A 72,089-nucleotide genomic window follows, 5' to 3' on the forward strand; every position below is an offset into this window, starting at 1 on the left:
TCCGGCGACGGGAGAGGCAGGGAAGGTGGTGCTTGGTTGCTGCTTGTCGGGCCCGACAAAGTTGGAAAGAGGAAGATGGCGAGTGCTCTATCGAAGCTGATGTTTGGTGTCAAACCAGCAATAGTTAGTTTTTGTGATGCTTCTTGCATGGAGGAGGACGACTATGCTGAGTCTAGCTTTAGCCACTGCCGGAGAACATCCATGGATCGAATTTTTGGTGGTCGTCTTGGAGGACATTGATCGAACCGACAAGCTCCTTCAAGGTAGAATTCGGCAAGCAATTGAAAAGGGCAGGTTGCTCGATTCATATGGCCGAGAAGGCAACTTAGGCAATATCGTCTTTGTCCTTGCCACAAATAGTTAAACTTTATTAAAACCTTAAATAATATTTGAATAAACTTGAGTTCAACTCAAGCTCTATGAGATTTTAGTAAACAAATTTGAACAAGCTCCATACGTAAATAAACAAATTTAAACACAATTAAATTTGACTGCCACAAAATTTATAAGAACTTTGTGCAAAAGCTTCCGCATTTGTGAGACATACGCACTGACAGTATTTATGCATCATATTCGCATAGCGAAGATCGATAAAGTCCAAGCACAAGTCGAACGAACTATTTGATAAAATGCTAGAACATACACCGTGCTATGCTAGGAACAAAAAGAATGGCCAAAAACCCCCTTCTTTGCCTTCCTTCCAAATGGCCTGCATGCCTTGACACTAAGATCCACCGCGGCTGCGAGTGCCATGAAGATAGCCGCGTCCTCCACGCAGGTAACATGTCGCGCTGCTAGCTGAACCAGTGGCTCGCTACACTTCTCCTCCCCCGACACCTTGCAATTCATCACAAAACCGCCGGCAATAGGTTCATGTCGGTCCATGTCTATGTTGAATTCTCCTCCCTTGTCGGTGTTTATTGCTACATCAGAAACAAGGATGCTGGCTTCCTGGCCTTCTGACAGAATTTGGAGCCGAAGGCATATAGTGTCTCTTGGATGACCGATTTCTCTCCATGCCTCGAGGCGGCCCCATGGTTGCCAGCTCTCGGCGGAGCCAGCTGCATTGGGGTGGAGTATGAGCCATGCACCTGGGTTGGAACGATCAACTCGGTCACAACCCGTCGACGGCACAAATGGAGTTGCCATGAAAGCAGCAGCCACAACTGAGCCTGAGAGATCATGAATCTTTACCTTCCAACCTTTTCTCTCCCTCTTTTCAGCGTCGTCACCATCCTCATCACTCATGCTCGATCTAGTGTAACCAGAAATCTATTAGCTAACAACTTCCAGTTGCACAAAAAGAAGAACAAGTAGCAAGATTTTAAGAAACTCAAGTAGAAATATACAATAATTCAACTGTTGAACTAAACGAGACGAACAGAATGAAAACTTACCTTCGATCTTTGACAAACTTGCAGCTAAATATCGGTTGCTTGATGGCACCCTGTTGCTGAACTATTTGTGGACTCAAGGTAGTTTCATCTTCAAATTTAAAGACATATCTGGGATCAGGATCCAATCTCACCTGTAAATGAAGCTCGGGTCCATGTTTCGAAACCTCCCCCCCTTTCTTCTGCCTAAGACCGATCCACCCATTATGAAGCAGTGTCGGTTTCTCAAACTGTTCGAGTCCTATTTCTAATCCGAGACACCCAATTACCAGCCTTCTACCAGTGACACCACAATGTGAACCCTGCTTACCAATGTACACAGTAATCTGAAGGTTCGGTTTTGGCACACTGAAATGTCTTGACACTGTCAGTGTCTTGACATCAGATTCCGCGAGATAGAATACAACAGGCTTGCTGATAGCATCAGGACTGCCTCGAGGGGATGAGACTAGGGGCACTCTTGTTCGTCGAATGGGAAGATCTCCCAGGCGGATGTCACACGAACACTTCGAATATGCAGGTACTGCACCTGGTCTATCCTTCAATGCATCCACTGGTAATCTTAGCCCCAAGGATCCAATAGACAATCTGAAAAAAATCTGTGGATCCATGATTGTCAAAAGTATCAATCAATGATCTCCATGCCTCGATTTATCCGGTCAAAAGCTGTATAAAGACAACAAAGTTTAGATCAAATAAGCTGGAACACAAACTGATAGTCAAAAGGATCCCAATTTTTGCGAGTTGTTTAACTGAAAAGATAAATGCAGAGAAATATCAATGTTCTCTTTTCATGATTGGAAGTTACACAAAACTATACTATTAAATGTTTGCTTAGCAAAGCTTTAAAGAACTATTTAAGGTTCTATCTTGCATTAGATGAGATCATTGGTTGTTTTGACGGACATCGAAGCCTAGGTAAATAAGGACTAGACAAAAGCTAGTGGCTCCCAGAAACTTTACATGATAGTGGTTTGCACCCAAATTGAGTAAGAGTTTATATTTTGTACCTAAATCTCCAGTAGAATTTGTTGGAAACTTTTCATGATAGTGGTTTGTACCCAAATTGAGTAAGAGTCTATATTTGTACCTAAATCTCCAGTAGATTTGTTAGAAATGTGAATGGAAAATAGGTGGATAGAAGGAGAGTTCACATTTGAAGTTTTGTAGCTTTGTGGTTGGTTTATAATAAATCGCAATTCGCAACCATGGAAGTTGTGAACATGTATGGGTAGAGACTCTCTCTCTCTCTCATATACGTGGGTTCGCAAGAATAGAGTGCAAATCTAGGGCCCGAGCATGATTTGCGCACGTTGAATGTTGAAACGTAGTTCAGTCATCCCAGAGAGTTTATCCTTCCCAACTTGGCAACCTTGAATTAGCAAATCAAGGTCATCTAGGTAGATGAGATAAGACTAAATCTTTGTATTTAGCTATTTTAAATCCTACAATTTTATTATCTCCGGCAAATATCTCCAACAGATTTCAATCGGAGCATGGTTAGCATGATCTTCACTTAGTAAGGAAGACTCAGAATCAAAAAGTATTGGTAAATCTATTCCAGATTTCTCAAGAAGGACAGATCAGGAAAGCAACTAAGTCAAAAGGTAAAACAGTTCAGCAAAAGTGATCATCGCTTAAGGTTTAAGATAAAAAAGAAAAGAAAAGATACCTAAAGCCAATAAGGATCAGACACTCAGAAATGTTGGTAGATCAGTTGTGGCTAGTAGTGGAACAACAAAAGCAAAAGCACAAACTGGCTAACACAAGGCAAGCATGGCATTTTCTTTTGCTATTGGAAAAAAAAAGCAATCTACCATGCCACTTTCTTAGAGAGCCAATGACCACCTACCTAAGGCTTCCACACAGGCACAGCACAAGCGATAGACAAATCTTGATGCCGCGGCTCATCTCCGACGAAGGACGGCACACCCATCCACTGGTCTGGGCAATTGCAATTGTGTGTCTCATCCTGGTAATTGCTGTTATCATCACTGGTATTGTCGTCCTCACCGTCTACATAATCTACAAGCCTAAAGCACCTTACATCAAGGTCGCCTATGCTCACCTCAACAATCTAGTTTACGACCAATCTGGACTCCTCCAGATCGACATGACCTTGACAATGGTAGCAGAGAACGACAACATGAGGGCTCATGCAAGCTTCTCTGACCAGAGAATTCTTCTCCAGTTCCATGGTATTGATGTCGCTGTGCTGCGGGCTGATCCATTCGAGGTCGCCAAGAATAACTCATTGGAACTCAACTATCTCTTCCAATCGCAGCCAATCCCACTTGGTGAGGGAGCCATGGACACCATGGACGTCGCTCTGAAGCGGGGGATGGTGCCGTTCGAGCTCATTGGGCAAGCCAGAACAAGGTGGAAGGTGGGGTTTTTCCTCTCCGTAAGGTTTTTCACACGCCTCAATTGCCACTTGAACTTCTTTTTGCTCAACGGGAGCGCGATCAACTCGGATTGCAGCTCCAAAACCAACTGATATCCCCCTTGCTCCCTTAAGTTTTAGATTCATTTTTTCTGTATGTCGTTAGATGAATTTGATTCTTTCTTGCTGATGGTTCGCTCGATTAAGATAGAGGAATCCTTTACAATGGCCACAATGGAGATGCATACCTTTCGTTCTAAGAAATGGCCACTTTGCATTTTTTTGCTTCCTCCAAGGCCGTTCAACCGTTCAAGAACTCGAAGCTGTCACCAAGTCAAGAATATGATCAATAAAAAAGCTTCATTTGAATCTTCAAAAGCTAAAACAATTCTTGTTTCTTAGTCTTACTCCAAAGGCGAAGCTTTTTGGAAAGATCAAGAACGTAGTACAATAGTGGCACTTTTCTCTTCCTCAAAAAAAACTCCCCCTTTTCAGAACCTCAATCAACCCACAACCACTTCGTCAAAAATTAAATCTTTCCGCATTTCCGTCAGCAGAATCGCCAGAACCACCGCAGTCCGGCGGGCGGAGGACCAGCAAGAGAGGAGGGAGGGACCAAAGAGAATGAGTGAAGGCAGGATGGCGAAGGGAGGGAAAGTTATAGAGACATTCATGGAAGATACAAGCAACAGTAGCGTATGTGGATTGTGGGGCGAAAGTTCAAAGTTTTTTTGGGTAATTGGATACAGCTGTTCCCGAGCTCTATCCAATCTCCATCAAACACACTGAGAGCAAGAGTGCTTTAGGGCTTAATCTATTCCTTTTCCTTTTCCTTTTCCACTCCCGACTGCCGATGTCAAATCCTTACGTGGGAGTAGATAAAAGATTAAAAAAAGGGCGAGATTAGGCGGAGCTGTTCCGGTCTCGGGATCCAATGACCGCCGCCGCTTTAGGGCTAGAACAGGACAAGCGAGGAGAAAAGATGCAAATTTCACTGGAATGCGATGGAATCAAATAAAAATCGAAAATTTAAAGACGCAAAACGACGAGCTGGCTCTTGTTCTAGTTTTCAACGATGAAATTGAGGAGGCGTGTAAGATCAAGGAAGAAGGTCACCAATCCGCCGCTGAATCCGACTTGCTAGTAGCTGACGAGGAGCTGACGCGATGCGTGATCCCACATGATTCGATCGTGTTCCGTTGGTTCTTAGAACGCACTTTTTCTAGGGTTTTTCGCACTGGAGAGAAGAACTACTGCAAGCGTAAATTAGACTTTTGGTCTTCTTGAATTAAATGATTAACTAAGCGTTTAAAAGGCGTTTAAAATTAATGGAAGAGATTAATTAGTCTGATTTAGACATAAATATTGTGCGAAGAAATATTGATCAGAGAAATCGATCAGAAAAATATAAAACCGGATCCTTGGTCCACAGAATTAGGTCATAATTTTATCATAATTTTATCATATATTATTTATATATTTACTTTTTCATTCGGATTATAGTTTAGATCAGACTCGTCGTCTTCTGTTCTACATCCGATAGCCTGACCACTCATCCACTTTTAGCAACTTTCGATTATTCATCCCAATATAAATTATAATTTAACTGAGAAGATAAATTTAAAAAGAGATCACAATCAATTACGATCGAATTACGATCGACTATAATTATATTATGGTATTATGATTGAAATTTTCATATTTTAGTCGAATTGGTATTAGGATTTTCATATGTAGATTAGGTTCTAATAGAGGTTTTTTGAATTTTATTCAGATTAATCCGGATATTTGAATTTAAAATTTGTGGATTTTTTTATTAAATTAAATTTTATTTTGAAAGTTTAGATATTTTTATTTTTAATGATGAATATTAAAATAAAAATAAAGTATTATAAAAAAATTTAAAAAAAATAAAGATTTTTTAATTGGATTATTCGAATTTGGATTCGGATTCAAATTTTAAAAATTTAAGTTATTTTCCAATTCGAATCGCGAACCCAAATTAATTCATCCGAATCGACGTTATTTCGGTCAGCGAATCGACAGCTAGAGGAAAGCCCGAGGTGGCCCCACGCGACGCAGGTGCACGTGGCACGCATTACACGCTGCCGGCAAGCGGCGGCCGCGCGCAATCACATGCCCGCCGCGCCGCTCTACGGACATTGTTCAGTCCAATGAATCTGGTTGCGGTTTAATTAATTAGGATAATAAATTGAAAATAAAATTATCAAAATTGATAATATTTTTAAGCAAATTACTTTTCCCACCTCCTCTTACTAGACCTGACCATGATTCGAAACCGACAGTTCGACGGTTCGGAACCGACGGTTCGACGGTTCGGAACCGCCGGTTCGACGGTTCCAGGCAGATCGACCCTTAACCTTAACCGCCCAAGACGATTACAGTTCACGGTTCGGTTCACGGTTCGTCACGGTTCAAGATTAATATGTTAAAAAAAAAAATTAAAAATTAAACATTAAACATTAAAAATTAGAAATTAAAATTTATTAAAAAAAGGGCTTGCACTTATTTAAGTTGCCTACGTATCCCTTTAGGGGAATCAAAGCTCACGTAGTTCTTTTACATTTTTATCCTTTTACATTTTCATTCACTTTCATTTCCTGTTCCTGTCGTATTTGTTCCTTCAGTATCAAAATCTTCAACTTCGTCATCTGAAAGTTGCATTCCTTGGATTCTTTTCTCCGCTCTGGTCCAATCGTCCAGTAATGCTTGGACTTCCAATGAGTCGGGAGACAAAGTTCGTCGTCACTGAACGTCTGCTCCACAGCAACAGTTGACACTGGACAAGCTAAAATTTCTTTTGCGATTACGGAGAGAACGGGAAAGCTTTGAGCCTTCTGTGACCACCACTTTAAGATATCGAAGTTTTCGCTATCTGCTTCATTAAAATCAAAAGAAGTTGTAAAATAATTCATTAAAATCAAAAGAAGTCGTAAAATAATTCTCAAGTTCCTGTGTGGAACTTAGGATCCCCGTGGACGTTTTGTCCATTCTTTTAATAAGAGTTGTGCTTTTGTAAGTTTTAAATTACTACTAGTAGTTTGTTGAATTTCAGAAATATTAATTTGTGTTCCATATTTTGCATAATATTGATTATAAATATCATATAAATAAATTCTAACATTATATATAATATTAGCTGGATCAGGTGAAGAAGAATCTTTAATTGGAATTAAAGCATCATAATATAAAGTTAACATTTTTTGTAAAACTTCTAATTTAAATCTAGGATATAAAGCAAATGCAATTAAATAAATTTCAGGAATTAAATAAAAATATTTTTCCCATTTAGTTTTCATAGCTAATATGCAAGGAGATAAAAATTCATTATTAATATGCTCATTTAAAACTAATACTATATTAGAAAATTTTTCTAAAACTAATTGAGCAGTGGGATAATAAACACCGGAAAGTTGTTCGGTTGCATCATTAAATACTTTTAAAATTTCACAAATACTACTACAAATATTCCATTGTTGTGAAAATAAATATATATTAGTATTAGTGTTTTGTGCAAAAAATGAACATAAGAATTCTTTATATTGAAATGAATCTTGTAATAATTGATATGTTGAATTCCAATGTGTTGATACATCACGTGGAAATTTTTTAGGTCTCATTCTATTAGTTTTACAAAATTTACCAATTGCTTCTTATAGATGGATGCGACTATAAATAAAAAATTACAGTTCTAATTGGTTTAATATGATTTTCTAAAATTTTATATCCATCTTGAACACAAATTTAAAACAAGACATATACAACGAATATGAAAAAATAAACCACTAATAATAACCTGACAAACAAATTTTAGTTTTTCTATAAAAGCAGTATTGGAACTAGCATTATCTAATGATATTGAAAATATTTTGTGAATTAATTCATATTCTTTTAGAATTAAACATAATAATTGTGCGATGTTATGAGCAATATGCGATTCGTTAAAAACTCTATAAGCGAACTATGTTTTTTAGAGGTTCCAAAAGTTATCGATCAATGACAAGTCACGCCCATATACGAATGTGTTTGCTAAGGATCACTCAAAATATTGAAACATAAAGAAATTGTATTATTTAATTTACTAAATTCATCAATTAAACTTTTTTCCTTGTTTTATTAATTTTTTAATTGTACAAGTATGTGTAGTCCTAGAAACACATTCTTCAATAGTACATTTAGATCCAAAACTAAAAGAAAGATGTTTTACGGAAACAAATTTAGCTAATGATTCTTTTAATTTATTATTAGAATATAAAAATAAATTGAAATTAGTGCTACTGCTAGTTGAAGAAAATCTAAATAATTGTGTTTGAGAATGATCGAGTTCATATTCCGTTGGGTGCTTTGTTTTTACGTGTCGTTTTAACGACCCATAGTTGTCGTCAACTTGGAATTTTTAGGAAGCATTGCAGTGTTTACATTTTGCACGTAATTCTCCCGACGGAAGAGTGACGTTCTTAAAATGTTTAGTGAAAATAGCAGATTTTAGAGGAGGAATTTCTCAAATCTCAAAAGTAATTGCATCGATACTTCCTTGTGTGTGGGTGTCGAAAGATGCTCGATCTCATCATCGATGGATTGAATGTTGGGGTCCTCCTGCGGATTCATTATTTGCTTTCCCTTCGAAGACTGAGATGATGCACCTCCACGACCTCCTTCTATTGTAATTGAAAATTGGAAATAAAAGTGCATGGAAATGTAAAACTTGGAGTCGAAAACGTGTAGGGAATGTGAAATTGAGAATGAGAATAGAGAATATGTATATAGAAATAATGAAATAAACTCTCTATTTATAGAATTTGGATAGTAACAGACACTAAAACATAGCCATTGATCAAAAAGCGGTCAAATGATCCTAACCGTTGAAAAAAATATCCTAAAAAACTCTCCCAGCGTCGAACAGCGGTTAACGTTACCGGTAGTTCTAACGGTTATGTACCGCCGGTTCCAACGGTTACACAAAAAATTGAACCGGCGAACTAAATCGACAATTAACCGAAGGGCTGAACCAGCATTTAACCGGCAGTCCGTCGACTTTTGGGAACCTTGAACCATACCCAACCCGACAAGATGTCGGGCTGGTTACGATTCAACTCGACGATCCAAGTCAACGGACAATTAGCCTGTTGGCCCGGTAACATGCCCGGGCCGAGCCGGTACGGACCCAGTCGGGGGTTGGCCGAACGGTTAAGGTGACCAAGTCATTGGATATAATTCATTGATAACCGGGATGCCGTTTGAACGGCGGTTAAGCGGTGCAATTTTTTTTTTTTTTAAAGCGGTTCATAGCGTTGGAACCGCCGGTTAACCGGCGGTAGCCGTTGGGAGGGTTTTTAGGTATTTTTTTCAAGCGGTTAGGATCATTTGACCGTTTTTGATCAATGGCTATGATTTAGTGTCCGTACTATCAAAACTCTATAAATAGAGAGCTTATTTCATCATTTTCACACATCTCAATTTTTGTATTCTCTAATCTCTACACGCTTTCAATTACAAAGGAGCGCGGAGGTGCATCATCTCGAGCTCGGAAGAGAAAGGAATCCATGGAGGAGGACCCCAACATTCAATCCACCGATGATGAGATCGAGCATCTTCCGAATCCGACACCCGACACACAAGGAAGTACCGATGCAATTACTTCTAAGGTTCGGAACTTCCTCCTCTAAAATCTTCTATTTTACTAAACATTTTGAGAAGGTCACTCTTCCGTCGGAAGAAATGCGTGCAAAAATAGCGGTCATGGGTCGTTGAAACGACATGTAGAAACGCCGACGGAATATGGACTCAACCGTTCTCAAACACAATTATCAAGATTTTCTTCAACTAGCGGTAGTACCGATTCCGGTTTATTTTATATTCGGATAATAAATTAAGAGAATCATTAGCTAAATTTGTTTCAGTAGAACATCTTTCTTTAGTTTTGGATCTAAATGCACATTTGAAGATTTTGTAAAGAATCTCTTAATCCATGTGCTAAACGTGTTCCTAGGACTACACTTACTCGTATAATTAAAAAATTAGTAAAACAAGGAAAAAGAATTTAATTGATGAATTTAGTAAATTAGATAATAAAGTTTCTTTATGTTCCGATATTCGAGTGATCATTGGCAAACACATTCGTATATGGGTGTGACTTGTCATTGATCGATAACTCTTGGAATCTCCAAAAGATTATTAGCTTATAGAGTTTTGATGAATCACATAATGCTCATAATATCGCACAATTATTATGTTTAATTTTAGAAGAATATGGTTTAACTCATAAAATATTTTCAATATCATTAGATAATGCTAGTTCTAATACCGCTTGTATAGATGATCTAAAATTTGTTTGTCAACCTATTATTGGAGGTTTATTTTTTCATATTCGTTGTATGCCATGTTTTAAATTTATGTGTTCAAGATGGTTTAAAAATTTTAGAAAGTTATATTAAACCAATTAGAATTGCAATTTCTTATTTATGGTCTCATCCATCTATAATGAAACAATGGGGTAGGTTTTGTAAAATTAATGGAATGAGACCTAAAAAATTTCACGTGATGTACCAACACGTTGGAATTCAACATACCAATTATTACAAGATTCATTTCAATATAAAGAATTATTATGTTCATTTTTCGCACAAAACACTAATGCTAATATATATTTATTTTCACAACAATGGAATATTTGTAGTAGTATTTGTGAAATTTTAAAAGTATTTAATGATGCAACCAAACAACTTTCCAGTGTTTATTATCCCAATGCTCAATTAGTTTTAGAAAATTTTTCTAATATAGTATTAGTTTTAAATGAACATATTAATAATGAATCTTTATCTCCTTGCATCTTAGCTATGAAAACTAAATGGGAAAAATATTTTTATTTAATTCCTGAAATTTATTTAATTGCATTTGCTTTAGATCCTAGATTTAAATTAGAAGTTTTACAAGAAATGTTGACTTTAGATTATGATGCTTTAATTCCAATTAGAGATTCTTCTTCCCGATCCAATTAATATTATATATAATGTTAGAATTTATTTATATGATATTTATAATCAATATTATGCAAAATATGGAACACAAATTAATATTTCGAAATTCAACAAACTACTAGTAGTAATTTAAAACTTACAAAAGCACAACTCTTATTAAAAGAATGGATAAAACGTCCACGGGATCCTCAAGTTCCACACAGAACTTGAGAATTATTTTACGACTTCTTTGATTTTAATGGCGAAACTTCGATATCTTAAAGTGGTGGTGCTCAACCCGTTCTCTCCGTGATCGCAAAAGAAATTTTAGCTTGTCCAGTGTCAACAGTGCTGACGGTAACATATTAGATGAACGACGATCAACTTTGTCTCCGACTCATTGAAGCCCAAGCATTACGATTGGACCAGAGCGGAGAAAAGAATCCAAGGAATGCAACTTTCGGATAACGAAGTTGAAGATTTTGATACTGAAGGAATGAAGTGAATGAAAATGTAAAGGATAAAATGTAAAAGAACTACGTGGCTTTGATTCCCTAAAGGGATACGAGGTAACTTAAATAAGTGCAAGCCCTTTTTTTAATAAATTTTAATTTCTAATTTTAATGTTTAATGTTTAATTTTAATTTTTAATTTTTCTTAACATATTAAACGATTCTGAACCGTGAACCGTAACCGTCTTGGGCGGTTAAGGTTAAGGGTCGACCTGCCTGGAACCGTCGAACCGGCGGTTCCGAACCGTCGAACCGTCGGTTCCGAACCGTGGTCAGGTCTACTCTCTTTTCCTTGTTAAATGACTTTTTTACCTCTTTCTTTAAAATAACAAGTTTAATTTTTTCCAATTTTATTTATTTCTTTAGTTTACCGTTTACTTTTTTTTCAATTTTATTTACTTCCTTAGTTTTATTTTTTAAAATAAATTTTATTTATTATTTTTTCATCAATTTTTTTTTTTTTTATCCATATTATACTTTTAAATTTTTTATAAATAATAACTCCTAAAATTTATTATTAAAAAAAATAAAGATTATAAGATATCGAATCCTATCTCAATATTACCTGTTCCTGTGTCCTACTCATTGCCCTAGCCCATTGTCAGTGGCACCGCCGGCGACCTTCGATCGCCACCCCGATTAAAACTATATCCTAGGGGGAAGGTGAATACGGTCGCCATCGACACGATCAATCCCGAAATTCGGCAGGATTTGAGTAAACTTTCCTTCGTCGACGATATGAGTCCCTGCTTAAATTCGACCGAATTTCGACGTCTATCGCCCTGATAGCGACCCCCGGGTTCACCTTTCCCTAGGGTATAGTTCTGGTCGGGGCGACGACTAAAGCCCGCCGGTAGTGGTCTTGAGGCGACGAGTAGAATAGGAGGACATAGAAAATTGAGGACAAAAAATTCAATCTCATATTACGAATATAAAAAAAGAATGACTTTTTTGTCGAGAAAATACTTAAAAAAATGGTATAAAGGTAAATAATATGATGGGACTGAGAAGGGAGTGTGTGTGAAAATCTATGATTAAAAAATAAATAAAAGATTATAAATATATAATAAAAAATTAAAAAGAATTAAAATTATAAAAAAACTGATTAAAAAAACAAAAATTAATAAAATAAAACAAAACAAAATAAAACGTGGAGTGGGAAAAGCACGGCCACTCAACATATATTAATTTATAATTTTTATTTCTATCCATATTTTTATACTATTTAAATTTTTACAAATAATAACTCTTAAAATCTAACATACAAAATAAAGAAAGATTAAAATAAATAATAAAAAAATTATTAAAAAATAAAACTGATAAAAAATAAAACTAGTTGAAAAAAGAAAACTTAAAAAAATTAAAATAAAAAAAACGTGAATGAGGAATAAGGAAAAGGATAGAAAGGTAAATATGATTGAATTTTATGGTGGGCCCAGGGAGGGGAAGGTGTCAACTGGGGTGAGAAAAACAGCTCTCTATTTTTAAGGGTAAAAAGTAAAAGGAATTATTATTTATGGACTTTTCTTATTAAAAATATTAAAATGATATTTAATAATTATTTATTTTTAAAATACTATTATTTTAATATAATAGATAGTCACTGCTCTCTAACTTTATTAAACATATTTTATATAAAATATTATTATATTAAACAATATTTTATCAACTTACTAAAATTATTCTAATTTAATTAAAATTAATGAAGATTTTAAAATGATTTTAATTAAATTAAAGTAATTTTAAATCAGATTTATAAAAAAAATTAATGATAAAAAGTATTTAAATATAATAATACATTTTATATAATAATTTTAATTTAATTTATTTAAAAATATTATAAAAGAGTGTAATAGTATAAAATAAAAATATATTAGAATATTTTTTTTTAAAAAAATGCTCATTCTCTGAATTTCTACCTTATTTTTATAATAAATTTTAATAATACCCTATATGTGCTAAATGTCAACTCCAAATTTTAAACCTTAAATACTAAAACCTAAATAAAAAAACTCAAATTCTAAAATCCCAAAGTTTAAAATACTAAACCATAAATTTTAAATTCTAAACTCTAAAACTCTTGAATCTTAAACTTTAAGAGCATATTTGGTTGAAGTTTATTATTGATAAGTTTAATTATCTACTTAAAATTTTATTATTTAATTCGATTTAATTTAAGTAACGAGTGATTATTAGATAATGTCATAATGGAGCATACCTGTGTCACACCAACAAATTGAGAATATAATTCAGAATGTAAATACTTGGGAAGCAGAAGATTCTACATGATTACAAAGTTAATATTTATTATCATAATTAAGATTATGCATGATAATTTAAACCAAACACTTCCTAAACTTAAACACCAAAATCCTAAATATTAAAACTAAACCCTAAACTTCTAAAAATCTTAAATCCTAGACTTTAAACCTTAATATTGTCATTAAGTTTTTGATTTTTTTTAAATAATTTTTTATTTTTAAATTTTAAATATTCTTTAGTTTGATTTTTTCTATTTTTTTTAAATTTAAAAATTTTATGTTTTAAAAATTATTTTTTACAAAATTTAAATTTAAATATAAATAAAAATTAAACCTTTAATTGTATAAACTTTTAAGTTAAGAAAACATACAACATTCCACAAGTCACAAGATTCGACACAGTTACAACATTCAAAACGGTTACAATGTGACACACAATTACAACATTCCACAAAAATTGTAAAATTCATTACACTTACATTACAATATTTCACAATGATTATACTATAGAGAAAGAGAAATGATACGCTGACTGAATTCGGAGGACGAAATGCTCAGGAAATGACTCAGTACTTCCTACGTGGAAAAAAAAGAAATAAAAAAAATCAATACGGAGAACACTAGGCCTGGACCGATCAGGCTCCACCCTGATCGGTCCTCAAGGTCTCTGATCGGTCATGGGACCGATCAGGCCCTAGGCTGATCGGTCCCCAGACCGATCCCCAACTCACGTTGGTTTCTAAGCCTGATCGGTCAGTAGACCGATCAGCCTATTGGTGGATCGGTCCACAGACCGATCCCCCTATTGTTCTCTGAATCCCATCGCTATCTGATCGGTCTACAAACCGATCAGATAACTTACAGTGGACTACTGTTTGGTTACTGACCGGTCACCAGACCGATCAGATAACCCACAGAAATCATTGTTTGGTTACTGATCGGTCACCAGACCGATCAGATAACCACAGTATCACTGGATTGGTCAGCAGACCGATCCAATACTCATGTGGATTTAGAGCTTCCCAGCCCTAAACCCCAAAGCCTTCCTGATCTAGAGCAAAAACTCCATTGAAGAGCAAAAACTCCATTGAAGAGATTCACGATCAAGCCAAACAATATAACTTCTACAATTACTGAGCAATATATGAGAATTACATGTGGCAGAGCAATAACACAATATAACTTCTACAATTACTTCAAGGGAGGGTGACCAACAACAGTTCAACTCTGAAGATACAAAATAACTAAGACAAAATCCCCATAAGAAAATCAAAGTGTTTGAAGTTCAGTAATAAGACAACAATTCAAGTAATACACAAAATTTAAAAGTTCAATTGCATTACAATCTTCTATTACATTCTGGTAGCAGCATTTTAACTCTTGCCTTCATGAAATACTTCATCTCCATATCCTGGATAATCATTAATCTCAAAATTCATCTTTGCACTCTCGCCTTCCTGGAACAAACAGAGAATCATAAGCATCTACCATCAAGCCAAGGATTGTGAAAAAAATATTTTCCAAAATTTGTATCTTCCTGGATAAGAGAAGATACCTTGAACAAATCAGCATGCATTTGTAACAAATCAATAGGCTTCTCAAAAGACCTTGTTCTCTCCATTGTCTGCACATATGTCCACACACTTAGACCATTTTCTTTCCAAACCAAATGTTACATAGAAAATACAAATTTTGATACAAAGAATGAAGTTACATGATAGTTACCGGTAATAGAAGGGCTACGATGGTAATATGTCAAACATTAAAGTGAAAGAAGCAATAAGGATACCTGAATAATATCATTAGGAACCAGCAGTTCTTTATCCAATCTACACAATCTCTGACTCTCTATAAGAACAAAATCATCACTTAGATTTAACAAAAAAACTGAAAATACAATAAATGAAGAATCTACAAGCAAACCTGAAAATTTATCAATTTGTTCAATGTTTGATAACTCATCTTGCTTTCTATCAATTGTAGAACCCTGTAGACAAATGTACTTATACAAATTAGCAACATAACATAACACCAAAGTAACAAATTACATCCAAATATACAAACCAAACCTTTTTTCGAGACTTTGCCTTTGCCCTTTTCTCAATTTGCTCAATTTTTTATTGTTTTCTTTTCGTCGGTGGACGCCCACGAGACCTTACTTTCAGTGGACTATGAAACTTTTTGCTCTCATTTCTTGATTCCTCATGTATTATGTTGCTATCATGATCACCATCCAATGAATCACCAATGTTGGTATCCATAAATCTTTTTTTTTCTTCTTTTAATATCCCTATTCAAACAAAGCACCTCTCATCATTTTTTGACCCAAGTTGTCCCACTTCCTGTAACAATGGTTGAAGATTATTATATCTTCGTCTTTCTTCTGCATGCTGACAAGAATCATCATAAATATTAGTGATTCCTTGATATCCACGTTTAATGTCTTTACACCATCGTTCTAAAATATAATGTTCTGGAACTGTAGTGACTTTTCTTTTTACCAGAACAGACATCAAATGTCTACAAACAATTCCACGAAACTCAAAGAGACGACACAAACACTTCATCTGACATTGTAACTCACTATATTGTACCCAAAAGGAAATCTCTTTTGGAGTTGTTCCATCTTTTCCATATACAGTTTCCATCACCTCAAAAAATAATGTTGATCCTTCTTCCTTCACAAATGAAGTATTACAAAACATCAAACATCGTAGTTCATTTTGAAACAACTTAAATATCTTGTTAGTGTAAACACTTTGAAACTGCTTTTCAATTGGATTGCCACTGATGACCGGAATTATTGAATTAAAAGAAGCAAAATCAGAATTATCTTGCTTTTCAATCTTGCTTTTCAAAGCATTGTCATATTGTTCAACAAACTGCTTCAAAGTTGTTTTTGAATGAACATAATTATCAAAAAAAACATTCATACTTTCACTTCTTTGACTTGTCGACATTCCTGCCCAAAATTTATCTTTCACATACACAGGCATCCACTTATGACGAATTTCATATAAAGAATTCAACCAATCATTTTTCTCCAAGTTAAATTCTTTGATAAATTTTTTCCAGTTGCTATCACATTCTGTAGTTGTCAAAGAATTATAAACAATATTCTTCAAGTTTCTCTTTATCAACTTATAGTTGGCATGACTACTAAACTTAGCTGGAAGTTTTTTCATAATATGCCAAAGACATAAACAATGATGAGAGTCTGGAAATACCTCAAGAATTGCAATTTCCATGGCTTTGCATTGATCCGTAATAATAGCTCGTGGAGCTCTTCCTCTCATGCATGCCAACCATGATTTAAATAACCAAATGAAAGTTTCTGAATTTTCTTTAGATATCAAACCACAACCAAGTAATATGGATTCACCATGATGATTTACTCCAACAAACGGAGCAAATGGCATATCATAACTATTGGTAAGATATGTGGTATCAAATGTAACGACATCAGAAAAAGAATCACATGCAACCCTACATCTTGCATCAGCCCAAAATATATTTCTGATGCGAGAATCTTCATCTACATCAATTACATAAAAGAAATTTGAATTTCTACTTTGCATACGACAAAAGTAATTATGCTAGGCTTCTGCATCACCATTCCCAAGCCTTAATCTTCGTACTTCAGCCACATAATTTCTACACTTTCTCTCATCAAATGATAAATTTTCATAACCACCAGCTTCAACAACAAATGATTGAAAACTTTTACTCAAAGTTATTCCTGCTTGATCATTCAACTCTAATTTCCTCTTAGTTTGGGAATCTAACACTTTATTGCATCTGAAATGTCTTGACTTCCTTGGACTTAATGCATGATTATGTTCTAGTTGAATACTAGTAATGACACATAATTCATCATTTTGAACTGTAATATTAATCTTTGCTTTGCAATCCGTTTTGCTACAAGCTCTAGGATAAAAGGAATTTTTCACTTTAGGAACGGTCTTACCATTTTTAGAGCATCCGAATGAAAAATACTTTATCTGGCCATCATCTCCTTTTTTGGAACCCAACTTTGAAATACCAAAACCAAGACCTTGGGCATATGATTTGTAAAAAGCACAGACTTCTTCTTCAGATGAAAAATACATCCCAACTTGTGGAGTATCAAGTGTATTTGAGCTTGACGAATCACCCAACACTTGCACATCACCCTCAATGAATAGTTCTTGCTCCATAACAATTTTACAACCTAAATTCAAACTAAATAGTTATTGGCAAACATAAATAAATAATAGCACAAAGAAATGTTTAAGAACATCATTAGGAAAAAAAACTGAAATGAGAACATAACAAGGAACATACATAAATAAATAATTCAATATGTTTATTTTGCTGTTATGAATACACATAACTTACAAAATAGCAAGGAATAAACAACACACATTATTGATGTCAGATTTGTCAAGAAACAACAAAGCATCAATCAAGGCACCCCTTTAAGCAGGATAATGAATCATGAAATTTAACTAAAATACAGGAGAAGATACAGTGAGTGAATCCACTTCCTATACATTGGAAACTTTTTGCATAGGAAGAAATCTTAAAGGTAATAAATTCTGCTATGTCTATCCATCCATGTTGGTTCATCAAAAATAGACAAGAAAGTTTATGAGCTTCCTATACATTTAACTAAAACACAAGATACTGCCAGGAGTAGATACTGTGAGTTACCAGAATGGAAAGGGCAAGAGGAAGAGCGAGATACTGCCAAGAGTAGCTTCTCTGGTGGATGTTTGGTGGTGGAGCTTCACTAGCGGAGGAGCTTGGAGCTTCGCCGCGTGGAGGAGATTTAGGGCTTCGAGAAGCTTCGAGGAGCTTCACAGCGTGGAGGAGCTTGGAGCTTCGTCGCGTGGAGGAGAAGCTTCGAGGAGCTTCACAACATCGAGGAGCTTGGAGCTTCGCCGCGTGGAGGAGATTTAGGGCTTCACAGCGTGGAGAAGCTTGGAGCTTCGCTGCGTGGAGATGCTTGGCTTTGAGAAGCTTCGAGGAGCTTCCAGCATGGAGTAGCTGGCCGTCGTCGTGGGTGGAGGAGGAGGAGAAGGGAGAAGTCGAGCCGAAAATCGCGTCGCAGGTGGAGGGGAAAGAGAAGCCGCGGGATTTAGGGCAAAAGCTTGCCTGTTTGCTCCGTATTGATTTTTTTATTTCTTTTTTTTTCCACGTAGGAAGTGCTGAGTCATTCCCTGAGCATTTCGTGCTCCGGATTCACTCAGCGTATCATTTCTCTATACTATATTCGACACCGTTATAACATTCCTCATAATGTATGCACACTTAAAATCAACCTCGACAATATTCATTTCTATTAAAATTTAAATTTAAATTTAAATTTGATGCTCTTTGATCCTGTCCGAATCGCTGAATCAACGGACGCTGGGCACGTAGCGCTCTCCTGGTTGCTGATGTAGATCTCCGACCAGTCGTACGACGCTCCGGCGAACCTGCAAAGAAGTCGGACCGGGAAGGGGTTCCGGCGACGACCCTCCGACGCTCAAGTCAGGCAAGTGGACAACAAAGAAGTGGCTCCGAATATGCTAGCATGCGTACCTCCGGCGAAGTGTAAGGCTCCTTATATAGAGCTGGGAAGGGGCTCACGCACACACACCGAGGCTAATACGTGTCCTCAGCCCATACCTTAGTATGAGCTTGTCAGAAAAGTTTACCTGACACCATACTACTACAGTCCGGGCACGTCTTTGATGGGACAGCGGAACCCTCTGTCATAAGCTCCTGCGTATGGCCTGCTCGTCGAACATACCCGTTGTCAGAAGATGTTCCCTTGTCCTTTTGTCTCTTCTTACCTCATGCCGAGCGTCCTGCCGGTCGGCAGTTCCCTCACGTCCGGCCGGTCGGTCCGCTCTGGAAAATCCTAGTAGTGTGCTCCGTGGACTATTAGGAGTATTGTTACTTTATGCCTTCGGCCGAGCGAGCCATCCGCTCAGCCATACGACCTTGTTCAACATGAGCGTCGGAATCCCGACTCCTGCTGGGGTGCCTTTACTTTCAGTTAGACTCCGGTCGGTCGATTGGTCCAACCCTTTTCCGGTAGGCCGATTGGCCCACCCTTCTCCGATAATCCTTTTAACTTTTTGACCTTTACGTGGCGTTGACTTCTCGGAAAGGGGGTCCCCTGTTCTTATCGTCGGATCATTCTTGATTATCTTTTTTATAGACATTCGGTAAAAAAAAAAAAAAAAAAAAAAAAAAAAAAAAGCATACGCTAGTGCAAATGACCTATTAATGAGGCTCTAACTAATTCTCATTGGAGGATAATTCCACCGAGGAAAAAGTTGTTTCTAGAACATCGTAACAATATCAAATCTTGATTATTTTTTTTATAAAGTAATTTTTGAGTTTTGATACATATATATCTATATATATAATGTTATTTTGTGCGTAATGGGTTCAATTGGGCTTCAATCAGAGAACAGAACGTCGCCGGTTCAATTTCAGGTTATCGTTATCGTTGATTGATTCCCAAATCGCTCCTTCCCTTCCCCTTCCCCTTCCCCAAATTAGGCCAAAGTCTCGATCGGTTGCGGCTTCTTCTCTCGCGTACGCGGCGAATTCCCTGCCGGCTCCCGTCTCGTCGATCGTCCTCGCCTCCCTTCTCCCCGTGATTATTGAAGTCGAGGGAGAGAGGGATGAGCTTCCAGGATCTGGAAGCGGGGCGACCGCTCGCCGAGCGGAGGGATCTTATCAATGGGCGGCAGGATCAGTCGCAGGCGGTCACCGCGGGGCTGTTCCAGATCACCACGTCGGTTCGCAATTTCGAGCGCCTGGTCAACACGATCGGCACCCCTAAGGATACCCCCGAACTCCGAGATAAGCTGTGCGGACGTTGAGCCCTATTGGATCTGCATTTTTCTAATTTCGTTCTCTAGAATTCCATAAATTCGATGCTTCTTGGTTACGGTTGGTTTAATTTGAATTCGCCGCTTTGATATTAAGGTTGATTTCTTAACTGGTCTTTGACTTACCCTTTTTCATGTTAATCTACATGTATAGTCCAAGTGGTTAATTCAGATTGAAAACGATGTCAAACGCTCTTCACTTTTTTTCAAGGATTATGATTCTTGCTCGATCATTGTCAGCTTAAGTGGAAGGTTTTTATTCCAAAAAAGCTTTTGTTATTGACATTGCCCAGCAGCAGGGTGTTAGAGATCCTAACAACAATTGTTCTATTTGTTTAACATTAGATCGAGAACTGTCTTACATGATAAAGTGCTCACCCAAATAGTTGGTAAATCTGACATGTTTGCCATTTGGATAGGCTCATTAATGTATCTATTTTTGGCTACTGATTCTTTGTTGCTATCAGTCTGTGTGCTGAATGAAGGTGTGTGATAAAATTACGTCTCTGCAAAATGTGCAGGCTAGAAGACCTAGGGCATATCTTAAAATAACTAAATTAGTTTTTCTTCATGTCTTAAGCTCTGTAACTAAGGAGCTTACTACATGAAGAACAAACAAACTTTCAACCATTTCTTCTGCAAATTCTTGATCTACTTAAGCTGGAAAAAATGAGCTAGCTTCTTTCTTATCAGTTGTAAGTAGTTAACATTCTTCACACTTGTATGCCTTTGTTGGAAACATGTGTTTTGTATGTGAAGGATGGTTGTTTAGATTTCTTAATCTGTTTCAATGTTGCTATGGTTGAGAGAGATTTAAGATGTGAAAATTTGTTCCTTTACTATGCATCTGATCAATTGCAGATATTCTGTGTTTATCAACTTCTTAACCTCTGCAAGTTTTTCCATGTTTGAAAGTATATCTGTAATGTAGTTAAAATGCTTGTTAACTTTTTTCATTACCGTAATGTTCTGAAAGCATAAGTACATTAATTTGTTTCCAGAAGTTTAGTTTATTTTGACTTAATTTATGTAGACACTTTGGTCACATTACTAGCCCAAGCCTATATGCCTATCACCTATCTAATTCATATCATGACTATTAGATTTGATTTTTCTGAACAAGTGTGTGCATTGGTAGCTGCATGTATGGTGTTTCCTCTGTAAAACTTGTTTTCTTATGGGACTTATTCCTATTTTATAAACTTGTTGCTTAACATTATTTACTTTGCTGACAGGCACAATACAAGGCTACAAATTGGGCAGTTAGTTAAAGATACCTCCGCGAAACTTAAACAAGCTAGTGAAACAGATCACCATGTTGAAGTCAGTGTAAGTTTCAATTCATTATATGTATTTTTTATCTTGTTTTTTCTCCTGGCATTAGTTCAGCAGTTATTTGCTAGGATTATCAATATAATGATTTTTTTCTTATAACTACAATGGAGTTTGTCATGTGTGTCTCCACCTTGTAGTCCTTCTGGAATCCCTCCTGTTGCTTTCTTCCCATACATGATATATATATATGGTGACCGTATGGAAGAGATTCCAAATCATGGCCTCAAAGCTGCAGGAAACCCATTCTAACTAAATGCCAGGAGGTTCCTCAATGGGAAACCCATATATCTTTATAAAATCATTCCATAATACAGAAATCACAATACAAGAATACGTGCTCAATTGATTCGACATGGGAACCAGTGTTAACAGCAATGACAAGCCAGCTTCGATGGCTTTCTTACTATGAATTATGAACGAAAATGTATGCCAGCAGACCTGTGTTCCTAGACCTAGATTAGATCAGCTTCCACTTTCTCAGCGTTAGTTTGGCTTAGTTGGAGTCATTCCCTTTCTTGATCCTTCGCCATAGGCTGTAAGAATGTGTTCTTTTAAACATGAAGGTGGCTCAGAATATCATAATTGAGAGACTATCCACTGTTGACAATTTGTTATAATATCCATGCAATCATGAAATATCTGGGTGTGATGCCCTTAAAAATTAGGAGAGAAGCCCACTAAACTTTAGGTTTCCGAATTTCCATAGTATTCTCAGCCGTCTGCGCTTTTCAATTTAAACTCAATTGAGGTAGGATGCTAGACCATCTTTCTTCATCTTGTGGGTAAAGAGGAGGCACCTGAAATAACAAATTCTGGTATCTAGGCATTCAATCTCTATACTGATACCTGTCAATCCATTTTTCGTGCTTAGTCTGCAACCAATGCAAATTTGTGATTATATGTTACAATACTCTGATGATCATATGTTTTTTCATGTTCTTAAATATTTATTTGTTCTATCAGGCAAGCAAAAAAATTGGTGATGCAAAACTTGCAAAGGATTTCCAAAATATTTTGAAGGAGTTCCAGAAACTCCAGAGGGTGTCAGCTGAGAGAGAGACTGCATTTGCCCCATTGGGCTCACAAGCAACTCTTCCTTCAAGGTAATTTGAACTTTGCTGTTGATGTTTGTAGTTTGAACTGCTGATGTTTTCTTAATGCCATGATATTGACAAGATGTCCTCAAACAGATTCCATTTTGGTTTTGATAGAGGTTGGCTTTCTGCTTTGGTTATTCTTGAGATCTATGTTTACACTTTTTTCCAATTATAATTATAAAACTCATGTTTTTGTTAACACCAGTATCTTTTATTCCAGTTTCAGCTGATTTCTTGGTTTCTTTCTGTGACGTGAATCTTTGTTACAAATTTTAAAAGCACTCAAACCTAAATTGTTTTCTATTGGACAACACATTGGTTCTGCTAAAACATGTTATAGTTAGTATGGGTGTTTGTACATTAAAAAAAAAGATTAACCCGGTCGGGTAACGTTAGTTTGTACATTAACTAGTACAATTAAATGTTTTTAATCAAAGCTAATAATGAAGGTCAAAATAGTGTATGTAGGTAGTAGGTGATCAATCCATCTGCATAACACATGAGATATGCAGGGTCAATAATGTGATCCTTATTAGAGTATTCAAAAAATTATATCGATGAAAAATAACTAACAATAGATTGAAGTATATTTGTCTACATATTTAATTGATACTTCCGCATGGTAAAAAAATGTCAATCATACAATTGGAAATTTTTGAAATATAACAATCTGATAATTAGCAATGTAAGATGGAGCATATATGTAAGTAATATGCATTCAGTTGATATCCAAAATGTTTTTCGCTTCGAAAATAATTGTTTGACACTAAGGTACAGGTTGTCAAATACGATAACTAAGGATTTTAAATCAATTTGGTTAATCTAAATTGGTTCATGTGAACCAAATAAATATTTTTTTTAAAAAAAATGCACATGCAAATTGCACTAGGCAGCCCTATTCAAATTTTGCCTAGGCAATCACATATGTTACCCAGTCCCCATGCTTTTAAAGCCATGCTAATAATCATAATCAGTAGTGAACTATAGTTTTTTTTATTGTATTGACTTAATTACTACTGTGTTTATTAATTAACTTATGTAGTTACCTTATATTAATCCTGGTTATATTTGCACAGTTATGCTGCAACTGAAGCTGACTCTGTTTCTTCCAAGCCCTTTGAACAACGTGCTCTGCTTGCAGAGTCTAGAAGGTGATTTCTGGCTCATGTATTTTCCTAGTATCTACATGTTAACTTGTTGGTTATTCACGACCACCTTATCTCTTGTGAGAAAATTCAGTTGGCCAGTTCAAGTGAGTAACAAGCGTAAGTCTCTTTCATTTGACAGTTGCATATTATTTGGGCCTCTGCAAAGTCTGATTTCCAGAATCTTTGATCTTCTAATTTTTTTCTGGATATGGAGAAGATTATCATGGTTGATGTGAGGGCCTGAGGGGTGCATGAATTGGATATTAGGTTCAAAATATATGCTCAAAAATCCTGTGTAGATGATGATGCATAACAATTACCAACTTCCACTAATTGTGACATACCAATTATCTATGTTTTACCTTCTCTTCATCACATCTTTCTACTCTCTAGAATCTACTTCTACTTTGCACTGTTAACTAATTAACAACAATTCTTAGATTCACATTTTAATCAACAATTTTCCTATTCTTCCGTTTCAGTTTGTTAAGATAACTATCATTGGTAGCTTTTAACACCATTTATTCAATGTTTATGACTATGTTAAATATCAAATAACTTGAAAGTGTCTATTCAAGGGAAGAAGGAAAAACACATATTAGTAGATTGTGTTTAACATATATATGCATGCATACTATGGAGTTTTGAAGGTGATGGAGCATGTATTAGTAATGGTGTGGATATTTAGCGTAGAAAGATGCCAATGAGGGAAACAGTGTTAGAATTGAGCTACTCAGTCAAAGAGAATGCTCAGTAGAATATTTGGTGAAGAAAAGCCAACAACTATGTTCAACTTGCTAGTTGTTGTTGGTATATCTATAGCATCTGTGACTGACAATCAAGGTGAAGCTTTCCGGAGGGAAACATAGGAAGGCTCAGAATCATGCAGGAATCATTTTGAGTCCGCCACTGCTCAAGAACATGAGCTATCCAGTTTCAAATTTGGAAAACTATTACTCGCCCATTGACACCGATCTTAGTTGACTCAATCATTGTTGCGGTAAATTGTCAGGGTTAGTATCCAGCATTGCACGATCCTTCAGCATGCCTAATGGTGATTCCAAAGATGCAAAAGGTGAACCTTGATGGAAAGTTATATTACTTGGATCACAACACACGTAGTGAATTGGTTTTTCTTGGTTCCTGTTTATTGGCAAACCCTAATTCATATTTGAAGGCCTAGTCACTATAGATTATTTGCCAAGAAACTTTTACGATACTATCCTAGTGCCTAACACCTTTTTTGTTTTTTGTTTTTTTAATAGGCAAGAGGTGTTGTTGCTGGATAATGAAATTGTTTTCAATGAGGCAATCATTGAGGAAAGAGAACAGGGTATTCAAGAAATTCAGCAGCAGATCGGTCAGGTGAATGAGATCTTCAAGGACCTTGCTGTGTTGGTTAATGATCAAGGAATTGTTATCGGTAAGAAAATTGTTTATCGAGACCCATTTCCTTATATTTTTAACTCTTTGAAAAACTTGCTAATATTTACTTACAGACGACATCAACTCCCACATTGAGAATTCTCACGCAGCAACTTTACAAGCAAAGTCTCAACTCAAAAAGGCAGCAAAAACCCAAAAGTCAAACTCTTCCTTGGTAAGATCAGCTTCTACCTTCTATTTCTCTTTTGTTGTGTGTTTTTGCTAACTAATTGATTTGCACCCAGATGTGCCTGCTTTTGGTGATTTTTGGAATCATCCTACTTATCCTGATCATAGTCGTTGCAGCATAATCAGAGGCCTTCATGTTCTTAGACTTTTGGGGTCCTGCAGTATAAAATGATTTGATCAAACTGATGGCAGGTCTGAGTTCATTCTACTATGATTAATGTTAAGCTGCAGCAGTGGCAAGAGTTTTTAATGTTGACTTATTGAAAGTGGATATAAAGGTTTCTGGCTTGAGTCTGTATGCGCTGCGTGTCACAAGTGTTCGATTCAATCATTCGTGTTGTTGAGTAACGATGACGGTTCGTTTTAACTTTTATCTGGGAATGCTGTCGGTCGCTGTAAATTTCGTTCAGTCTGACGTCCAGTAATTCTTATTTGTTTTTTTTTAGAAGTTGTTTGATTCAAAGGCCTTCTAAGTCGTGTTTTTTAAAGGTGGATACCATCATTGTTTTCTTGAGATGTAATACGAATTCAGCCATTATTGTTTGACTTTGTTTCATGAAAGGTTGATTCCTTCCATTGTCTTCCTCTATCCCTTTGTTAAAGGTAAAAGTTTCCTTCAATCCGCTCTAAACGACACCATCAACAACATTCTTCATTTGGAAGGTCTCTAGCTTAATAGAGGTAGAGGAACCTCCTTTTCTCCTTTTGAAGAATGGCCCACGGTAAGAGATTCTTGATCGCGTCGCGGAACCTTATGTCCCATCGTTGAAGAAAAATTTGCAATCCTAGTAGACTAAAAATTTAGTTACTCTCATTATCTAATTTTAAGGTTAGGGTGATCGATTTGGTCTTATAAATTTTTTTCACTAGAGTAAATTAGAAAGATGATCAAAAAGTTCAACATCTTTAGTTGTACATTTAATTAAATGATAAATTTAGTTTACCTCATTAATTAATCTTGGGATGATCGGCCTGACCCTAGGGTAAATTGGGAAGTGCTCATGGTGAGTGGCCAAGAAGTCCAGCATCCTTTGGTTATGCGTCTCATTTGGAGAAAAAATTCTTATAAATTCGCCATAACTGGGATTGAACCGCAAGTATCTGGGTGACAACTAGGATGCTCTATCGTAGCACTATAACTCCGGAGGTAAAAATTGATAAACCCAGTTAGCCTCATTGACTAGTCCTGGGGTGACCGACCTGGCTTCACGAAATTTTTGCACTAACTACCAAGGTAAATCGAAAAGCCCTCAGTATAGGTGGCTAAGAAGCCCAGTATCTTTTGGTTGTGCGTTCCATTTGGAGGGAAAAAAAATGATACCTAATTAACTTCATTGACTATATCCCTAAGGTGACTGATCTAGTTCCATAAAAATTTTTCATCGATCATCAGGATAAATCATGAAGTGATTGCGGATATTTTTTTATCCTAGAATGTCATCTAAGTAATGCACATGAGATATGATCAATTTATCGAATACTAACTAGTATATTCAATTTATGTTTTTGGCGGATCACTACACATTTATTAAAAAATAATTTGTGTTTATTAAGTTTTTGTGTAAATCGTGTGAGGGCATATCCTCTGGACCGTTTTTTACGGTCCAGGGGATAGTTCTTTGTCATGGATTGGTGAAATGAATGATCCCTATGTAAGACCGATGCGACCGGCTAGAAGGGGGGGTTGAATAGCCCTGAAAAATCAAACACAACCCTTTCTCGTACGATTAAACTAACACATAAAAAATAGATTAAACAGAAAATAAAGCATAAAAACGAGGCACCGAATTTGACTTGGTTACAACCGGGGAGGTTGTTAATCCAAGGATGAAGATCACACTAAGAGCTCCTTCAGGCGGAGAAGCCTCGTTTACAGCAGTGTAAGCACAGAAAAACAGAAGCTAATCTAAACAGTGGAAGCACACAAGTGTTGTTTACAATTTCTGAACTGATGAAGAGCTTCTGGACCAAGGCTATATTTATAGCCTTGGTCGGGGCGCCTGGAAAGGTTCCGGGCGCCCTGGGGGGGATAAATTTTATCCCCCAACGTTCAGATCGAGATAATTCTCGATCTGGTCAAAATTACTGTTCCGGGCGCCCGGAAGGGTTCCGGGCGCCGCGGAGGGGTCCGGGCGCCCCGGTCAGTTCCGGGCGCCCCGGACCCCGAAAGTCAACAAGTTGACTTTTTTATCCGGGACCGCTTCTCTGGTTCAGTCCCGCTTTGGTCCGGTTCTTCCGCTCCGGATCCGCTCGTTTGGGGCTTCCCTCCTGCTTCTCGTCCCTCGGAATTGCCGCGTGTTTCCTTCTCGTCCGCCAGCGTACTCATCCGCAGTCTTCGTCCCTCGGTCGTCGACCTTCTCGCTAGCTGCGTCTCTTGCTCCCCGAGCAATCTTCCGCTTCGGCTTTCGTCCCTCGGAACCACCGCGCGCTTCCTTCTCGTCCGCCGGTGTACTCTTCCGCAGCGCCTCGTCCCTCGGACGCACAGCGTGCCGTCCTTCTCGCTAGCTGCGTCTTCCGCTCGAGTACCTGTGCTCCTAAGCTCCTGCACACTTAGACACAAGGTTAGAAAACACAGGACCTAACTTAACTTGTTGATCACACCAAAACAACCTTGGGGTTCCAACAATCTCCCCCTTTTTGGTGTGATCAACCCAAGTTAAGCTAGGGTTAAAATAGACATAAAATTGAATTAAGTAAATTAACTTAAATTGCAATTTAAGTGCAAAAAGATAGAAAAAAATTAAATCTATCTACCTCCCCCTAGACTTATACTTTCCCTTCTCCCCCTTTGATCACAAAAAAAATGGGGTTCCAAGAAAAATAATCTAAGGGTTAAAGACTTAGAAAAAGTATTTCTAAAAAAATCTAAGTTTTTAAGAAATTTAGAAAATTTTTCTAAGTAATTAAAGCTGAGATTTCTAGTTTCAAGAAAAAAGTTCTTAACTTAGGAAAAAATAATTTTTGAGAATATTTCTAAGTATATAAATAAAATCCAAAAAAAATTCTAAGTAGGTAAATTGAAATAAAATGTTTTGAATAACCTTTTTCAAGCACTAATTAATTCTTGTATTAATGCTTCATTAGTAAGTTAATTAAACATTTATTTCAATATTTTGGCTTCCAGGTCGTGGCGAGGCACTAGGCCTTCTTGGTTATTGGAGCAACAACCACTTCCTTAGACAAAGCCTCATAAAGAAATTCTTTATTTAATTTTCTCACTTAAAGCGCTAATTTTACTTTTAAAATTAATTTAAGCATGATTTAGGAACCCAATATAGGTTCCAACCTACTGGATTAACTAAAAAGTTTTTAGGGACATATTTTCTAGAGATATTTTTAATTTGTCCCTGGTGATATCTATAATACCAATTCAAATTATTGAACCTTCTAAAATTGGTTTTAGATGAGCAAGCAGAGTTTTTCAAATTTTCTACTTGAATTTTTAAATTTTGAATTTCTAATTTTAATTTTTCATTTTCTAAATTTGATTTATCTAGCATTTCTAATGGACGAGATGTAGCTAATATTGCTTTTAAGTCTTTATTTTCATTTTCTAATTTGCAGCAATCTTTTGTTAAAATTTTAATGAATTTAAACATTTTATTAGGAGGAAGAGATCGTACCTCACTTACCTTGTCGATCTCGTTGTCGGTTTCTCCCCCTGAACTGCTGCTCTCTTCGGACGTGGCTCCCCCTTCATTGATGCTTTCGATGCTCATTTCGGAAGAGCTTGATTCGCAGTCGTCGTCTTGATGACTCGCCATTAACGCGAGCCCGGAGAACTCCTCGACTTCTGATTCCGACGACGTATCGTCCCACGTCGCTTTTAGGGCCTTGCGCTTTTGGATAGGCTTCTTACCCTTGTCCTTCCCGTTGTTCTTCAATTTAGGGCAATTATCCTTGACGTGCCCTTCTTCATCGCAATGGTAGCAGCGGATGGTTCTTTTCTTTCTTCCCTGCGGATGGTTAGATTTCCTAGATTTACAAATATTTTTAAATCGTCTTACCATCATTACCATTTCCTCGTCGTCGAGAGAAGATTCTGACTCAGGTTCGTCTCTCGAAGCTTTAAGGGCGACATTATTCTTGGGCTCCTTCGGACCTGCACATCTTGACTCATGCACTTCAAAAGTTGAAAAGAATTCGTCTAATGAAATTTTTTCTAGATCTTTTGAAATGTAAAAGACATCTACTAGTGATGCCCATTTTGAGTTTCTAGGAAAGGAATTTAGGGCATACCTTAGCGAATCTCGGTTACTTACCTCTTCTCCGAGATTCGTAAGTCTGGTGATGAGTTCCTGAATCCTCGAGTGTAGATGTGCAATTGTTTCACCTTCTTCAAATCGGAGGTTTGTAAGCTGGTTACGAAGTAAATCCCGTCTTGCAAGTTTGACTTCGGATGTTCCTTCGTGTAACTCAAGGAATTTATCCCAAAGCTCCTTTGCCGAGTTGTAGGTACCGACTCGATTGACTTCTTGTGTTGAAAGTACACTTAGCAGATGAAATTCTGCTTTCTTGTTTGCCACGTGGTCAGCCTGCTCCTTCTTTGACCATTGATTTCTTGCTTTGCCCTCTGGTGCTTCATAGCCAAATTCCATTGTTAGTAATAAATCATAATCTGTTTCAAGAAATACCTCCATTCGGTTTTCCAGCTAGCGAAGTCCCCTTCGAATTTTGGTGCGTGGATGTTGGATCCGGCCATCTTGTTGCTTCGTTCGGCGGTTAGTCCTCCTGAAGCGCCTCGGCTCTGATACCACTTGTAAGACTGATGCGGCCGGCTAGAAGGGGGGGTTGAATAGCCCTGAAAAATCAAACACAACCCTTTCTCGTACGATTAAACTAACATATAAAAAATAGATTAAACAGAAAATAAAGCATAAAAACGAGGCACCGAATTTGACTTGGTTACAACCGGGGAGGTTGTTAATCCAAGGATGAAGATCGCACTAAGAGCTCCTTCAGGCGGAGAAGCCTCGTTTACAGCAGTGTAAGCACAGAAAAACAGAAGCTAATCTAAACAGTGGAAGCACACAAGTGTTGTTTACAATTTCTGAACTGATGAAGAGCTTCTGGACCAAGGCTATATTTATAGCCTGGAAAGGTTCCGGGCGCCCTGGGGGGATAAATTTTATCCCCCAACGTTCAGATCGAGATAATTCTCGATCTGGTCAAAATTACTGTTCCGGGCGCCCGGAAGGGTTCCGGGCGCCCCGGATGGGTCCGGGCGCCCCGGTCAGTTCCGGGCGCCCCGGACCCCGAAAGTCAACACAGTTGACTTTTTCATCCGGGACCGCTTCTCTGGTTCAGTCCCGCTTCGGTCCGGTTCTTCCGCTCCGGATCCGCTCGTTTGGGTGATCTCTGCCTTCCGGAAAAGGGCTCACCCGAACCCAACTTCCGGTCTTCTCGAGCGTGCTTCCCTCCGGCTTCTCGTCCCTCGGAATTGCCGCGTGTTTCCTTCTCGTCCGCCAGCGTACTCATCCGCAGTCTTCGTTCCTCGGATCGCTAGCTGCGTCTCTTGCTCCCCGAGCAATCTTCCGCTCCGGCTTTCGTCCCTCGGAACCACCGCGCGCTTCCTTCTCGTCCGCCGGTGTACTCTTCCGCAGCGCCTCGTCCCTCGGACGCACAGCGTGCCGTCCTTCTCGCTAGCTGCGTCTTCCACTCGAGTACCTGTGTTCCTAAGCTCCTGCACACTTAGACACAAGGTTAAATACACAGGACCTAACTTAACTTGTTGATCACACCAAAACAACCTTGGGGTTCCAACACCCTATTCATAAAATAAGTGGGGATCATTCATCCCAACTAATCCATATCAAGGGACCATCTCCTGGATCGCATTTTACGGTCCAGAGGATCTGGGTTGAAATCGTGTGGTTGATTCGCAACCAACCCGTTTTGTGGGACCGATCGTATCGTCAAATTAATTAAGAAATATTTTTTTTAAAAAAAAAAGCATGAGACCGAATTGACCTCGCCAGCTTTGACTGGAGTTGACTGAGTTGATTGGATTTTATAATTTTATTTTTTGATTCTTTAAATTTAGATAAAAATTAAAAGGACATTTTTTTTATTCTTGTTAAAAGGAACTAACTTAGAAATAAATTAAAATGAAATATCCTATTTGATATACAATAATTTTAATGGATAGAATCTCACCGGCCAGAAAATAAATAAAATGAATATAAAGTATTTCATTTTATCATCTTAATTAATGAATATCAATAAAATAAATAAATATAAAATTTTTCATCTTAACTGACTAGATTCTAATTATTTAACATTGTCTTTTAATATATTCATATGATGAGAAGTGTTGACGTGTGACTCATATTTAGATGAAGATCAATGCGATAGATGTCATGGAAGAAAAATCTGTTAAGATTTTTCGTAATAAAATTCTATTACAATTTTATATAATAAAATTTTATTACGGTTTTTTATAATAAAATTTTATTACAATTTTTTATAATAAAATTTTATTACGATTTTATCAGATTTAATATTTATATATTATTTATAAGGATCATTATAAATCTATTGTACACTACTGAGTTATTTTATCAAATGAGTTTCTTTTACTTTTATCTTACTAGTATTCATGTTTAAAGAAACTCATTTGATGTTTTATTTATTTAGAAGTTATATTATCTTTTCATTCATATTTATAATTGTATGGTTTTATGTCACTTCTTATTAGGTCATCATAAGTAGACATTTGATGCTTTTTAAGTTTTGTTATAATGGGTAAAGTTCAATTTTCGACCATCACACGTCTTCAAAAAAAAAATACATTTTTTATTTTTAGTCATTTGACGGTCAATTATAAGTTGACTTTTTTAATTTATCTTTCTTCATATAACCTACTAACGGGCTATAGAAAATATCTAGGATCAACATAATCATCTTTTATTACAATTGATATTCTTGAAGTGAATGATATATTTTCCTTCACACTTAATAGGTATTGACTTATTATTCCTTCTAATCATAACAATCTTAGTTTGAATATGTTTTTAATAGTATAATACATATCAAGCTTCAATTACAACTGTTATAAATCCACCTTTCTCAGTAGGATTTCATATGTATTATCAATCTAATGAATTATTTAAAAAATGTATAATTTATATAGAAAATATTGTAGATGATCAATAAACTTGTATTTTTCTTTGTATGTATAATTTTTATACTAATTATATTGACTCTTGGCTTATCAAACAAAGATGATAGATTGTATAGAATGGATATATAGGATAGCGTTAATAAATCATACTCGTATCTAGATTATTGTATTTAAACAACTTTAATAACCATTTTATTTTATAATCTATTAAAGGCTTTTAAATTATTGATAGATAGTATACAACTTTTTTATGTTACGTTCATTTATATGATTATGGGAATTAATTTTAAAATATATAAATTATATTTATTTTAAATAGTTTTCGTGAGATAATATATCTAGTAGTTGAAGATAAAGATCTCTTTTAAAGTTAAATATATTTCATAATACAAAATTATATCATAAATTTATATTAGAGTTAATTTTATTTTCATTCTTATGAATATTCATGCATGATGATTGATGTAGAGTTAAAAAAACATATGATATTTATTTATTTAGAATTTATGATCATTTTTCATTCATATTTTTAATTGTATGACTTTAAGTCATTCATCGTCGTACAAGAGTCTATGCTTTTATTGGTTTGAGTCTTGAGCATAAGTCTACACACATCCTAGGCGAAGTTACAGTTTAAACTTAAAGTTAACCATAAATTTTCTCACACATTATTATTAGGGGTGTCAAAAATGAACCCGACCCGACGACCCAACCCGAGTCGACCCGAAAAAAATCGGGTTCGGGTTGGGCATTTTCGGGTTCGGGTCGGGTTCGGGTTGGAGGGTAAAAAATTTTCGGGTCGGGTTCGGGTTGACCCGGGTTGACCCGGGTTGGCTTAAATATAGGGTTTTGTGGGTTTTTTTAGAGTTAAATCAAATTTTATTTTAAAAATTTAGATGTTTTTATGTATATTAATATCATGTTTGTATGATAATGATGGAATATTGAGATAAAAGTGAAGAATTATAGGGAAAATAGCCCAAAAAAGTCGTTTTGAATCGGATTTTCGGGTTATATGGGTCGGGTTCGGGTTGATCGGGTTGGTCGGGTTCGGGTTCGGGTTGAGGTGTTTTGGGTTGAACTCGGGTTCGGGTCGGGTTCGGGTTGGGTTAAAAAAAAAAAAAAAAAAACTCAACCCGACCCAACCCGACCCGACCCACCCGAATTGACACCCCTAATTATTATAGCCATCAACATAATATTACATCTAGTGATAATAATATTGGTTTAAATATACCTTCGAAGGCGTAATAGATAATTCATTTTTCTGTATGATTGTATAACAGTTATAAATCTTAATTAGAGGAATTACCTAAACAATATATAATTTACAGAAAATATTATAGATATCAACAAATTTAATTTTTTTTATACGCATATTTTTTATACTGATTGTATTAACTCTTTGCTTTGAGAACACAAGAGTTGTTATGTTTAGGATAGAATGTGTAAATGCTATTAGTATGTATTTAAATAATTAATCATTTAACTGACAACTTAGGGTTTATTTCGTCATGCGTCTATGACTTGTGTATTTGTATGAACCTCCCTCCATATCCATGGGGTCGACACTGGTGGACCGCTAAGATAACGGATCTATTTTTTTTTAAATAATCAATCATTTTATTTTATGATCTATTAAGGGCCTTTAAATTATTGTATCAGAGAGATTTTTATAAAACTTTTTTTAGGTTATTTTTTTTGTTAATGGGTTATTGGATCTATATATAGTGAATCAGGATATATATTGCTAAGGAGACATGGATAGTGTTTGTAAATTCCACTAATATTTAAATAATTTTATTAATCATTTTATTTTATGATGATTTTAAATTATTATATCAAAATTATTGATAGATTTTTATGAAAAAAATCAGGCTAATTAATAATTAATTAAAAATATTACAAATTAATCACTATAATATAAATTTATTAAGAATCATTAATGATTTATTATATACTGTCAATTAACTATTGTTTAAATTATAACTGTTTTAAAAAGATATATTCAATAAAATAATTAAACACAATGATAAAATATGAAAAAAAAAAAATTAATCTACGCTTTTCCAATTAATTGAAAAAAAGAAAGACAATTAAAAAATTATAAATTTATTAAGAACATGAAATTATTGCTCTTGAAGTGACAAATAAAAGTTGATATCACCTTTATGGTTTACTGTTTCTCATTTATTATTTGTTGACGGGCATCTCTCTTAAACGATGATAAAGGCTGTTTTTTTATTGGAGTAAAATATGATAATGTGCCCTTTAAGTCATTTAAAATAGTTGATCTGCTGATTATATACGGACACATATTATGTAGATTTTTTTTTATTCTAATAAACGGTGAGTCGATTCGAGTCGAATTTTTGAATGTTTGAGTTTGACTCATTTATAATTAAACCGAGCTCGATTTTATTTAACGAATATATTTATAGCTCACGATCTTGAGTTTTTATCGAGACTAAACGAACTTAATAAATATAAATTATAAATTTAAATATTTATTAAAAATTAAATTATATATTTAGAATAAATTATAATATTCTTATTAAAATTTATAATTTTATGCTATTAAATAAATTTAATATATTTATCTATATGTTTCATAAACAGAGTGTAAAATCTATAAATTCAATATCAAAATTATTATATTTTTATTTAAAAATTGATTGATGAGCTTAACGAACATACTTACGAACTAACGAGCTGAATATTATGAAACTTGATCTTAATTTATTTATCTTAATGAGTCTCATTAAACGAGCTCGAACGAATTTTTATAAACCTCGAATAGTTCATGAGCAACTTGATTCATTTATATCCTTAAAATCAAGCATAGCTGTCTTTTGTAAACATTATCTATTTATATTTAATTTACATATATACATGACTATTTGAATGTGATGCTAGCATCCCCGTTGATATGCAAAAGAGACACATCTGACATTGGAGTACTGACATGTTGCATAATGTAAATGAATTTGGGATGTTTGAATGAACTTGATGCTGATGAATTTTAAAATCTTAAGATTTTTTTTAAAAATATTGGGTAGTCAAGACAAAGTAAATTTACATTTGGTTTGAGTAGGATAAAAGTTATTTTAGGAATGGATTGTCTGCATCTATTTCCAAGTTTCTTTTTAATAAAATTTTAGAAGTTCTACAGTTACTCTTTTGTTATGACACGAACCAGGCATACAATAATTCTTGAGATGCATATGGTTGACACAGTTTTGTGTTTTATGTTATATTGTGGTAAAAGATGATTTATTTATCTTAGTGCTCTCGTCAATCCATCTTTAGATCAACACGGAGGAGATAAATCACAGATGACTACTAGTCATTAGTACAATGATCAATATATAGGAGAAGATATGCTCGGACACGTTGAATTTTGATCTCATAACCTAATTTGATAATACATCATGTCTTAACTATCGCATCACCCCAAGGAACTATCTTTTATGTTACAAGCCATTGGAGTTGGCTGCCACATTGGATATAAAGAAAGGGCAAAATTAATTACTTGGGGCAGCCGTGCAACATTTAGACCTTTTAAACTATTAAAATTTTTATTAAGTGGGATAATAATTCTAAAAATGCCGGTAGTTTAGATGGATCTCCTTGGGCATTTTATTATTTATTTTGATGGCTGATCGAATATTTTTATGAGACCGAATCAATGACCTCCAGAATTAATCCGTTTGAAAAAGGGAAACAACAAGCATGCACTCTTTTTTTTTTCTTTCAAGTTTAATGATGGTAGAAGACTTCCTTGTGGCACAATTTGTTACACCGATTAACCTAGTAGCTGTTGAGAGTGGATCCTTTCCTACCACCTTCAATTCTAGTCGTGAAAATTAAAGATCAGCTCATCAAACTACTAACCAACTTCCCTTAGTAGCAAATTTGAAGTTGGTATATATAGTTTCAGGTCCCTTGACTTTCTATATTTTTAACTTTTTCAAGGATAGTTCAGGTTATTTTAGAAAGAAAGCCAAAGCAAAGCAATTTAGTGTGATCATCCATTAATTAAGGTTGCTAATTTAATCAGCTATAATCTAATCATCAATTGCATTCACCCTAATTAGATCATCAACAGGCAAGAGAGACATGGGTGCGACGAGACAATTCAGATTTTGAGGGTTTCAACTTTCTGGAGTGGGAGACTGGTAGTTTCTTTTATATACTATATCGGATTATGATACCATTGGTTGTAATCCGATATCTATCAACCTGTAAATATATACTCTCTGATACGTTTTTGACATGCATACTTTCGTCTAAATCGAATTATGTTATAGTAACTATGAAATCGTAGCTGTTACATAGTTGCAATAACTATGATTTCGTACTTATTACACAGTTATAATAGTTATGATTTCGTAGTTATTATAATTTCGAATGCTACAATTAGGTTGTCATAGTTGAAGCAGCTACAATTTCGTAGCTGATACGTGTATGCTGGGTCAATTTTAAGATGTCATAACTTTTGATTCAAATTGAATTACACGATATATAATATATCAAATTGAAGATATCTGAAATAACTTTAATTTAATATGTTGTGCATCTCATGGTTTAATTCGAATTAAAAGTTCTATTCTCTTAAAGTTGAACATATAATTGTAGCAGTTATGGTTTCGTAGCTACTAGTTGTCACACAGTTGTAGCAACTATGATTTCATAACTTCTACCATACGTATGCTGGGTAAATTTTAAGAGCTTATAACTTTTGATTAGGGTTAAATCATGGGGCGTACAATATATCAAATCGAAGATCTCTGAATAATCTTCGATTTAACATATTATACACTCCTTGATTCAACTCGAATCAAAAGTTATGACCTTTAAAATTATCACTTATAGTTATAGTATTTACGATTTTATAACTGCTACAACGTATATATTAGATAAATTTTGAGAGATCATAATTTTTAACATAGGTTGAATCGCAAGACACAAAATATATCAAATTAAAGATCTATAAACGAGTTCCGATTTAATATATCATATGTCCCGTAATTCAATCCGAATAAAAAATTATGACTTCTTAAAGTTGAATTTATAATTGTAGTACTTACAGTTATATAACTATTATAACATGATCCTATTTAGACAGAAGTGCACGTGCTAAAGGTATACAATATGTCAGCAAATATTTATATCATTTTACAAAAGGAGAAGGGCAGCCTCTTGTTAATCTATGATGATTCAATAAAAAGGAACGCCCTTCTAATGCTAAAAAGGAACGCCCTTCTAATTTGTGCCGGTCATTTAACTCAGTAAATTTAGTCTTTAACAGCAAGTTATTTTAAAATGTATCAAAAATTTTTTAAAAAAAAGGCACATGCAAGGATTATTTTTAATTTTAAAACAATTAACTAATGTCAATCTGTACGTTAAACTATTTGTAGTGTCAAATTGTTGATTATGTTTGCGATTTTAAAATTGACAATTTCTTTTCTTCCTTTTTTGTATTATTAATTTTGGGGATTTGAACTGCAAGTTGGCCAATTGAAGCCAAAGCACACTTTGCACTATTCGCACAGCGAGGTCGAAACCCGAAGCTTCTTGCCAAATTTCCATAACTAGTGCGCTCTGACCGATCATAATAATGCAGCATGATGTGGTCAACTCGCAGCAAATCTAGAGGAAGAGCTTCGAAGGCTTGACTTTCCACCAATGTAACTCGACCAATGAACTCCCGTTACCGTTAGCTTGTACTTGAAAAAATTATCAAAGAAAAAAAAAGGAAAAAGATTATTTAAAATAAAGAATTATTTGAAATATATATATATATATATATATATATATATATATATGGCCAAGTTACTGAGGATTCTCGACTTGCACCTTATTAGAATTTTGTAATATATAGTCTATGCTCGGGTTATCTTTTTTGTTTGATATTTGTTCCAAATTGGATAGGGTTGTTGTCTTCTATTAGAGAATTTTGGTTTCTTATTCTTAGCCTCAACAGTCACACTGTAACTATTTGTCAATGATTGTTATGTTTTATACATATAGAATTCTTCTGAAATCTCTAACAACAAGTGATTTAGTAGCAACATCTTGAGTTGGGAAAGCCACTGCTAGATTGATACTCATGTTGATATTTCTATTAGACTGTAGGTTGATTATGCTTGCACCCCTGAAGAGGTTCAACAGCATTTTTAGTCGTGTGGTATTGTTAACAGAGTCACCATTCTCACTGACAGAAACGGTCAGCCAAAGGGTTTTGCTTATGTCGAATTCTTGGAAGTTGAGGCAGTCCAAGAAGCCTTTTGGTTGCATGAGTCTGAGCTTCATGGTCGTCCAATCAAGGTTTGTCTATTTAATCTCAAGTATTTTTCTTACCAGCACACTTTTAAATTCTTATTAACAACAACGTTGCTTTTTCTAACAACAAGATGAATGCTTTATTTCAGGTTGCCGCCAAACGAGCCAACGTTCCAGGGCTGAAGCAGTTCCATCCTCTGCGACATAATCCCTACCCGATGTATTCATATAGCAGCCTCACATGCCATCCTGATGTCGGGTTTGTGGACAAAGAAGCAGTCACAGTTACCAGTGTGTCTCGGAAGGCAACTTTCTACAATGGACCAAGCTCTACGGACTTCATAAATGTCCATGACATTTTTCTTGAATGTGATCATGATTCAGTAAGCTTCCAGAAGATAATATAGTGTTGTTTGATCAATTTTGATGCATTACTTTTACTGCCTTTGTTTAGATCATATACCTTGGGAAGTCTGTTGAACCAACAATATATGATCTTTTGGGTGATCAAGAGGCTTGTAATTTGGACTTTTCTGAAAACTTTGTAATATCTTCTTTCTGCTATGCTTCTTGGTTATTTTGGAATCTTTCTGCCACAATTTTGCAATGCAAGGTTGAAATCTGCTTGTTGAAAAATGGAAAACCATCATGGACGAAGAAGAAGTTTCTTTGCCCCAAAGTCAGGTCTGTCTTCATTGCTGTCACATACAACTCATGCAGAAGTGTGAATTAATTTTTTTTGTATTGTGGTTGATATAATTTTCATGTTCATGTTGGGTTAGGTTATATTTTTCTTTGCCAACCATTTTTTGGATCTCAGAGATATATTGTATATTTTCTATAATAATCTTGCCAAAAGATAAGGGTCCTGGTATAATGAAGCTTGACGTCAATTGGTATTTAGCCAATAAATTAAAAATGTCATTAGATTCAATTCACTTTAAATTTATGCTTGTGTATGGTTGACTCTGATGAGATTTAGCAAATTGATGACTTTTTAAATATCTTTGATATCCATATAACAGCAGTTTAACAATTATACTGCTTGTTTTGGGTGGTATAACAACTTATCGATGTATAGTTGTCTTGATGTATCCTTACTATCTTGATTATATTTGGTTTGTCAGGTTGTTGCGTCTTAAGACTGGCTCGAGGTGACAAAATATGTTGGACTGGTATGTGCTTAGGCCCGTCAAGAATTAATTCAAGATATGTTTAAGTTCTGGCAAGATTCTCAGCAAGGAACTCTTACTGGTGGCATGATAAAGTATGAAATACAATCTAAAATCAGTTTTAAATAGAATGTTGGTTTTCTTTTCCAATTTACCTGCCTAAGTAGAACATCTGCCATGCAATATCCAGGGAGCTACTTATTTCCTTCAAAAAGGCTACTAGATAAAAGCCTCAACAGATTATATTCTACAGGTATGAATCTTTGGAAAACTTAAAAAATACTTGATTGTTTAGATTAATATAGCAAGTTGTACATTCAAGGATGGAGTGAGTGAGGTTCAATTCTATCAAGTTCTACTATATGAACTACATGCGATCAGAAAAGTAAATTTTCTAAGAATTTATACTACGATTCTTGTTTCAGTGTTTTTGTACTCAACATTCCATTTGTATTTCATGCTTGTGCCTCTCTAGAACCAAACTACCAACCTCCAATGACTTTTGTGGTGGTCCAAAAACGTCATCACACTATACTGTTTGCTAACAATCACGGTGACCACTAATTTGTTGATAAGAGTGGAAACATATTGCCTAGTTAGTTTAGTTGATAGCATGGATGCATCATTTCCAAGATAATTCTATTTTGTATATTTTTTTAAACCTTGTTTTCTCAATGGAGCTTTCCATCCTTGAAATTCCAGGGACTGTTGTCGATTCTAAGATAGGTCATCCTACTGAATTTGACTTCTACTTGTGCAACCATGCAAATATTCAAATAACTCATCTCACAACTAATATCTTTTGTATGATGTACTTATTCAGGTAACTGTTGTAAAAACATATGTGTGTTTATTATTTTTTTAGAACAAGTTTTTTCATACATATAATAGTATATTTCTTTTAATATCAATAGGTTGTTGATCTCCTAGTGCCTTATCAAAGGGGTAGAAAGATTGGACTTTTTGATGGAGCTGGTATGGGGAAGACTAGATTTATTATGGAACTAATGATCAACAATATTGGAAAAAGTTGGCATGAAAGAATCAGCAAGCTGGAAAGAGGATTCCAATGAAATCCTACAAGTTGCAGATTGTGATGGGATTTGGGTTGACAATAATTAAGTGCAATCCTACATGACATTAACCACCATCACAAGTTTCTAGTCTTTTGGCTATTGTTCATTAGTTGCAAATGGAGTTTATTTGTTTATTTGTATTGGGATAAATTTTATTTGAATATGAGACATATTTTTTCTTTTGTGATTGTAATTCTTGTATAAGTAACATTTTGAATGATATTGATGTGGAGAATATTCTTTCTTGATTATGATTCTTTATTATATATTTAAATTGAAATATGATATATTGGTATTAAAAGATAATAATTCAAAAGACAACAGTTTAAAATTGTTATTGTTGTCTATCACACTCAAAGAAAACGGTTAAAAACCGTTGTCGTAGCCCCAAAACCAATTGTAACTGCAGTAAAAATGCTCTAAATAACAACGGTTTTAAACCGTTGTCTTTTCATTCAAAGACAACAGTTTAAAACCGTTGCAAAACTGTTGTCTTTTCATTCAAAGATAACGGTTTAAAACCATTGTCGTAGCCCCCCACTTTTAATAACACTGCCAATTACAACGGTTTTAAAGGGTCTACGACAACGGTTTTTAACCGTTGTCTTTTAATTTTTTTGTTGTAGTGATTGTGCTAACTTGGTCTTGTAGGGAAGTTCAGCTAGGTCAACGGGCTGACCAGGTAGCTAACACGAAGTCCAGACGGGTCGATAGGCTGACCAGACGTTTGGCGGGTAAGTTGAGGTAAGTCACTGGAGGGGAGTGACTATGAGGATGCGTTTCCGGGAAGGGAACATTAGGCGTCGATCCAAGTTAGATCCATTTCGGAAATCTAAGTTGAGATCGTGACTAGATTCCGGTCTTGAGGAGACGAAATCTAATTAATATTTTTTATTACTCTTATAACTTAACTGTGCTAACACTTTGTTTTGCAGGGTAGTTTTTGCATTTCACCTCAAACTAATATTTTTTATAGGTAGCTGGAAAATAAAGGTTCGGGCACCCGGAAGGGATCCAGGCGCCCGGAATGCAAAAGTTATTCCCGACGCACGACACCACATGGAGCACTCAGGTTGGACGGGCTACGTCACACTCCAAGCGCTCGGAAGGAATCCGGGCGCCCGAAGCCTCCTATATAAGGAGGATTCACCCTGGAGCAAAGTACAACGAACAACAAGACCTTCCAACACTTGCTCTGCCGTGTTGTGCTCTTGCGACGCTTCGAAGCTCCTCCGACAACGTGCTTCTTTTTCATTCATTATTGTTGTCGGTATTTTTCCTTCAAAACAATTGTACTTTCACTTGTAATATTTCGAATTGCTAGTGGATTGCCCAACGAAAGCACTCAACGAGTGCGAGCCTTGGAGTAGGAGTCAACCAAGGCTCCGAACCAAGTAAAAAATTACTTGTGTTAGCATTGTTCCAATTTCAATTTTTCCGCTGCGTACTCGATCTTCTTTACGATATTTTTTAAATCGATATTCACCCCCCCCTCTATCAACTTTCACGATCCAACAAGTGGTATCAGAGCGGGTACCGCTCTGATTTGGTGCAACCACCAATCGAGCAAGGGGGGTTCTTTTTAAAGAAAAATAGATATCATTTGTGTTTAAAATAACGCCTTTCATTTTTTTCCCTCCAAAATCATTTTCAAAAAAGTCATTTTCATCTCTTCACCATTCGTCAATATTAGCAAAATAGTGTATTTTCCAAAATTTGTAATAATATTTTTTTATTAATATTTTATTTAAAAAAATTATTTTTTCGCATATTTCTTTATCTCCCACATTGCTTACCCCAATACCAAGTCTTGAAAATTCTTTCTTGTCTATTTTTTGCATATATCAATGTCTACTCAAGAAGGATAGAGCATCCACGAACCACCACCATACAATCAAGAAGATTTCAACTACTGGAGGTAAAGAATGGAATGTTTCTTAGAAAGTCTAAATTTTAATTATTGGCTGATATTGAGAAAATCTTCTCGTGATTCAGAACTAAACAAAAATGTAAATAAAATTATTTGTAATTGATCCTGTCCAAATCAGAAGTCAACGGACGTTGGGGACGTGGCGCTCCCTGCTGGACCCTCGAGTGCTCCGGCGAACCTGCAACAAACCGAACCGGGAGGGGTGTCCCGGCGACGGCCCTCCGACGCTCAAGTCAGGCGAGGAATAACAAAGAGGTGGCTTCAGAGATTAAGACCCGCGTACCTCCGATGAAGAAATGGAGACCTTATATAGATCTCTCGAAGGAGCCTGGGCGCGACAATCAAAGCAATCACCTGCTTTCGACCATGCTCAGGTATGAGTTTGTCAGAAGGGCATCCATAAGGCCATACCGCTACTGTATCAACCTCTCCATGATGTGACGGCGAGATCCTCCATCGTGCACTCTTGTGTACGGCGTAATCATCAGACATGCCTTTGCTGACATCCCATATCCTGAGCCGAACGAATAGGCCGCTCGGCTAATCTTTGTATCCTCGCCCTTATCCTGGCCGAGCGGACCACCCGCTCGGCCCTTCGGTCCCAGCCGGGCGGACACCCGCTCGGCCATTCAGTCTTCCCGCCTTGGCGTCGGAAACCCAAGCCCATGGCTGGGTTATCTTTGGCTCCGCTCGGACCTACTCAACTGCTTGGCGCGGCCATTAACCGCTTAGTCAGCCCTCCATCTGTCCTCAAGCTGGGACCCTTCAGGAAGTGGGTCCCCCATTCTTACCACCGGATCACTTGCCTTCCCTTCAAGTCTAGTCGAAGGAGGCAGTGAGTCCGACTGACTGGACTATGTGTCCGAGTGGGCGGTCTTCGCCTTACCGTCGCTTATAATATCCCTTGAGCCGTTCGGCCCTTATGCCAAATTCAGCCGCTCGGCTCTTCGTTTTGGTTATCTTGTCGCTCAACGTGGATGTTTGCTTGTCTAAATCTTCTCGAAAATCACGCAAATCCTCTTCATTAAGTCGAAGCATGCGCGGTATGGGCGCATTAATTGCGCCTGGTGACAGAGCGCCACGTGGCTCTTCTTGCATGGCAGTGATGATCCGTACGATGGGACGCCGATTACTTTGAAATGGACGGTTAGATGATGACCTCGCCTCTCGTGACCTGCATCCGACGGACGAGGCCGACCAGCCTCGTTCGCATAAAGCCTTCGTCTTCGCCTTTACGCTGCATTCTCTGTTTCATTCCGCGTCTTCCGTCGAAGGTGCCCGCGGCTGCCTCATTCCGGCTGTCCTAGTTCTTGCCTCTTGGTGGTTTTCGGCTTTCTGGTGATCTTCTCCGCTCATCTTCCCTCAGTAAGCTTCTCCCTTCCTTTCGTTCGGCCTTTCCCTTTCGCATGGGACTTCTTTCGTTCCCTTGCTTGTGAACTTTTATCTGTCCTCCGTTTCCGAGTTTCTTTCGGCTTCCTTCTTTCTTTTTCTTGGTACTTTAGTCATGGCAAGCACTTCCGTACCCACTGTTGATGTTCATGGCCCTTGGTATCTGACCATGGAGAGTCGATTTGATGAAGAGGGCGCTCGGCGCCTTGTTCGGACGTACGGGATCCCTGATGACCATGAAATAGTTATAGCCGACCCGACCGACCGGCCCCATGACCCTCCGATCGGCACCGTTTGTTTTTTTCTAGACCAATTCCAGGGCGGCCTTAGATTTCCTACCCATCCCTTTATTTTGGAGGTTTGTAATTCCGCTCGGCCAACTTGTGCCGAATTCCTTTAGGCTGCTGAGCGGGGTGGTCGTCCTCTTTAGGCTGCACAGTATCCCACTCGACCCCAAGATATTCCACTATTTCTTCTACCCCAAACAATCCGAGTTGGGCACTTTTATTTTCCAAAGTAGAATAGGCTTCAAATTTTTTGATAATATGTCAACCTCCAACAAGCACTGGAAGGAGTTCTTCTTCTATATACGACTTCCCGAGCGGCCAGCATTCAGAAGCAATCCAACCTACCTTCATGCGGCAAACTGGTTGTCCGGTCAGCGGTACAAAATAGACCAGTTGCTTCTCAAGGGGGTGCTGTACATTTTTGGATTATCTCCCGTTCGGGCCAATCTCCCCTACCGCATGGGTAAAGACTCTTTACTCCCTTCGCCTTTTTTATCTAACTGATTTTAATTTTTTCCACTGCAGCTGAAGTTATGTGGCGCTCCAAGGCTACCGATCATCTGAAATTGAAGGCCGTGGAAATTGAGGCGGCTACCAAAAAAGAACTCGCCGAGTGGGGTCTTATCCCCGGCCGCCCGGCAGATGCAGGAGAGGGGGGGACGCAGTCCGCCCCTAAAACAGAAGTTACCCAATCCGCTTCAACGGAGGTTGAGGCGGATCCTATTTCCTCTGCTCCAGCCGAGCTGGGAGTCCCCCGGGCCGGGGATTCACCACTGGAAGTTCGGCGGAAACGTCGAAGAGACCCCAGCCTTCCGCCAACCCAAGAGGGCGAGCCACAGGCGCCGATCGGGGTCGCTTCGCCAGATCGCACGCCATCGCAGATCGGGACCCCAGTGGCCTCGCCCACCGCACAGCCCTCTGGCTCTCCTCCACGGACTCGTCGTCGCTTACGACGGTTGGGCGAAACTTCAACCATAGGGGAGTCCTCGGGCCAGGCGACTGCGTCTGAGGAAGTGCCGGCCGGCCACCCTACCATCAAGACTACCCTTCGATTCCCCTCGGAGGAATATTTATTGTCCGCCGATCGGCCATCAAGCCCCGTTCATGAAATAACCTTGACGGGTCCGCTCGCCAAGCTTTTCGAGGACGCCCAGATTCGGGTGGCCCTCATGACGCCTAAGCAGCTAGGCGATAACAACATGCAGCAGGCCACTCAGGTAAGTTCATTTTTCTTCTTGTGCCCTGCTACTATTCGGTTCCTGATTTTATTATTTTCCTTACAGCATTGGGCCGAGCAAATCGCCACTAGCCATCGGCTAGCCGAGCTGGAGGATCTCATGGAAAAACTCCAAGTCTCGGGGGGTCCATCAGCCGAGCGGGAGAAACAAGCCCTCGAGGCCGAACAGAAGAAGGCCGCCGACCTGGCTACAGAGGTGGCTCGACTCGAAGACTTGGTGAAGAAGCGCGACGGAGACGTGAAGCGCGCCAGTAGCCGAAAGAGGCAGGCGATTGCTGATCTGGACAAGATGAAAGTTGAAGTCCGAGCCCTAGATCAGCAATCTAAGAAACTGGAAGCCCAACTAACTGCTGAACGGGAGGGGCGCTCGGCTGAACGTACTAAAGCGGAGGTCGACCAGAAAGTTCTCCAAGATTCACTTATTGCCTCCGGGGCGGCGCTCAAAAAATATAAGGAGGGAGAGCCGAGTCGCCTAGCAGCAGCGCGCCAAGAATACCTCCGCTCGGAGCGGTTCGGCACAAAATTCGGTGGCAACGTCTCCTCAACTTTCGCCGAGGAGGTCAAGGTCACCATGGCGTACTTGAAGAAGGGTGGCCACCTTCCTGCGGGAATGCACATTCCTGCCTCCGACCTGGCGGCCATGATAGATGATATCCCGGACGCCTTTTTTAATTTTGAGGACCCGGAGTGAGGCGAGTTCTTCCAAGTACTTCTTGTATTTCATCCGCTCTGCTGATGTAAATTTTTGCATGTGCTGATCGGCCAAATTGTGTTCCTTTGCCTGTATTTTTGTTTGCCCTTCATTGCCCTTTTTTAGTCTGTTTGGTGCTTATTCGTAGAATCAGTTAAGCTCCACGTGTTTCCCACTGGACGACTGATCAGGTTAATCAATTGGCTTGTTTTCCTCGAAATCGTTTAGCGATTGGCTGCACTGTTTGTATTCAGTGAATGCGAAGTATTGGCAAACCGATAGCCGATCGGACTTAATCAATTTAGTACTTGCGAACGCTCGGTATTTGGCGTCCTTAGTTCCGTCCAGTAAGTTCACAGTCGAGGGCCTTCGCTCTCGAGCTCCCAGCGCGGATATTTATAGCCGATCGGCGCGGCTCTCGATCTTTAACGACGGAGCTCGTCGGCGCGGATATTTATAGCCGATCGGCGCGGCTCTCGATCTTTAACGACGGAGCTCGTCGGCGCGGATATTTATAGCCGATCGGCGCGGCTCTCGATCTTTAACGACGGAGCTCGTCGGCCCGGATATTTATAGCCGATCGGCGCGGCTCTCGATCTTTAACGACGGAGCTCGTCGGCACGGATATTCATAGCCGATCGGCGCGGCTCTCGATCTTTAACGACGGAGCTCGTTGGCGCGGATATTTATAGCCGATCGGCGCGGCTCTACGGTTTAACGTGTGGGCTAGACGGCCTTTCAGGCTAATTTTGATTCTTCCGTTCGGCGAAGCTTTTTGCCCTCTTTTTTATCACTTTTGCTTCCGACGTTATGAGGCTATAGGCTAACCGAAAATATACAAAGAATTAGCGTCATATTACACCACTTTGCTTCCCGCACGTGGCCTTCGGTTTTTGTGTCAATGCTTAGGTATCGTACGCCCGGCCGAACGGCACGGGGTCTTCAGCATTGAGCATTTTGGCTCGGATAATTTACCTCCGTCCGAACGGTACGGGGCCTTTGTTCCTCGAGCGCTTGGCTCAACCAATTTACCTCCGGCCGAACGGCGCGGGGCCTTCGTTCCTCTGTTGGCGATGCCTTATTTGTTCTCTTGATTTTTCATTTCTGCATTTCAAGTATTCAGTCGAAAAAAGTACACAGGATGATTTACATAGGCACACCTTTCACCCCGCCCGGTAAGGCTGGAGGTGATTCGCGCTCCACGACCTATCTAGCTCAGTTGGAGTCTCCTCCGGTCGGCCCACCAGCAATGACGTTGATCTCGCCCCGGGAAGTATTGCTCCTATTTTCCTCTTCCCGAGTGGACGGTCGGGACCGTTCTCTGGACGCTCGACGATTCTCCTGTCTTGGAGATCGGTGCCGATCGGGCGTCTGTTGATGTCGCCTCTCGGTGCGGGTCCGGTCAGTTTCATGGGTCCTTTGTCTCCGGTCGATGGAAGGAGACCGTCGTTCGGCATTCCTGGGAACGGGATTAGCCACAAAGGGAAGACTTCGACAATCCCTCGTGTTGTGCGTATCCGTCCGGTGGAAGGAGCAGAACATAGGGGTCCATCTCTTCTTTGGCTTGATCCGAGCGGCAGCTACTTCTTGCACTTGGGACCTCACCCGAGGGGAGCGGATTGCTTCGGCCCTTGGTCCTCTAGGCGGTTGATGAGCAGCATGCTGTCTCCGTTCGGCATGAATAGGCGCCCTCTCGGTTGGAGTTTCCTTTTTCCGGGCGGCTTGCGCTTCTTCCACGTTTATGTATTCGTTGGCCCGATGTAGCATGTGATCATAATCTCGGGGCGGCTTTCGGATGAGCGACCGGAAGAAGTCCCCATCCACTAGGCCTTGTGTGAAGGCATTCATCATGGTCTCCGATGTGGCCGTTGGAATATCCATTGCCACCTTGTTGAACCGCTGGATGTAAGTTCGAAGCGATTCTCTCGGCTCTTGCTTGACGGCGAACAAGCTGACACTTGTCTTCTGATAACGCCGACTGCTGGCGAAGTGGTGGAGGAAGGCCGTTCGGAAGTCCTTGAAGCTTGTGATGGATCCGTCCGACAGCCTCCGAAACCACCGTTGAGCCGATCCCGAGAGAGTAGTAAGAAAAACTCGGCATTTTACTCCATCTGTGTATTGATGGAGTGTAGCCGTGTTATCAAACTTACCCAGATGATCATCCGGGTCTGTTGTTCCATTGTACTCGCCGATCGTCGGAGGCACGTAGTGCTTGGGCAGAGGGTCTCGTAGAATAGCCTCCGAGAATTGGCGATTGATCCGCTCGGGAGATGAGTCCGCTCGGGGGGCTTTCCCCTTTCTGTCATCTCGCCTAGGCATCTCGTCTGAAGAAGATCCTCTATCTCTTCGAGCTGGTACGGCTTCAGGGGTGCGAAATAAGGCTCGATGGAATGCGACGGTGGCTGGAGGTGCTTCCGCTCGGCCACCCGACGCAGATGTTGCTTGTTGCTCCGGCCGCTCGGCTGCTGCTTTCTGTTTTTGCTCCACAAGTTTGGCGGCCCTCATCTCGACCAGAGCGTCGAGTTCTTCTGTTGAAAGCGCCACCGTGTGTTGTCGTCCAGCCTCGTCCATCGTTCGTGTTCGGATGCAGGTGCGTTCCCACAGACGGCGCCAAATTGATCCTGTCCGAATCAGAAGTCAACGGACGCTAGGGACGTGGCGCTCCCTGCTGGACCCTCGAGTGCTCCGGCGAACCTGCAACAAACCGAGCCGGGAGGGGTGTCCCGGCGACGGCCCTCCGACGCTCAAGTCAGGCGAGGAATAACAAAGAGGTGGCTTCAGAGATTAAGACCCGCGTACCTCCGATGAAGAAATGGAGGCCTTATATAGACCTCTCGAAGGAGCCTGGGCGCGACAATCAAAGCAATCACCTGCTTTCGACCATGCTCAGGTATGGGTTTATCAGAAGGGCATCCATAAGGCCATACCGCTACTGTATCAACCTCTCCATGATGTGACGGCGAGATCCTCCATCGTGCACTCTTGTGTACGGCGTAATCATCAGACATGCATTTGCTGACATCCCATATCCTGAGCCGAACGAATAGGCCGCTCGGCTAATCTTTGTATCCTCGCCCTTATCCTGGCCGAGCGGACCACCCGTTCGTCCCTTCGGTCCCAGCCGGGCGGACACCCGCTCGGCCATTCAGTCTTCCCGCCTTGGCGTCGGAAACCCAAGCCCATGGCTGGGTTATCTTTGGCTCCGCTCGGACCTACTCAACTGCTCGGCGCGGCCATTAACCGCTTAGTCAGCCCTCCATCTGTCCTCAAGCTGAGACCCTTCAGGAAGTGGGTCCCCCATTCTTACCGCCGGATCAGTAATGTTTTACCTAACAATATTTTATGCAGACTAGAAAAGTACAAGAATGCATATGAGCTTTGGACCCAGTTGATCAAGCTTCACGAGGAGCCAGTGGAGCTAGAGGATTAAGTCGAACTAGAGTTCAGATCTGAGTCTAAATCCCTAGAGTCATCCTCAGGATCAGACGAAACAAGCTCTATGGCCTTAATGACACAAGAAGAGGTGGAAGGATCTGAATCAGAGTTAGAACAAAAGTCAAAATTTGAATCTGAGACGACGATGGACAAGGAGGAGAATCCTATCAAGGATTCTAAAGGTAAATTTGAAAATTCAAAATTTAAATATCATTTAATATGTTTTAAATGAAGTGAAAGAGGACATTACAAAAGTAAGTATCCCACCTATAAGACTCGAACCACACAACTAGAGGTAAAGGAGAAGTCGACACCTAAAATTCAAAAAGGCAAGAAGCATATCCAATGCTTCAATTGCAAAAAGATGGGTCACTACAAACTTCAATGCTCAGAAAGAAGATCCAAGGATCCAGTGGGAGCAAAGGTTAGTAAGTTTACTATACATGATAATCCAATTTTTTTCTACATATGATAGTAAATTAGATAATTATCATTGCTCTAGGTTGGATGTACCTTAACAATTAGATGTGCATGCTCAACCAAATAAATTAACAAATAAAAATTTAAGCAATAATTTAGAATGTAATTCTTTAACCTTTTATTCAAGGTTTAGAAAATTAGAAAAATAAATCAATCTTTTGAAAAATAAAATTCATAAACTCTTGTGATTATGAAAAATCATAACAGATAATTAAATCATTAAATCTAGACTTGAATTACAAGTCTAAACCAAATCTAAGATATAATCAAGTATCTTTTGATTATGAAATTAATCAACAGATATAATTAAAACAATTTAATTAATTCAAAATTAAAATTAAAACTTAAAAAATTAAATTAAAACTTAAAGCTTAAATTTAAATTTAAAATTAAACATTAAATCTTAAATAAAACAAATATTAACCACAAAAAATTTAGGGAAGGCTCCAGAATAGCTGGCATATCTAAAACTAACTTACCCGATAGGGTAACCAAAAACTAACCTACCCGGCAAGGTAATTAGGACTAGTTTAAAAAGGGCAATAGTTTAACTTGACCTATGGTGCTGGTGAAGTTTTGGATGATAGTACGTTAGGAAAACTATGTCTATGCATGTCTAGGAAGATATGGCTTCGACCTGGTGCATTTGACTTAATGAAACTAACCGAACCTACCCCTTACGGATCCTAACTAGTTAGACCAAGGTTTTGCACTAAGTTCAGTGGATATGACTATTTGAAAAACCTCGAAGGCGTGGTTACTCTAATAATGTTCAAGTGACTCACCATAACCCAGAAGTTTATCCAAAGAATGCATAGTTGTTGAGCCCAAAGCTAAACCTGAATCTAACACAAAGTTAAACCAAACCCTAAAATTGAACGTAACATCATCTCACAAAAATTATAAGTTTCTCTAATTGAAAACATAGATCGGGTGAGATGACTAAGACTTTCAAACCGAATCGAATCGAATCAAACCAAATCGAATTAAATTAAATCTAATTAAAATTAAATCCAATTAAAATTAAATTATATCTAATCTAATTAAATTAAATTAAATTAAATCAAATTAAACTAAACTAAATTAAATTAAACTTAAAAATCATTTTAACTTAAAAATTAATTTAACTTAAAAATTATTTTAAAAAGTATTTAAATTAAAAATTATTTTAAAAATTAATTGAAATTAAAAATTATTTTAACTTAAAAATTATTTTAACTTAAAAATTATTTTAACTTAAAAATTATTTTAAAAATTAATTTAACTTAAAAATTATTTTAAAAATTAATTTAACTGAAAAATTATCTTAAAAAGTATTTAAACTTAAATATTATTTTTAAAAATTAATTTAACTTAAAAATTATTTTAAAAATTAATTTAACTTAAAAATTATTTTAAAAATTAATTAAACTTAAAAATTATTTTAACTTAAAAATTAATTTAACTTAAAATTTATTTTAAAAATTAATTTAACTTAAAATTTATTTTAAAAATTAATTTAACTTAAAATTTATTTTAAAAATTAATTTAACTTAAAAATTATTTTAAAATTTAATTTAACTTAAAAATTAATTTAACTTTAAAAATTATCTTTAAAATTATTTTAAACTTAAAAACTATTTTAAATTTTTTAAACTTAAAATTATTTTAAATCTTTTTAAACTTAAAAATTATTTTAAATCTTTTTAAACTTAAAATTATTTTAAATCTTTTTAAACTTAAAATTATTTTAAAATATTTTTAAAATTAAAATTATTTTAAATCTCTTTAAAATTAAAATTATTTTAACTATTTTTAAATTTAAAATTATTTTAATTTTTTTAAACTTAGAAATTATTTTAAATCCTTTTAGACTTAAAAATTATTTTAAATTCTTTTAAACAGAAAAACTTATTTTAAATCTTTTTAAACTTAAAATTATTTTATATCTTTTTAACTTAAAAATTATTTTAATTATTATCTTAAAAAATTAACTTAAAAATTATTTAAAATTTTAACTTATATTTAAAAATTATTTTAAAAAATATCTTAAAAATTATTTTAAATAATTATTTTAAAAATTGTTTTAAAAATTATCTTAAAAATGATTTTAAAAAATTATTTTAAAAATAAACTTATAAAATATTTTAAAAAATATCTTTAGTTTAAGTTAAAAACTATCTTAAAAATTATTTTAAACTAACTTAAGGAAAATTAAAACTAAAATTAAAAATGAAATTTAAAATCAACTTAACTAAAAATCAAATTAAATTCATACTGATTAAATTAAATTTAAAATTTACTAAACTAAATTAAATTATGTTAAACTTAAAATTTAAATTAAGTTAAAAATTATGCTTTAAACTTAAAATTTAATATTAAAATAAAACTTAAATTTAAAATTAAAATTAAATTTAATTAAGTTAAACTTAAACTAAACCTAAATGTAAACTTAAAGTTAAATTAAAAGTAAAATTAAAATTAATTCTAAGTCTATGTTACTTAAATGTAATTTAACAACTTGAAATAAACAACTTATTTAATTTTCTTAATTCCTAATCTTATTTGAAAAAAAATAACAGATTATTTAATCTACTATTTTATTTAACTTCGAATTAATACTGACTACAAACTTAATTAATCCTACTTAAATTAAATTTAAAACAAAAAATGAAATAAATATTATAACTAAGATTATCGTTAAATTAACTGAATCAATTAATATAAAATTTAAGCTATTTTAATCAAACAAGTATTAAATTATTGAATTAGTAACCAATTATTTTAATACACCTAAATTTTAAATTAATTATCTTTTAGACTAATTGTTTAATAAATGAACAATTATACCAAGTATATAGAGATAATTATGTAGGAAAATATTGCTAACCCTAAATCCCCTAGAACACTTAGGTACCCAAACTCTAGTATTGACTTCAGGGGGAGTGTTGACTTCAAGGGAAGTATTGACGTCAGGGGAGGTGTTTTTTTAAAAAATTATTTTTGTAAAAATATTTGAACAATCTATAAATACGAAAATATTTTAAATAACCTTCTCACACTTTATTTGAAAAATATTCTTAAAATATTTTCAAAACTTTTTTTAATCATCTTGAAAACTATTTTATAAATTTATTTTATATAAAAAAAACACTCTATGCTTTTCAAAAATCATTACGACTTAACATATTTTGAAAAATTATTTTGTTACTTAGTAAACATTTTAAAACTTAAGTTGACAAGTTCTTCTTAAAAGGTTTTGGTGCACAATCATTTTCAATTTTTTTTTTGAAAATGTTTCGAAAACTCACCTTCAAACTTTGTGTTCTTTTAATTTGGATCAACCCCCTTGATACATAGGAAGTTTTACTTGTGGTTAACAAGAAGTCCTAAGAATGTGTTAAGTTAAGGGGGAGCCCTGATTGAAAGACTAAAAGTAATCTTTAAAAATTACTTTTGCAAATCTTTGAAACTAAGTTTGAAAAAATTATTTTCATAATATTTTATAAAATCTCTCTTTACTTTATAATTTTTTGTGAAAACACATTGAAAAATATTTTGAAAAAAAAAATATACTTAAACTTTCAAAGTTATTAAATATGTTAAAATATACATTGAAAGGTGTTTTTACAAACACTTTGAAAAGTTTTTTTCACACATTGTTGGTGTAAAACCTAATAGAATCTAACCTTAAGTTCATATTCTTTTGATGTGTGCCAAAATGAGAGAGTGAGTTAGAAAAATCTTAAATTAGAAAAGTTAAAACATTCCTAACCTCTCTCAAACTTTTTCGAATTTCTCAAATCTTGAGAATTAACCTTAAAAGACTCAAGTCTAACTTAAGAAAATTGTCAAACATCAAAAAAAGGGAGATTGTTGGTGCAATCGACCTCTAGGGTTTCGATATTTGACAATATGACCAAGGTTGACCCAAATAGGACTTGATGTTTGTGAGAGAGAAGACTAGTCAGAACTAGATGACTAGCAAAGGTAAGTCCTAACCAAAGGTTAGGTAAAGTGGAAGTCCCGGTGAGTGAAGTCGAGTCATAGTGAGTGAAGCTAGGTGGTGGAAGTCCCGGTGAGTAAAGTCGGACCCTAGTGAGTGAAGCTAGGTGGTGAAAGTCCCGGTGAGCCAAGCTGGGCCCTAGTGAATGAAGCTGGGTGGTGGAAGTCTCGGTGAGTGAAGTCAGATCCTAGTGAGTGAAGCTAGGTGGATGATGTCCTGGTGAGTGAAGCTGGACAATGGATTGTTTTGATGTTGACACTGATTTAAGTTTGTATCAGATATTAATTAACTCAGATTGATTACTGATCAATGTTGATCAGGTGGAAGGGAAAAGTCCATGTATGGAAACTTGGCACGCGAAGTCGGAGAGGGTTCGGTAGCTCGTTCTCCGGACTAGGTCAGAGAGGGCTTGGTAGCTCGTTCTCTGGACCGGACGAAGTCGGAGAGGGCTCGGTAGCTCGTTCTCCGGACTAGGTCAGAGAGGGCTCGGTAGCTCGTTCTCTGGACCGGACGAAGTCGGAGAGGGTTCGGTAGCTCGTTCTCCGGACTAGGTCAGAGAGGGCTCGGTAGCTCGTCTCCGGACCGGACGAAGTCGGAGAGGGTTCGGTAGCTCGTTCTCGGACCAGGTCCGAGAGGGCTCGGTAGCTCATTCTCTAGACCGGAAAATTAGGGTTGGGAAGCGCCAAACCTACCTTACATAGGCATTGGATCGGTGCATTGACCGATCCGGATGACTATGGATATCGATCGGTCAGCATCGATCCGGATATCTTGTGGTTATCCGATCGGTCCGGTGACCGATCGAATCAAACAAGAGTTTTCGGTTATCCGATCGGTGCGGTGACCGATCGCAACAAGCGTTATCCGATCGGTCCGTGACCGATCATTAACCAAACAGTAATTCATCAGAAGTCCGATCGGTCTATAGACCGATCGGAGTTATGATTTCAGCCTGGAACTCTGATATCCTCTGATCGGTCCCCAGGACCGATCGGAGTCTTCCTCGACCGATCGGGATATGTCCTGATCGGTCCAAAACTATGGATGGATCTGGCCGACCGATCCACAACATCTGCTTTCTCGCAACTCGATTCGACGAACCATCCGTGTGAGCTTTTACGTTGCGAGTTGCGGTATCATGTCGGTGCTTAAGTTCAAATTAAGGTCTATCAGAGGAATAAGACAAAGTGATTTTTCTACTGTGTTTGGCTGTAAATGGTGCAATTGGAGCATCAACGGTTACTGGCGATCTGGCTGTGTTCTGGTTGCAATCAGCTTGACTCCTGGCTATTGGTTCGAGCTCAGAGACACCAGTGAAGACCATGGATGGTTCAGAGAACCAGATGAGGAGGAAAGGTGATTGGCGACGCCTGAGTTGGCAGCAGCGATTCGGTGCAGGTTGCAGTGATTCGATACAAGCAAACGCAATGGAAAAGGCAGAGGCATAAGAAGAAGGAGTATGAGATGTTCGATATAACAACCAAAAAAAAAAGGAAGAAGAACTCTCTCGGTCGATCAAGCAAAAGTGCTGTGTGTTTTTGAGCTCTTGGCTAAGGAACTTCTTCTGTTTTGCGCTCTGTTTTCATTGTGGCTGTAAGCTTATTTCTCATTCCATTTAGCCACTAATCCCTGTAAGTCTTGTGCTTCATTTAAATATTTTCTGTGACTTTGTGGAGAGGTTACTCCACCGAGAAGGAGAAATTCTTAGCCGGAATCTATCCGGGGTGTGATCTACCGAAAGATCAAGGGATCGTCCACCTTACGGACACGCCGAGGAGTAGGGGCAAGTTATCCCCGAACCTCGTACATACTTGTGTTAGTTGTGGGTTGTTTCTTTTCCTTGTATTAGTCTTTCTTTTGCATATTTCCGCTGTGCTAACAAACTTTTGTGAGAAGATTGTTTAAGTTTTAGAGGAGGCTATTCACACCCCCCCTCTCTAGCCATCCGAAGGTCCTAACAAGTGGTATCAGACCTTGGTGCTCTTTATCCGGATTAACAACCTAAAGAGCAAGAAGATGGCTATGCAGGAAGGGTTTAGCACCAATCGTCCACCCTACTTTGACGGAACGGACTTTCAATATTGGAAGAGCCACATGGAATATTATCTCAAGACTGACATCTCCATGTGGTTCTCTGTCAAGGAAGGGTTTACACCTCCGAAGGACGAAGAAGGTAAGGAACTTGACTCATCAAGGTGGTCCACCGAGCAAACTCGCAAAGGACAAGCCGATGCCAAGGCGGCGGTCACTCTACAATGTGGCATAGCCAAGGATCAACTCGTCAAGGTAGGTCCATTCACGAGCGCAAAAGATTTGTGGAACAAGCTCATCGAGCTCCAAGAAGGAACCCGAGACTCTCGGATCGCAAAGAGAGACTTGTTCCTAAACCAACTACAAAACCTCACCATGAAGGAGAACGAGACGGTAAGTGAACTACACGGAAGGTTCAAAGAAATCATCAATGGTCTTCATTCCGTAGATGAACGCGTAGAGAATCGCGATCTTGTAAGGTATGCTCTCAAAGCCTTTCCGAGGAATGCCTTGTGGTCATCGATGGTAGATGCCTACAAGGTCTCCAAGGACCTTTCAATTGTTAAATTAGATGAATTCTTTTGTGAAATGGAACTTCATGAACTTGCTAACAAGGGTCAAAAAGAGAAAGGTATTGCCTTAGTTGCAGGAGAAAAGAGCAAGGATGGAAGAAGGGAGAAGGAAAAGAAGAAGGAAAAAGAGATTCCTTCATCCTCATCCTCCTCCGAGTCCGATGATGAAGGTGGATCATCATCAAGCGAGATGGCCAACTTTGTAAGGAGAATCATGAGAAGAAGCCGGAGATACAAAGGGAAAGGTAAACTCATCGATCAAAATGTTGATAAAACTAATGTTACTTGTTATGAGTGTAGCAAGAAAGGACACTATCGGAGCGAGCGTCCAAAACTCAAGAAGAAGGAGGAAAGGGCCAAGAAGAAGAAAGCTCTCAAGGCTACTTGGGATGAATCCTTCTCAAGCTCATCGGAGATTCGGAGGAAGAGAAGAAGGAGAAAAGCACACGTCAATTAGCGTTCATGGCAAGGGAGGAACCGGATTCCGGGAGTGATGGTAACACAAGTGACACCTCAACCGCGGCTTCATCATCTTCGGATGATGAAGAGGTAACCTCTCCGCATTTAGAGAAATGTTATAAAACTATTGCACATTTATCTACTTTGCTTAAGAAATCAAAAACTGAAGTTAAATCATTAAAAGATGAAGTAGAGCACTTGAAGGCTCTTAGGGAAGATGAGGTTGATGACCTACATCAAGAGCTCCTTGAGGATGAAAACAAAGCCTTAAAGGGTGAAGTTGAGAAACTCAAGAAAATGCTTGAGAAATTCTCAACTAGCTCTAAGACCTTAGATATGATTTTAAATGCCCAAAGGGCGGTCTACAACAAGGCTGGGTTAGGATATCAACCTAAGGAGTCTAGTTTCATTTCACTAGTGTCTAGAACCCAATTTCATAGATCACATGCTTCTAGGGTTCATGAGACTAGGAAGGATGTGACCAAGGCATGGGTTCCTAGGTCTTTCATTGTAGATGCATTAGGTCCCAAGATTTGGGTACCTAAAACGTCTATCTTTCGTGTCTTGTAGGCATTTGTCAAGGGGGAGCATCTATCAACTTGGTTTGTTGATAGTGGATGCTCCAAGCACATGACTGGGGACAAGTCACTCTTCACTACCATTCAAAATAAAAATAGAGGTAATGTGTCTTTTGGTAATAATGGTAGCCTTAAGGTTATAGGAGTTGGAGATATTCATATATCCGAATGTCTCCAAATCAAAAATGTCCTTCTAGTCAAGGGGATGACCTTTAATCTCCTAAGTGTCAGCCAATTGTGTGATACGGGTTACACAATTGAGTTTCATTCAAATCAATGTCTGGTCAAACACATTGACACACTTGACACGGTACTAGTAGGCACAAGGGTAGATAACATTTATCAAGTATCTTTTAAAAGTGCTACTAATGCCTCTGCTAAGTGTTTCATGTCAAAAGAAGAAGAATCATGGCTTTGGCATAGGAGGTTGGCCCATGTGAACATGAAGAATATTCGAAAGCTAGCCAACAAAGGATTAGTGTGAGGCCTACCAAGCATCAAGTACCAAAAGACAAAATTATGTGATGCATGTCAAAAGGGTAAGCAAACAAAAGCGTCTCATAAAGGTAAAAGCACTGTAAGTACCTCTACTGCTTTAGATTTATTGCATATGGACTTATTTGATTGTAGTAATGTCATTTCATTGAATGGAAGTAGATATTGCTTAGTGATCATTGATGACTTTACTAGATATACATGGACTTTCTTTTTGAAAAATAAGGATCAAACCATAGATATTTTTGTTTCCTTTTGTAGAAGAACTGAAAATGAAAAATCAACAACAATTAAAACAATTAGAAGTGATCATGGTGGAGAATTTCAAAATCATAGATTTTTAGAATTTTGTCAAGAAAAAGGATATAGGCATGAGTTCTCTACTTCAAGGACCCCACAGCAAAATGGGGTTGTGGAGAGAAAGAATCGAGTCTTGCAAGAAGCTGCACGAAGCATGCTCAATGAGTACTCACTACCGAGCTACTTATGGGCTGAAGCTGTAAATACAACTTGCTATGTGCAAAACCGAGTCTTGATACATAGGTTTTTAGGAAAGACTCCCCATGAACTTTGGTTTGGAAAACCCCCTACAATTAAACATCTTAGGGTGTTTGGTTGTAAGGTGTTTATCTTAAACACCAAGGATCATCTTGGAAAGTTCACGGCTAAGGCTGATGAAGGAATACTGGTCGGGTACTCTCTCATCAGCAAAGTCTATCGAGTCTACAACAATAGGACTAAATTGATTGAAGAGTCCTCGGATGTAGCATTTGAAGAAATTCCTAAATCAAATGATCAATCAAGGGATGTAGGAGAAATTCAATTTGAACTTAGAAATCTAAGTTTAAATGATCAAAACATAGAAAGAGTCGAAGTTGACTCCGATGACGATGAGCAAAGGCAACAAAGGGCTCAGGCTGATCCTTTGCCTAATACTGAGTCTTTGCCTGTGCCTAGTGAGACCACTCATGAGGCACCGCCAACACCAAGGCAATCAAGGATAGCCTCTAGTCATCCCCAAGACCAGATTGTTGGAGACATCCAACAAGGGGTTAGGACTAGATCATTCTTTAGAAATGAGTCTAATGAGGTCGCCTTGATCTCAGAAATCGAACCAAAATTAGTTGATGAGGCATTGCACGATCCTGACTGGATCATAGCTATGCAAGATGAGTTAGGTCAATTTGAAAGGAGCCAGGTGTGGGACTTAGTTCCTAGACCTAAGAAGACCACCATTATTGGAACCAAATGGGTCTTCAAAAATAAGTTAAACCAAAAGGGAGAAGTCATAAGAAACAAGGCGAGACTTGTAGCCAAGGGCTATAGTCAGGTCGAAGGCCTCGATTATGATGAGACTTATGCTCCCGTGGCCCGATTAGAGTCCATTCGTTTGATGCTAGCTTTTGCTGCACATAGAGGCTTCAAGCTCTATCAAATGGACGTTAAATCGGCCTTCTTAAACGGTTTCATTAAAAAAGAGGTCTATGTTGAACAACCACCGGGGTTTGTGAATACCGAAGCTCCAAACCACGTGTACAAGCTCAAGAAAGCTCTTTATGGGCTTAAACAAGCACCTCGAGCTTGGTACGAAAGGTTGTCAACTTACTTACTAGAAAAGGGCTTTGTAAGAGGTCAAATAGATCCAACACTATTTCTGCGTAGTGATGTTGAAGACATATTTGTAGCCCAGGTGTATGTCGATGACATAATTTGTGGCTCAAATAACAAGGGCTATTTGAATGAATTTATCACTCACATGGAAAGTGAGTTTGAGATGAGTCTGGTGGGAGAATTGACATTCTTCCTTGGACTTGAAATCAAACAAACTCGAGATGACATTTATGTCCATCAGACAAAATACACTCAAGAGATGATCAAGAAATTCAAAATGAGTGACTCTAAGGAAGTATCCACTCCAATGGCGACAAACACTCGCCTTGACAATGATGAGAATGGAAAACCAGTTGATCTAACGCAATATAGAAGCATGATCGGTAGTCTTCTATATCCATGCTAGTCGGCCGGACATACTTTTGTTGTGGGCATGTGCGCTAGATATCAAGTCTGTGCCAAGGAATCTCATTTAATTGCGGTTAAGAGAATCTGAGATACCTTAAGGGCACAATTAGAGTAGGTCTATGGTACCTTCCCGAGTCTTTTGACTTGATAGGTTATACCGACTCGATTATGCTGTAAATTGGATCGGAAAAGCACTAGTGGGGTTGCCAATTTTAGGTTCATCATTGGTTAGTTGGTCAAGTCGGAAGCAACATTGCGTTGCTCTCTCCACGACCGAGGCTGAATATATTGCCATGGGAGAGAGTGTATCACAATTGTTGTGAATGATCCACACCCTAGAAGATTATGGGCTTTCGTATAAAGGAGTGCAAGTGTTGTGTGACAACATCAGCACAATAAACCTAACGAAAAATCCAGTCCATCATTGAAGGACCAAACACATTGAAGTGCGTCATCACTTCATTAGAGATCACGTAGCTAGGGGAGACATTGCGCTCACATATGTTGAGTCAAAATCAAACCTAGCCGATATTTTCACCAAACCCCTTCTGGAAAATGAATTTAGTCATTTAAGGAGAGAATTGGGAATGCGTTTGGCTCAATAGGCCATTAGGACTTCATCATGATCAATAAGGACAATTAAAACGACAAGAGAAATTGGGAAATTAATTTGGGCAACTTGGGGACATCTCACACAAACTATAAGGTTTAACAAATTATTTTTGTTTGCTAGAAATAGGGTGAGATGCTAGGATCAGCCAGATTATTCAAAATGTATCATGCATCTCTTGAATAATTAGGTTGAAGAGACATAAATTGAGTATGGGGAAGACCATTACATAATTCATGTGTATTTGGTTCCTAGATCTTACTCATATATTCCAACCAAGGAAACTTGGTTGGACCTTTACCTAAAAATTATGTAACTTTGGTTGATGGACTGTTTGATACCTTTGATCGATACCTTTCATGTTTTTAATTGAAACTAGGACAAGTCGTTGAAATGATGATAGCAATTTGGATATATTTTGACAAACTTGAAACTGAACATAACAAGGTCAGAAATTTCAGTGTTTGAAGCCTTGAGTTGTCTGTGTTCTTTTAAACATCTGAAACTTTCAGGCTATAGACAATTTCAGACCATAAGAGTTCATCTTTAGGAAATAGTTATGCTTGTAGATTATTTAGATTCTAGGTACTGAATTTGGAAGTTTCTGGACTTCTTGAGTTCTGAATTATCGAACACTTCTACGAATTTCAGTTACTGAAATTACTGGAGAGACTCCAGTGTCAGACACTGATCGGTCTACAGCCCGATCAGGAGAGGGTGGATCGGTCTATCGACCGATCCAAAAACTCTCCAGATTTGATACCGGATCGGTCCAGGGACCGATCAGGTTCTTTTTTACGCTAGGAAGCTGACTGATTGATCTACAGACCGATCAGGAGGTTCCCTGGGGCTACTGATCGTCTTCTGATCGGTCTACAGACCGATCAGGAGGTTACAGACCGATCAGGAGGTTCCCTGGGCTACTGATCGTCTTCTGATCGGTCTACAGACCGATCAGGAGGTTCCCTGGGCTACTGATCGTCTTCTGATTGGTCTACAGACCGATCAGGAGGTTCCCGGATCGGTCCAGGGACCGATCAGGAGGTTCCTGATATATCCTAATCGGACAGTCGTCCGATCATTTCAACACCTGGACACTCATCTCTCTTAATTCTTCCCAATCCCTTCTCTTCTCATTTCACGCTGAAGCCCTAGCCGACACCCTCCTACACCTCACCTCTTTTCCTCTCTTTGCACGCTGAAGCCCTAGCCAAAGTCCTAGCTGAAAGATACGTCAATGGCACCAAGGTAACTCCATACTCCCCTAGCGCTACTCACCTTGGCATTTCAGTTTCATTTCTCACCGTATCTGTGTATTTTGTTCTGGTTATCGGTTGTTGGTGGCTCCGGTGCTCATATATTTGCCCCATTGTGTCACATTGTTAAACCTTAGGAAGAAACAAGTGGGTGAAGGAACCTCTAAGTCGTCTGAGAAGTCCAAATCTAAGGCTCCCTCTCGACCTCAACCATCCGTTTCTGGACGATTTCCAAACCATCACTTTGAAGAAGCCTTTAAACAAAGAACCTTCAAACTTCTTCCCTGTAGGTCTGTGGATCGAAAATTCATGGATGAATTCTGTCCATCTGTGTCAGAAATAATTGCCTATTACAAACTTGATTCTCTAGTCTACTTAGAACGGGACATCAATTACGACTTGGTATCTGAGTTTTATAATAATCTTCATCAAACTAATGATGTTAATTATAAAACTAAGGTTGCTAAGCAAACTATTGATTTCAATTTCTCGGCTTTCTTTGATTATCTAGCTTGCCATTGCGAGTAAAGTCATATAAAGAAGTAGCCACCGACTGGAGCTCGCTGGCATCGATCTGCATTTCTTCGAAAGCAGACTTGAACAACACGTTGACAGAGCTCCCAGTGTCAACGAAGACTCTGGCCACGCGGCTATTGGCTATGATAGCTCTGATGATAAGGGTGTCGTCATGAGGCAACTCTAGTCCTTCCAGGTCTTGTGCCCCGAAGCTGATAACAGGGCCAACGACCTTCTCATTGCTGCATCCAACAATGTGAATCTCCAATCGGCGTTCATGAGACTTGCGTGCCTGACCCGAATCTCCGTCGGTAGGTCCTTCGGAGATCATGCCTATGTCATGGATGGCTGCGTTGCCCCGATTCTCCTCCTCGCGGGCTTCTCCTTGCTCCGAGTGTGCCCTTGTTGTTGCATGCTTGGCCCCTCCTGATCAGCCAGAGGTCGGCTGGCCTGTCCCGCTGCATTGCATCGCTCCTCCATCATTCTTTGGACCTGAGGAGCCAGCTCGGGGGGTGGCAGGCCCAGCTCGGCGGCGCGACGAGAATCCCGGGCAAATTGAAAACAATCGCCGGTGGCGTGCGTGTGAGAGTGATGATAAGTACAATAGCGCGGTCCCCAAGGTCCAGGTCAGGGGCATGGACTGCAGCTACGCGCGGGATCAGCAGAACATCCTGACCGAGGTGGAAAGTAGGTCGAGTGTCTCGAGCGCGCGGGAGAGGTTGAGCAGGAGGTTGGGGTACTCTTCTCTTAGGCTTATTAGCAGAGGAGGGTGGTTTGTCTGTCTTCCTTCGCGCCGCCTACGCTTCCTCCACATTGATGTAGCTGGCCGCCTTCTCCAGCATCTCATCGAAATGCTTTACGGGATTTCTGATGAGATCCCTAAAGAACTCTCCTTTTGTCAACCCATGAGAGAAGACGCTCATGAGTATTTCGGATGTGGCCGAGGGAACGTCCTGAGCCACTTGATTGAAGCATTTGGTATAGCTTCTTAACAGCTCGGAGGGCCCTTTCTTGAGAGGAAACAAGCAGTGGTCCGTCTTTTGATACTTCCTGCTACTGGCGAAGTGGCGCAGGAATGCGATATTGAAATCGGAGAAGCAGGTGATGGACCCATGCGGCAGTCCATCGAACCACTTCTGGGCAGAGCCCGATAAGGTATTCAGGAATACCCGACATTTAACGACATCGCTGTACTAGTGTAACAGAGCTACGTTCCTGAACTTGCGGAGGTGGTCTTCAGGATCTTTGCTGCCATCATATTCCCAGATAGCAGGGGGTCGGTACCCTTTGGATAGCCTTTCCTCTAATATTTTGGAAGAGAAGGGAACTTTCTCCTTCGGCTCTACACGACGTTCTTCTTGAGGGGCGATAGACTTCCCTCTCTTTGAATCCTTAGGCAATGAACTTTCAGCCACAGAAACTTGTGGCTACTCCTTGCGGCTATAGCATCCAGGGTCTGGCTGATAGTAACCCTGGCCCGACTCTCTATAGAAGGCAGGAGGAAATTCCATGGGTTGTTTTCTCTTGGAACCTCGATCTGAGGCGTGAGCCGGTTCTTTAGAAACCTCAGGTAACTTTCGCGGTCGGGAGGTAGTAGTTTGTTGCTTTTCAGAGGCCACCTGCTTCTTGGCTTCTTTGAAGAGTTCATACTCTCCCGCTGTCATGGTCATGTTGATTCATCCAGAATCCTCCATCTTCACGTTTCGGAGTAGGTAGCTGTGTTCCCACAGACGATACCAAATTTTATCCCGTCCGGAAGCTGAGTCGGACAGAGGCTGGCTGCGCTGTTGCCAGTGTTGATGGAAAGTCGTTGAGATGCCTGGGTGACCTGATACCTCCGGGAAAGGTTCCCATGAGCGAATGACGGAGGGTGATGACAAGGACGACCACGCGAGGGTTCTGCGCACACTCAGACAAGCCGCCTCTATGTTAGAGACCAAGAACCAGGGAAAAAGTCCCCGGGTCAGGCCCTCCGACGCTTAAATCGGGTATTTTTTCCCCAGAAGCACAGTGAAAGGAAGAAAAGTAAAAGACGAATGCGAAAAGATGAGTGAGCGTACCTGCGTAGGGACAAAGCCTCCCTTTTTATATGGCAGTGGGTGCTTCTGGAGTCTGACGAGTGTCAAGGAATGTCGAGTGTCGGGATTTGTCTGGCGGTGAATGACACATGACATCTTTCTATAGGTCTAAGGAGGGATCAGGAGGCAACGAGCCATGGACCATTAGCATATTCCTTGACATGTGGTGATTATTCTCTGACGGGTTGTTACGATTCTCTGGCTTGATTGTCGTGTAGTGTCTGTTCGCTCTGGTCTGTTAACCTTAGACTGGGTCTTCATACCTGTAAATCTTGACCTATAGGCCTAGACCTGCATTCCCTGACGCATTCCTCGGCTTGTATTTGTTGTCCTGCAAATCTAGACCTGTACGTCCCGCCCTGTATTTGTCATTCGGTCTATCTCGGTAGATCCAGACCTGCGCCTACCGCCTGTAAGCCTTCGCCCACATATCCTGACCTGCACGTCTTTGGTCCGTGTATCTTGTTCTGTGTATCTTGTCTTGTAGATCCCAACCTGTAAGCCTTAGTCCTCGTATCTCGACTTGTGTGTCTTTGGTTAGCATATTCTGCTCTACGAGTCTTGGTTCGTATATCCCGACCTATACGTCTTGTCCGTGTATCCCTGTTCCACAAGTCTGTAAGTCCTACCCTGTAATCCATGGTTTGCATATCCTGACCTGTACGCTTTGGTCTGTGTATCCTATGTCGCAAGTTTATAAGTCCTGCCTTGTGATCCATAGTTTGCATATCCCGACCTGTACGCTTTGGTCCAGGTATCCGGACCCGCAAGTCCGTAAGTCCTGACCTGTAATCCTTGGTTTGCATATCCCGACCTGCACGCTTTAGTCCGGGTATCCCGACCCGCAAGTTCGTAAGTCCTGACGTATAATCCTTGGTTTGCCTATCTCGACCTGTACGCTTTGGTCGTCGTATCTTGTTCCGCAGGTCTATAAGTCCTGACCTATAATCCTTGGTTTGCCTATCCTGACTTGTACGCTTTGGTCCTCGTATCTTGTTCCGCGGGTCTATAAGTCCTAACCTGTAGGTCTTACCTTCCGAGTTCCTACTTGGCATGTAGGCCTAACTCCGGAATGCCACACAGGTCAGACTTTTGACCTCCACATAAACCGGACTTTTGACCACCACGTAGCTAGGCTTGACTTCTACCCGCCACGTGAGATTGACTTTTGACTGCCTTGTGGGCTTGACTTCTGACAACCCCGTGGGCTTGGCTTCCGATCACGTCCGCTGTCTGACCCCACTATCATGCACCGTATCAGGGTATAATGGACTTTTTCATTAAGAATAGTGGAGAACGTGGACAAATTCCCATTTTCCCCATTTCTTACACTTGATGCATCTATGTTTGCTGAAAGATGTTAAGCTAATCATTTCAAGTGCTTTAAAGCTTTTTTTGGCAACTAGAGTGATCAAGAAAAGTTTTGTCTTGCTGCTTTTGAAAGACAATGGATGATTGAGGCTTACTGATTGATGAAAATTGTTACCCAGAAGGCCAGAGCCCTCGTAGGATCAGATCAGGAGCTAGCTGCAGTACTGGAAGATGTTAAGAGCTTGTTGTTGTTATTGTTGTCGTGGTCTATGAATGAGACAAAACCCAACAAATGACCATTTAGAGAGGTTGTATATGTTTAGATGGTTTGTAGTTGAAGGATAAGGTGCAAGTGATTCATCATCTTATAATCGCAAATTGAATGCTTTCTGGGATATTGAAAAATAACAATTTATCATGTTTTTCAATGGCATGCTAATTTTACCTTGTAGAATAATTTAATCCATTGTAAAAGCTAAGGGGCTTTGTTAGCCCGTACAAGTATTCGCTCTCGGTATAGTCTACTATATTGTTGTGGCTTTAAGCAGAGGCGGATTTACAAAGAGGCTTGGGGGGGCCACGGTCCCCCCAAATCTCCATGTAAATCCTCCCTATATATACATGGTTGTATTATATATATTAGGATATATATATAGTATTAATTAGAATGGTGAAGGAGTATAAGATGATGAAATTAATCTTCCTTTTGAATATATTTTAATATAATTGACGAATGATATACTTATTAAATATGCTATATAATTTAAGAGAAAAATATTTCTTTTGAGTGTTTTTTAATTTACCTAATAGGAATTATGTTGGAAAAAAAAATTAAATTTAACAAAAGGAAACTACAAATCATTAATTATATACAAATATTATTAGTAATAATATTATTAGTTTATTACTATATAGAAATCTTTTCTAATTTATGATATAGGCATTTTCTCTCCTATGGCTAGACATCTCGATCTTTTCCAATTCACTCCAAAATCATTGTTGTTGCTTTCATTGTCAATTGTAGCATCGTTGATCGTTAGAATTCAAAATTGATTACATATTTAGAAAGTCCGCAATCTAAATTTTCTATTGGTAGTTTGATATCAAAATCTTGAAGTAATATCGCAACTTGAGAAGGGTCGTTGGCCCTTGTTTCGTGTCGGAACCACATTTGAGCTTGTTCGCTATTGTTATCTTGTGAACCACGGTAACCTAGGACGGTGATTTCTAGGTAAATTTTGATTTCGATTTCAGTCGTAAATTGAGAATTCGGAGGTTGTTCAAGGGTGTACAAATTTCTGACGATAATTATTTTTGTCACTTATCATGTGGTCCCCCCAAATTTAAAATTCTGAATTTGCCCCTGGCTTTAAGATTCAATTATGATGTATTATTGAGAATTTTTCTTTTTAATAGATAACATATCTGACAATGTTGACTATCCCCGATAAGCACAAATCTACATGCATCGTGTACAATATAATCTTGTGCCAAATTCTAATATACGATCTTTAAAATTAAATGTTCGTTTGTAATGCACCATGGACATCTTAAATCGAATAAAATGAGCGCTATAGTCCTTTTATTCAAACAGGAAATATGAAATACGAGTAGCGTTCGAAGAGATTAAACCCTAGATCTACCACCACTTCAATTGCAACCCCACCCTACAAGGCTAGATAAGACGTGTCTAACCATGTTCAACTAGCGTAGTCGCACATCGCAAAGCTGCAGACTGCCCTTTCGGTGCCCTTCATGGGGCACATAGACCCACACTTGCCGCAATGCTCATTATCGGTCAGTAGGTCGACGCATGCGCCGCCACAACAAGACTTGTTGAACGCGCAGCGCTGCCCGCAGCCGCCGCAGTTCTGTATGTCGCTCTGCAGGTCAGCATGGCACAGGCCTCCCTCGACCGCCAGGTGGCTTATCCCCCGAAGACCTTGCTTGGCCTCTGCCGAAGCCAGTGCGAATGCTACTAACGCGAGGAGGAGGATGACCTTCATGATTCAATTTAACTGGCTAACTTGTTGATTCTCAAAGCCAAGGGGAGGGTTTGAATTTATAGAGCGGTTTGAATCGGTTAGGAAAGGACAAAATATGAAAGTGCGTGATTATACCATTCAATTATTCTGGCATTCTATTAAAATAGAATCATAACTGTTAATTCTAATTTGTATTTATTGCTTCTAATATATATGATATCTGTTATTTCCATTTATAATTCCTTCAAATGTAATTATATTTAAATATATTTATTTTGTTTGAGGAGGAATGAATTAATTGGTTCCAACCATGTATAATTAAATGTGGTAATATTTAGATTCTACGGTATTCCTTTTTTCTCTCAATTTTTAATGTACGCTATTTTAAAAAATCAACTATGTTAAGACCAATAACAAGATTGATTTTTATAATTACTATGTAGTTTTTTTCTCTTCTTCTAACCAGACTAATAACAAGATTTTTCTTATTTTCTTTCTCCAATAACGACATCACAAATTCGTTATTTTATTGGTGGAAGGAGCATTGTAAAGTATAATAAAAATAAATAGATCCGCTATCTTAATAACAATATAATCCAAAGTTGATAGTCAGATGAGTTAGAAAGAAAGTACTGATTGTTAATAGCATGTCTTGTTTAGGAAATGAAAATCTATTTGCATAGTAAGATTATAATTTAATCTGTCAGGTTGAATTTTAGTAGTTTCTTATAATTTCATGTTATTATCATTATTAAATATTATTTTAAATTTTTGAGATATTTTTCATATTATTTATAGATTCGAGTTTGAGCGAAGCTCGATAATCAACCCCAGATAAATTTGTATTCAAGCTACACCCTTAGGAAACCATTGAGAGATTGGAAAAAGAAGAGTCTACAAATGCTAATCGTGGCGTGGGGAAAATGCACATGAATTGACGACCCCGTTAACCGAGTGCTGGATTGGATCATCACAAAAGTAGTGATTTTTATTAATTTTTTGGTAAGAAATAAATAGTCCGAAAGGAACAAAATGTATGTATTTATATTGAGGAAAGATGATCATGTTGTTGCCTCCCATTCGCCTCTCTTTGACCTCCTATTACTATACCTCATTCACTACAAAATTGATACTATTTTTCTATCTTGTGCATGGTTTAGGATATTAATGGCGGCCGTACTTATGAGCAAATCTTAGTGGAGATGATAATGAGTTGGATTCGAATTGGATTTATATTCCCTGTCTTCTTATCCATTTAGATATTTTTTATATTAATAATTTTTTTCCCATCTAATTATCATCCTTCAATAAAAATAAATTAAAATCATATTAATATATATAATTAAAAAAAATAGATTAAACATTTATATAGCCTACACTTAATTTAATCATATTTGTTAGGACATTCGGATGCGGCTAGAGAGGGGGGGTGTGAATAGCCGACCTCAAATTATCGTTTCTTCCTACAATTTAGGTTAGCGCAGAGGAAATACAATGTAGAAACGAAAGTGGAGAAGATCAAACCTCAAACACGATGATGTAACGAGGTTCGGAGATGATACTCCTACTCCTTGGCGTGTCCGTAAGGTGGACGAAGTCTATCAATCCGTCGATGGATGAGACCCCGGAAAACTGGCTAATATGAACTTCTTCTGAGTGGAGAAACCTCGTCACAATCTCTCTTGCAACAGCAAGAATGGAGTACAACCAATAGAGAAAGAAAACAAGAACAATATAAATGTAAAAACACTTTGCTTGCCTTCTCGTCGACTGGAGTTCGATGAAGCAGCAACTTCACGATGTCAACAGCAGCTGATCACCCAGTCGAGGGAAGCTCACACGAAGCTTCAAGAATAGGGAGCTCAGCAAAGCTCAGATCGCAAGAGTGAGGAACAAGAAGAAGAGTTTCTGTAGAGGCCCTCGAACTCGATTATAACCTGAACCTGCGAAGAAAGAAGACAGAAATCTAGCCGTTGTGACTCAACGGCTAGGCCTGGACCGATCAGGCCATGATCGGTCCTATTCTGATCGATGCGTGGACCGATCGGGCCTAATCGATCGGTCCCGGACCGATCCCAACTCTTCACGGTGAGGGTTGCGATTCACGATCGGTCTATGGACCGTCAGATAACCTCACGAACCCTTTGTTTGGTTCGATCGGTCACCGACCGATCGGATAAACTGATATCCGGATCGGTCACGGACCGATCCAATGCCTTAAACTTCCCCTTAAATCCTAAAGCCTTCTCGGTCTAGAGAACGAGCTACCGAGCCCTCTCGACCTAGTCCGGAGAGCGAGCTCAAGGCCTCTCCGACTTCCACGTCAGGTCCGAGCAGGCTCCGAGCCCTCTCGACCTAGTCCGGAGAACGAGCTCACGAGCCCTCTCCGATTAGTCCGGAGAGCGAGCTACCGAGCCCTCTCCGACTTCATCCGGTCCGGAGAGCGAGCTGAGCCCTCTCGGCCTGGTCAGAAGCGAGCTCAGAGCCCTCTCCGACTTCCACGTCCGGTCCGAGGCGAGCTTGAGCCCTCTCGGCCTAGTCCAGAGAGAGCTACCGAGCCCTCTCCGACTGCGTCCGGTCCTCCCGAGCCCTCTCTGGCCTAGTCCGGAGAGCGAGCTACCGAGCCCTCTCGGTCCTGAGAACGAGCTACCGAGCCCTCTCCGACTTCATCCGGTCCGAGCGAGCTCCGGCCCTCGGTCGCCTAGTCCGGAGAACGAGCTACCGAGCCCTCTCCGACTCCGTCCGGTCCAGAGAACGAGCTACCGAGCCCTCTCTGACCTAGTCCGGAGAACGAGCTACCGAGCCCTCTCCGACTTCCCATGCCAAGCTTCCATACTTGGACTTTTCCCCGTGCCAAGCTCCCTGCTTGGTCTTTTCTCGTGTCAAGCTCCCTGCTTGGACTTTTCCGTGCCAAGTCTCCATACTTGGACTTTTCCGTGCCAAGTCTCCATACTTGGGCTTTTCCCGTGCCAAGCTCCCTGCTTGGACTTTTCCGTGCCAAGTCTCCATACTTGGACTTTTCCGTGCCAAGTCTCCATACTTGGACTTTTCCCGTGCCAAGTCAACTCAAGTCGGGTCAACCAGGTCAACCTTGACCAAAGGTTGCACCCACAATCTCCCAAGTTTGTATTCTTGTCAAACATCAAGATACAACTTTTCTATCCTCGTCAAACATCAAAATACAACTTCTCTATTCTTGTCAAACATCAAAATATACCTCGAGTCAGGTCAACTCGAGTCGGGTCAACCAGGTCAACTTTGACCTAAGGTTGCACCAACAATATTCAATAAAAACAGATTAAACATCATAAAACTAATTAGTGATTTTATTTTTTTTAATATATATATAATCGAGTAATCGAGTAATATATATATATATAGTCCAGAGGACACCCTCGCTCGGCGCCCAGTAACCTGACCACTTATCCACCACCAGAGGCCTCCGAGCGGCCTCCGGTCGCCCGCTCCGAACAAAAACTACAATCTGGTGGAG

General features: G+C 38.4%; 5 protein-coding genes across 5 annotated transcripts; 2 read left to right on the forward strand and 3 right to left on the reverse strand.

Moving 5' to 3' along the window:
• Positions 1 to 470: 470 nt before the first annotated feature.
• Positions 471 to 5,011, reverse strand: LOC121986179. The gene is made up of 4 exons (XM_042540005.1): positions 4,186 to 5,011; positions 4,026 to 4,100; positions 1,398 to 2,060; positions 471 to 1,255 (listed from the first exon to the last, which is right to left on the reverse strand). Exons 3-4 carry the CDS (start codon positions 2,003 to 2,005, stop codon positions 655 to 657), a joined length of 1,209 nt encoding a protein of 402 aa, XP_042395939.1. The 5' UTR covers positions 2,006 to 2,060; positions 4,026 to 4,100; positions 4,186 to 5,011; the 3' UTR covers positions 471 to 654.
• LOC121986180 lies at positions 3,108 to 4,018 on the forward strand. Its single transcript, XM_042540006.1, has one exon. The coding sequence runs from the start codon at positions 3,235 to 3,237 to the stop codon at positions 3,889 to 3,891; it is 657 nt and encodes a 218-aa protein (XP_042395940.1). The 5' UTR covers positions 3,108 to 3,234; the 3' UTR covers positions 3,892 to 4,018.
• LOC121987087 (protein FAR-RED IMPAIRED RESPONSE 1-like) lies at positions 3,921 to 16,775 on the reverse strand. Its single transcript, XM_042540991.1, has 8 exons — positions 15,835 to 16,775; positions 15,687 to 15,744; positions 15,451 to 15,514; positions 15,317 to 15,375; positions 15,083 to 15,151; positions 14,925 to 14,984; positions 13,485 to 13,547; positions 3,921 to 4,100 (listed from the first exon to the last, which is right to left on the reverse strand). Exons 1-8 carry the CDS (start codon positions 16,773 to 16,775, stop codon positions 3,921 to 3,923), a joined length of 1,494 nt encoding a protein of 497 aa, XP_042396925.1.
• Positions 16,776 to 17,123: 348 nt separating this feature from the next.
• On the reverse strand, positions 17,124 to 17,723 carry LOC121987089 (protein FAR-RED IMPAIRED RESPONSE 1-like). The gene has a single exon (XM_042540992.1). The coding sequence runs from the start codon at positions 17,721 to 17,723 to the stop codon at positions 17,124 to 17,126; it is 600 nt and encodes a 199-aa protein (XP_042396926.1).
• Positions 17,724 to 19,946: 2,223 nt separating this feature from the next.
• Positions 19,947 to 26,139, forward strand: LOC121986181 (syntaxin-22-like). The gene is made up of 7 exons (XM_042540007.1): positions 19,947 to 20,377; positions 21,635 to 21,728; positions 22,698 to 22,837; positions 23,908 to 23,982; positions 25,245 to 25,402; positions 25,479 to 25,579; positions 25,650 to 26,139. Exons 1-7 carry the CDS (start codon positions 20,190 to 20,192, stop codon positions 25,713 to 25,715), a joined length of 822 nt encoding a protein of 273 aa, XP_042395941.1. The 5' UTR covers positions 19,947 to 20,189; the 3' UTR covers positions 25,716 to 26,139.
• The last annotated feature ends 45,950 nt before the right edge of the window (positions 26,140 to 72,089 follow it).

This window comes from Zingiber officinale, chromosome 5B, assembly GCF_018446385.1.
Source record: "Zingiber officinale cultivar Zhangliang chromosome 5B, Zo_v1.1, whole genome shotgun sequence".
NCBI classification, from domain to species: Eukaryota; Viridiplantae; Streptophyta; class Magnoliopsida; order Zingiberales; family Zingiberaceae; genus Zingiber; species Zingiber officinale.

Excerpts from the sequence above, each read along its gene's own strand:
- LOC121986180 (XM_042540006.1), top strand. The coding sequence starts at position 3,235 with ATGACCACCTACCTAAGGCTTCCACACAGGCACAGCACAAGCGATAGA.
- LOC121987089 (XM_042540992.1), bottom strand. The coding sequence starts at position 17,723 with ATGGAGCAAGAACTATTCATTGAGGGTGATGTGCAAGTGTTGGGTGAT.
- LOC121986179 (XM_042540005.1), bottom strand. The coding sequence starts at position 2,005 with ATGGATCCACAGATTTTTTTCAGATTGTCTATTGGATCCTTGGGGCTA. Across the intron at positions 1,256-1,397 it reads AAGTTTGTCAAAGATCGAAG|ATCGAGCATGAGTGATGAGG; the intron begins GTAAGTTTTCAT and ends TGGTTACACTAG.
- LOC121987087 (XM_042540991.1), bottom strand. The coding sequence starts at position 16,775 with ATGGAAATTGCAATTCTTGAGGTATTTCCAGACTCTCATCATTGTTTA. Across the intron at positions 15,515-15,686 it reads AGTTTCATAGTCCACTGAAA|GGTTCTACAATTGATAGAAA; the intron begins GTAAGGTCTCGT and ends ATTTGTCTACAG. Across the intron at positions 15,376-15,450 it reads ACAAATTGATAAATTTTCAG|AGAGTCAGAGATTGTGTAGA; the intron begins GTTTGCTTGTAG and ends TTGTTCTTATAG.
- LOC121986181 (XM_042540007.1), top strand. The coding sequence starts at position 20,190 with ATGAGCTTCCAGGATCTGGAAGCGGGGCGACCGCTCGCCGAGCGGAGG. Across the intron at positions 22,838-23,907 it reads CAAGCAACTCTTCCTTCAAG|TTATGCTGCAACTGAAGCTG; the intron begins GTAATTTGAACT and ends ATATTTGCACAG. Across the intron at positions 25,403-25,478 it reads TGATCAAGGAATTGTTATCG|ACGACATCAACTCCCACATT; the intron begins GTAAGAAAATTG and ends ATTTACTTACAG.